The sequence below is a fragment of the Sceloporus occidentalis genome, unplaced genomic scaffold (genome assembly GCF_023333645.1).
Source record: "Sceloporus occidentalis isolate IW3139 unplaced genomic scaffold, rSceOcc1.0.p SCAF_174, whole genome shotgun sequence".
NCBI lineage: Eukaryota > Metazoa > Chordata > Lepidosauria > Squamata > Phrynosomatidae > Sceloporus > Sceloporus occidentalis.
The window spans coordinates 1,463,047-1,523,994 of NW_028317154.1; the positions used below are offsets into that span (position 1 = coordinate 1,463,047).

Consider the following 60,948-nt stretch of genomic DNA (forward strand, 5'->3'; position numbering starts at 1 on the left):
TCTTTGTCCAGCATGCAAAAACACACGTTAACAAAGGATCTGGAGAAAATCGAACAACATCCACATCTTTGAGGATGCCAGCTGACACTGTGATGGGCAGTAGTGCAGAGGAGGGGAATGATGGAGCCTGGAAGAATTCTGAGACAGAGACTGAAAGTGAGCAAGAGTGGGGTATGGAGGTGTCCAGATCTGTAATGGTCGGAGGGCTGCAGGGTCCAAGCAAGGTAAAGATGAAAACGCCACCAAGAGAAGGTACAGGGATTTGTGCAAAAGGTGAGCAACAGAGGGTTGGAGGAAGTCAGAAGACATCAGTGGTCTCTTGGTTGCCAGAAACAGCTGTGCAGCTTAAGAAGAAGTTTCAAGAAGCTCTAAAGGTTGGTGGTGAAGGCGAGGAGGGTCAGAGACGCCAACTAAGGGAAGAAGTTGCCGTTGTTGTTCTTGAAAACTTAAGCTATAAAAAAAAGAGTCCAAAGGAATCACAGGCTTTGGGGTATGACAAAAGAACATTTGGGAGTAGTGGTGGTCTTTCTTCTCAGAGTTTCACCTCTGCTAGTGAACTTCATCTGCCTAGAGAAGAATGGCCAGAGGATGGAGAAGGTGACCTGCCTTTGGATATCCTGTTAATGGATCCCACCTACGAGGGGCAGCTTGAAGCCCTTGGTCTTCGGAGTGAGGAACGTGAGTGTCCATACTGTCCTGATAGATTTCACAATGGCATTGGGTTGGCCAACCATGTCCGGGGCCACCTGAACCGTGTTGGGGTCAGCTACAATGTACGACACTTCATATCGGCTGAGGAAGTGAAGGCTATTGAGCAGAACTACTCCATTCAAAAGAAGCGCAAGAAAGGTAAGGGAATCTTTGATTTATCTATCTCGAGATATTGTCACTAGCACAATTTAATATTCTGGTCTACAAAATTCATACTTTTTGAGGTAATATTATTCCAGTCAAGTAATTCAACTTCTATGGAATTACTAGCTATAAAGCTAGCATGTAATGTCCTTGCTCTCTGTAGTTTGTCAGTGCATGTGTCGAACATGTTGTATTTTGTAGGTAGGGGGACAAGAAGCAACTCCCCTACTTTAGAAAACCAATGTCTGGCTCAGAGCAGGGGTGGCCGTAGATAAAAATAGAGTTGAGTACAGCAGGCTGAGGATTAAAGACTAGTTTGTGACCATGGTGGGGGGGGGCATAGAAAAAGGGTATTTGTGACAAGAATCAGGGAGTCAAATTTTGTCCTAGAAATGCCTTCTTTGGTGAATAGACCCCGCTGGGTAGCTCTCCCACATTGGTTTAACAAGAACTGTATAATAAAACCTCATAAAGTGCTCTGCTGCTATCAAATAATCACCTTTCGAATGCTGTTAACTACAGGCATGAATGGCATCGGTGAGCCACGTAGTTTTTGTGTTGGCCGAGCCATAATCACATTATTTTTTGGTAAAGATACTTAGATGCCCGATAAGGTACTATGAGAAGGGGAGGACATGGGTGAGAATACACATCCTCTCTGCAACCCACACCTAAAAGCCAAAGGGGTACATTCACCAACCCCAAAAATCACAGACTTCAACGTTTCAGCTCCATGCCATCGCTGAATTTTGAAGGACCAAAGACCAGTGAACCTCTCACGGAAAGAGTTTTCCCATAAGAAGTAGGAGTCTCACTGGTTAATTTATAGATCAAAGAAGGGTAGCTGTTCTTGCAACAAATACAAACTCTGGGGTTGGTAAATACGCCTTGAGACTATACGAGAAGGGGGATTGTAGACGGCTAGTGATAGACAGTAAAGGGAGTCGAGTGGATCAGGACGCCCGGTGAGCCACAATAAGTAGCACTGGACACCAGGTGTTCTCCTCTCCCCCTCTGCAGTGGCGAACTTTGACCCCAGTACGTTCAGCCTGATGCGGTGTGAGTTCTGTGGTGCTGGCTTCGACACTCGTGCTGGCCTCTCCAGTCACGCCCGGGCCCACCTTCGAGACTTTGGTATCACCAACTGGGAGCTCACAGTGTCTCCCATCCATGTACTCGCACGGCTGCTTGCCCGTTCGCCTGGTCGTCCGCTGCCCCCCTTCCCAGCCTGGCACCAGGACACGGACATAGACGGTAAGACGTCTTTGTGCTTCTTTATGCCTTCGCTGATGACATCACTTTGCATCATCCCCAATCTGCAGGCCGATCCAAGTTGTATGCTGTGGTCTCCCCCCTTCCCTTTGCCATCACTCTCTCCATCATCACATGCTTTCGGCATCCTTATCTCCTATGACAATGTAACCTGTTAGTAGCAATGGAAATAAACGGCTGGCTTGCTATACCGGGAATGTAGATTGCACTCGGATGTTAGAATGATGCTGCGTTCACACGGGTCCTTGCAGTAATTGTCATGAACGTCTCACATTTGCCACTAGTGTAAAATCCAGACGACTGCAGCCATCGCTGGTACTTTTGGCCTTAAGGGAACGGAATGTCTCGTGTTGTTTATCTATCGTCCAACTAGCCGTTTGGCAGTAAATAAATTGCATGCATGTTTTTGTTTTTAAACTAGCTTCCCGAAACGAAGATTCAATGCATTTTTTTAAGTATGTTATTGGATACTAAGGATCTGGGTTGGGGGGGGTATTAGTAGGTATTGTATATATTGCCATGGGGACAAGAAATCACCTCCTGGCACCAAGGGTTTTGGGTTAATTGGATAAAAATACAATGTGCTAAGGTCAGAATGGAGGCCCCCCAGCATCCCGCGAACCCTCAGTCCCAGCATACTGACTGAGTCCGAGTGTGCGGAGATCATGTCATTTAGTGGCACTCGGACACAAGCAGCATGTGAGGACCGAGAGGGAGCAGTCCAGAGCCAACAAAGGCAGAGGTACAAGAAGTGTGTGTTAGTATGTCAATGTGTGTTAGTATCATTGGGGGGGGGGGCTTCTTTCTTCTACCCTATAACTTATAAAGTACATTTTAAAATGCATTCTTCCAAAACAAAATAACAATACAGCAACCTAGAAGTTGCAGTCCTGCCGCAGCAGCTGCCCTGCTCCTCCATGACCTGACCATTTTTGTGTCCTGCTGGGGGGTGGGGAGAGGGGAAAATACACACATAGGGGATTTTGCAGAATCCCCCCCCCCATCCATTTGCAAACTGACATGAAATTTTAAAGGGACCACACAACTATCATGTGCATTAAGGTGCGTATGGTGGCTGGAGCGTCCCTTCAGGTTAGTTTGATTGGTTGTTCCAAGTAAGAAGTAGAAGACGTGTATCCCTCCTAATGTTACTATTCCTCCATATCCTCGGCCACATCCAACAGCTGGAGAGCTACGAGGTTCTGACAGGCTTCACCTGAATCCAGGGAAAATAAAAGCTACTAGTGCAGCCGCTATACACTTTCTGCACGCCTCGTGTAACGTTACAGGGGAAACAAACGAAGCTGCGGTTGTTACGAACAAGGCTAGATCCACCGCGTTCTTAATGGCTACTTGTTGGCGCTTGGACGTTGTTGCCGTGGCTTGGGTGAGGTGCCAGGGAAGCGCTGATAACGTAGAAAATGCCACATGGAGTAACCATACCCTTCGTTTGTTCTTCCTTCGAATGCCATAAGGCGGCTGGGGAAGAGATACTCCATGCCTGGCTATAACATCATCATCGGGGACTACGGGCACAGATAACCCCTTGGTTCCCCTTCCCATGTCGAGGACTAGTTCACTTTGACAGCTTTATAAATATTCCATTCCTTGATTTTGTTTTAATTCCTTGCCCTCGGTGTACTCTGAAAAGGTATTCTGTATATACCTGTACAATTGCGCATGCTGGTTCTCCCTCAACCCCCCTGCTCTAAACTGCATATCATACACTCTTCATTACAAACGTCACCAACATTCCTTAAGATATTTGTAATTTACCATCTTGTATTGTTTCCTCTAAGTTATGCAAACCTAAAGCTCACCTCCTGCCACCCCGTTATTTCCCCAGCGCTTCTGGAGGAGTCCGAGAAGCCGGCGAAGGAAAGAGCGACTGTCCCTTCAAACATGCAACACTTGGCAGGTACGTCAGCAAATCATGAGAAGCAACATTCGTACAGTTGGGTGGTTTTTGTGTTACTCCTGGCGTCTCCCGCCACAGATGGTGAGGGTGTCCATAACTCTTTAATATGTCAAATAACACGAGGCTTATAGTAAAAACAATCGTTTTTGCATGCATGGCTGGGGCGAGGGTGTAAAGACGGCCATCAGCTGTTGTTGAAGGCCATTCCCATGTTGTCCTGGTAGTCGGGCCGTTGTCAAAGGAGGCTGAACTATTTGCCCTGAGAGCTAAGCAGCCTCTGTCTTTTTTTGGATGTTGAGCAACATCATGGCTGGCCAGCTCTGTAGGCAGTGATGTAGGTTTCTCTGGGGCCGCTCTAGGGCAGCCTCCTCCTTTTTCGTGGTCGGCATCCCAAGTACGATGAAAGGAGCCATATGACATCATATACTATGTCTTAAAGGAAGTCTATGGAGACTGGGCTGAGCCGGCATAGTGTAAATAGGATGGTTGGGGAGATCTAAGATCTCCCTTGTAACCGGCCCATCGTGCCGTCGGGCACCGGAAGCCTGATTGCCTGTGAGGGGGATCTACCTGGCAGTTTTGTAGTAGTCGGCCAAGGCCAGAATATATGACTGAGGGTCTAAAATTCCAATACCTGTAGAATCTCAGGAACATCGCTGTGGGCGGTGTGAGTGTCTATAGAATCCAGTCAAGTCCAACGCTGGCTGATGGCTGCCTCTAAACGGTCATATAAAGTAGCCAAATTATTGCCATTGGGTAACCATTTATTTGGGATACCATGATTTCAAATAGCCATTATGTTGAAAAAAAAAATGCACAAGTCCATCAAGTTTACCATTTTCATTTTATAAATCTTTATTAGAATATTCAAACATCCTTTATGTTTCATTTTGGAGCGGAATTTATGTCGTTGTCGGCTCATAGAGACTCTGATTGCTGTATTGGTCCCGGAGAGGACGCTTTGTTCCCTTAAGGGCCATTTGCGATTTCAGCTCCTTGACTTTGTCACGGCTGGCCATGTATAATGCATAGTTATAGACAGCTCGCTCCTCCTTGGTGCAGAAGCGCCGGCTCTCCGTGTAGTGAATAAACCCCCAGAGCCTATAGATTTTAATTGCAAGCTTTTCAAACCACTTGGATCTTTTCTTCAGGCATGCTGCATAGTAACATATGTGAAGAGCTCAGAAATCCGAGTAGCCTCAAAAGCTTGCACTCTAATGCAATGAATGTAACAGATATGACCTGCCCCCCGAGTAAAGTAGTGAATTTTACCTGAACGGCTGCCACCCGCCTCTAAACGAGTCCTCCGCCGTTCGCAAGAGAAAGTGTTTATGCCCTTGCTGCGCGCTCGATTGGTTTAGCCTTAACTGTTTTTCTACTTCGTCTGCACTTGTTTCGTTTGATTGGGTGGCGCAGCTCTCTGTTCCATTAATCTAGTCTGGGTCGCGTGCGCGCGCGCTCTCGCTCTCATCCCCCGCCACGCGCCTGCCGTCCTAGTATTATGGCGGCGCCCAGCGAGTGGACAAAGGAGGCCAAAGATAGGGCCAGTCAAGCAGGAAAGAGCGAGGATCTGGGGCCTAGCGACTCGGTGGGGGTTGTGGGACTAGGAAGGAGGGGCCAAGAGGAGGAAGAAGGCGAAAAGGCCTCAGGAAGTGGCAGTGACCCGTGGCAGCGGGAAGAAGCTGGGCCTGGGGCTTGGGTCGACGATACCAGAAAAACCGAGGGTCTGGTGAGGCCTGGAAACGGGAGGATGAAGACTGGTGAGTTTGGGTACGGGGGTCATAGCCGAGGAGGCCTGAATAGGGAGGGGGCATGTTTGCGTGCGGTGTACGGGCCGTGCCATGAGGCCAGGTGGGCGGGCTGGGAAGGTGCATCTTCGTGTGAGTACTGCGTGATTTCTTTACGTTGTTGAGGTCGCGGTCTCGCCCTGAAGTTAGCGATAATACACGCGAGGCGTTGCGTGGGGGAAGCCCTTCTGTGCTGGGTGGGAATGTGATCAGCGTTTCGGGAGGGCACTTCCTGCTTGCTGGAGGCGCCAGGTTAACGCTACAGCAGCGGGATGCACATCAGAGCTGCCACCTATGGGCTGAGGACTCTGTATCTTCCCGGGGGCTTATTCACTAAACCGGGAGTTGGGTTTCAACTCCTTGACCTCACCGTACACTACGATGGCCCTGTATAATGTATAGTTAACCCGGTGAGGTTTACTTGCACTTTGAGCTGTACATTATTCAGGGCTCTGTCAGTGCTTCCTGCTGGAGAATCCTGCCAGCGTGTGCTGAGCATAATAGGAGTGAGAGGTTTTAAAACGACTCTCCATTCAGTGAGCATGCCCCTTTTGCAAGTACATTGTATGTGGGTGATCACTGTTTACGCACGCACCCTAAACATCACCTATAGAGCTTTATAGATGGCAGCTGGAGGGCTGGTCCTGCTTGTCTTATTTGTGTTTTATCCACTTGAAGTATTAAAGCGTTGAAGATAAACACTGGATATAAAGCCACCTTCCTAAATAGACTTTTTTTCTCCCTGTATTTAAATAAACCCCGGTGCAAAGTTTTCTAATCGCTTCACCAGCCAGTGGAACCGTCCAGACATCCGGAGCATTTCATAGCTGCGATGATTTAGCCTTTCCTAAGTCTTTTGCACGAGAATTTCTCTCCATAATTATCCCGCGGGGAGCGTTAAGCAATATTTTATTTTGTCTTAACTGAGATTGCGCTCTGTCTTCTGTAATTCAGTAATCACGGTAGGGTCGTTGTAAGCTGTGCGTCCTGAATAGCGTAAGTATACGTGTCTTATGTATTCGCTACATTGTGATGTCTAACTTGGCCGCATTACTGTATTTCGGTTGCTATGGCAACAGTTGTACGTAGCAAGGGTTGTTCTGACGCTTGTAGTCTCCCTGCTGGAGTCCTGTCCGTTTATTACTACCTGTTCTGTGTTTTGGGCAACCGGTTACCTGGTCTTATGTTTTCTCCTGTTGCTCAGTGCTGGGGTCTGATGAAGAAGAGGACATTAGACCGTTAGACCTGGGAATGTCTCAAAACCCAAAGCTGGACACTGGTCGGACAGAGAAGATGCCTTCAGACCAAAGCACCAGTAGGGCTGAGGACCCAAAAGGTATCAAGATATATATTTTTTAAAATATATCGCTCTGACGTTCTTATTAGGAGAAATGACTGAAATGTAACTTTACAGGTTCACAAAAAAAATCTGTTTTCATGGAGTTATGTTGCACATTTAAGTTATGCATGCTGCCTTGTCCATTGTTCATCACGTTCCATGTCATGTAACAGTGAGACGTTCTTCATGTAAAGTATAACTTGCCCACTGATTATGAAGATATTAAGCTTGGACTTAGACAAACTTATAATTAAAGACTTTAATAATTCCTAGCTTAATATTTTCATATTCAATGGGCTTCTTATACTTGACGTGTGGAAGGCAGGAGCTTTGATTGGTTAAAGCTGGTCTTCAAGGTCCGTTCACTTAGTATAGTTGTAGCATGTATATTATTTTGAATGAACGTTCATAAATTCTAACCTTTAGACATGTACAATACTGTGAGGGTTAGAGATATGAAATAGTAAATTGAGAAGGTTTTTAGTGCAGTCTTTTTTTAGTTTAAAGCCTCTTGGTCCCTTAGTGGCGGCCTTGTATTGCAAACAGTGATTCAGCTTGTGATTGGTACCCCCGCCAGGCCCAGGCCAGACAACGTGTGAGGTATGTGGAGCATGCTTCGAGACCCGGAAGGGCTTATCCAGCCATGCACGCTCCCACCTGCGGCACCTCGGGGTGGCAGAGTCGGAGAGCAGTGGTGCCCCAATTGACCTGTTGTACGAGCTGGCCAAGCAGGGCAAGCTGCCGCAAGATGAGAGCTTTTTGGGGGCCAAGAAAACTGGAAGCCCCATGCCAGGATCCCCCAGGGGCCAATGGGGGGACGAGGATGGGCCCCTAAATCTGAGTGAGTGGTGCAGGGGAAGTATCTTGCTGGAGGGTGGGGGAGGCAGGCAACATTGGGGTGTTGGGCCTTTAGATCATGGGATGAGGCAGACATCTCTAGTAACATTTAGCTTATCTTGGCTCCTTTCTCACTTTTTTGTCTACCATCTTTTTCTCATCTTTCATTGTATTCCCCCCCCCCCCCCACATTATGCCCCTTTCCTCTTTGATTTCCATCCTTCTGTTGTGCCTTGGCTGCTCTGTAACCTAAAATACACTTATCTGTGCCTCTCATTGTACCAAACCCCCTGTTGTAAGTGTTCATTCACACATTTCATTTTTCCCCTTCCCTTTGCATTTTCCCCCTTTTTCTTCAGCATTGGAAGGGGAGCCTGGCAGAGAGACAGATTGTCAGTTTTGTGGGGCATGGTTTGAGACTCGTAAGGGGCTTTCAAGTCATGCCCGTGCTCACTTGCGACACTTGGGGGTGACCGATCCAGATGCCAAAGGTTCCCCAATTGCCGCTCTTAATTCCTTAATTAAAAGTGAAGATTTCAAGAGGAGGCTATCTACCCATTCACAAGGTGAATCTGATACTCATGCCAAAGCTCCTGGAGGCAGGACCTCAACAGAAGTTTGCAGAAGCAGCAAGGCGAGCAGTGGCAGTGCTCATGCCAAACTGACAGACACTGGTATTTTCACAGAGATGGCAGAAGGCAAGGGTGGTGATCAGGCCTCCAAGGTGTCGGACGCTGGTGCCCATTCCATCCCTGAGGATAACGGTGAGCCCAAGGAGACTTCTGTGCATTTCAAGAGTCCTGGTGGCGTGGGAAGCAGCACCCAGGTAAAAATAGTTGAAGCTGGAGTGTCCCATGCCATGTCTTCAGAGGGTGCTGCCCATTCCAAGTTAGCTGAAGTTGGTAGTTCCATGGTGAAGACTGAGGCTGGCCGGCCCCCCAGCAAACTGTCAGAAACAGGGACCCACCACAAGACTTCGTTAAGTGGCCTCTCCCACACCAGACTACCACCACCTTCAGGCACCCCACCTGCCAAGAAATTGAAAACCACATCTCCAGCCTGTAAATCCAATATGGACTCTTTCTGGACAACCAACAACTCCTCAACACCTCTGAACCTGTGTAAGTACTCCCCTTTTCTAATACCGAGCCTGCATTTGTTTACTTTTATCTTGCAATGGCATGATTTCTCTCCCTCTTGCGCTCTCTCTCTCTCTCTCTCTCTCTCTCTGTAGTTGTCTGTCTACTTTTGTCTTTCTATGCATGCCTTTGTGCCCATTCTGCGGTGGGACAATTCTTACCAGGTTGCTTATTTAGAAGAAACCAACATCATAGAGGAGGAAGCCAGCTCTTATGTGGACCGTCCCATCGTTACAGTGTAGAACACCAACTCTAGAATTTGACTCCATGGGCAGATTTGCGCTTTGCGTAAAACACCCCGTTTGACCTCACTGACCCCTTTATAAATGTTTATAACCCTTTTAAAACAGTTCAGTTATATACAGGTATATTCAAGTGCACCTCTATAAAGGGGTGATAATATATATATATATATTAATTTAAATTCTACGCACACCAATATGTATACTGCAGTTTGAGGAAATATCTCACAAGACTCTGGCTACTAAAAAGACTCCATGGCCAAAAATTTCCAGTGCCAGCTTTATGTGAAATACCAGCTGGTTTACCGCTTTGAGACTTATGTTCCTTGGTAATATTTACCTCTGCTGGTAATGCATATTGCCATGAACATACATTGTATACTACACTTTGCGGGAAAAGCTGTAGATGAGAAATGGGGGTGGGTTGGTTGTATGGTAAGTTCCTCCATCTGTTTATATATAACGTCTGTCTCAATAATAGCCAGCCAGGCAAATTATGGGGCCATCATTGCTTGACGGGATTATGGAAGCATAATAAACAAAATTATTCTCAGGTAAAACGGTAGGGCCATTGTTTGCAATCAGTTGGTAGGATAATTTTAAAATCACAAACAATAACAAACAGGTGCAAAAGGAGAAGAGGGCTCTGCTCTCGTGAGCTTACAATCTAGTCAGTGGCTGAAGTGGAACAGTAGGAGAGGACGGCTTGGAGAGGGATGAGTTGGTGGACTTCGTGTCCCTGCGGTTTCCTTTCAGTGTAACTCCTATCATCTGTTTTATGAAGAGTCCATGTGTGTGAGTCCTAGGAATTTACACGCAAGCGGTGGGATGAGGGGATTGCAGATAGGATGCGGATGTTTCACGCCGTGTCTGAACAATTGCAATAAGCTAGACTAGAGGGCACCAGCGGTAACCTTTTTGAAATCGGACAGAATAGAGACCTATACCAGAGGAAAACAGAAGAAGAAGTCAGAGAGGGGGATATGGTGGAGATTAATGATTGGTAGATGAGGAAAGCGTGATGAGTAGCTCCCATCATCTGTCCACTTATGAAGAGTCCGCTTGGGCTGAGGCCTCTGCAGATATATGTCCAAGCAAGCTATGGACAGTCATCAAGTGCGCTCTTAGACTTCCCACTTCTTTTTGTTTCGAACAATTTTATTTCCCCTCTTAAATTGAGTTTCTGCGCTGATCACTCCCTCACCGTTTTGCTTTCTCTGCTTGGTTGTCGCTTGTTTCCGAAATGGGTCTTGCTGATTGGAGCACTGCTTGGACCGTACAGCATCCTATTGGCTGAATGCTCTTCCATCTCTGGCATGGCATTTTCATGGGCCGTCTCCGCCTTTCTTTCCTATCTCATTTTTAGATTGCTTATGATTATTATATGCTACGAATTTATTTTCACCTTTTTATTTATGGGATTGTGTCCAAAAAGCTGAAACTTGTGTCTTTTTTTTTTTTTTTGTTTTGTTTAAAAATTCTATTTCTTGCAATTGGCAAGTGAAGTTTAACTGTGAGTATGCAATGGTAGGAAATGGTTGTGTCTTTCATGCTGTATTTGTAATCAGCATACTTTTAAGGCTGGATCTCTGAACATGGTGAGTTTCAAAGCTAATACTGCATCATTTCTCTGAAAGTGTTACTTTTTGTCAAGCATTGTAACTAAGTGTTGCTGTTCCTGTTAGGCCAGCTCAGTTCTCCCTCTTTCAGGAGTAGATGTTTTATTTTTCATCCCCTCCTCCTCCAGCCCCGGGTTCGGAGGAAGTCCGCTGCGAGTTCTGCGGCGAGTTCTTTGAGAACCGAAAGGGCCTGTCGAGCCACGCGCGCTCGCACCTGCGCCAGATGGGTGTTACAGAGTGGCACGTCAACGGCTCGCCCATCGACACCCTGCGGGAGATCCTGGCCAGTGGGACATACCCCAGGGCGGGCACCAGAGTCGGAGGTCCCAACTTGGAGAAGCGCCACCCACATCCTCCTCCCTCTTCCCCCTCCAGGCCAATGCCCTACAGTGGTTTGGCTTCATCCATGCAGCGAAAGCCGCCTCGGCTCCCAACCTTCCATGAGTGGCCCTCCGATCTCTCGCCTCTAAACCTATGTAAGTGGGCCGCTGACCCGCAGTTGACATAACCCTGCTCGTCTCTGTTGCTTCCAAAACTGTCTGTTGCGTTCATCCTTCATTCCACCCTCCCCAGCTCTTCAGAATGCCTTTTCCATTAACTGGGGAGCCTGCAAGAAAGATGCGTTCCTCGATCGGGAACAGTGTGCTTCTAAGATCCTAACGTTATTCACTTGAAGGGCGACTAATATGGCATAATAATAATTCTGGAGGCCAAGTTCTCTTGGATAAACGTCTAATAGGCTATCGATGAGGCCTAAGGAGGTTACATCATGGCAGAAATAAATGTGGTGCTCCATTGTGACCGTTGCCTCTCACACTGGTGTCTTTAAGTTGTGTGACTGGCACTTCTAACAAAGATTACCCAGTTTGCATTTGTGTTATCAAGACATGGCGGCTAGAGAACTAGAACTAACCTCCTCCTCGACATGAACCTGTAACCATGTTTAAATAGATCTTATTAGCCCTGATGTCGGGATGAGGTGAAAAAGCATGATTCTCACCAACAACTTCCCTCTCATCAAGTAGTGTCTGTCTCATCGTAGAGGACTGATCTGACTTTATCCTCCTGTGTGAAGGGAAATTCAACCCAAAATTAGGAATACATTTTTGTTTTCTTTGAAACAGCCAAGTGTTTGTTTTTACCAACCTGGTCCTTACAGCAGATCTTTCTGTTCTGTTTCGTGCATACAATGTGTCGTCCTGTTGCCGGGAAGAGACATTAAGTGATCTGCGATGGCTTGAGACCTCTAGAAGTATAGCGTATACCAGAGTTCATGGGGACACCCTTGACAAGCAGGGTTACCCCGTTTTCCTTATGTGGGGTGTACTGGAAAAATAAGATGCCTTCGACCTGTATACTATATATACTATATAGAGTACTGTTTTCTATATAGTTAAAAAAAAAAAAAAAGTGCCTGGATATTATTGGGTATAATTTCCCTTCAATACAAAATTGGGGGGCTGCTGTCAGGAGAAACTGCTTGTTTTTTGTTTTTGTGTGTTTCTTTTTTTGCCTTGCTGCCTTTCTTTTCTTTGCTTTTAATGCCACCTGTCTTAACCGATTTTTATTTTGTTGCTTCTGTTTTTATCCTACTCTTTAACACTTTATGCCAATCACCTTCCTTGTCTGACACGTCGTCTCTCCTTTTTGCCCGTTTGCTTCTATTACCCGTAGCCTCCCGTGCAGACCCAGCTCGAGATATCCGCTGCGAGTTCTGCAACGAATTCTTCGAGAACCGGAAGGGCCTGTCCAGCCATGCGCGCTCGCATCTGCGCCAAATGGGTGTCACGGAATGGCACGTCAATGGCTCGCCAATCGACACCCTGAGAGAAATTATTCGCAAAAGGCATCTGCAGTCGCCGCAACTCTCCAACATTAAGAAAGAGCCAAGGGGGAATGATGAGCCTACCGGTTCCTCACACATACACTCCACGCATGGCATGGGTTCCTTAGGGGTGTCAGCTCTTGGCCGAGCCCACAACGCCTTTTTGTCTCCAATGCCCACCAAAAGACCAGCCTCCCATGAACCAAGACTGACCCAGTCAGAGCCAAAGACGTATGTACGTGTAGAACCAAAACCCAGTACCCACTCTCAAGCCAAGGCCTATGTACAGGGCGAGGCAAGACACAAATCTTACATGCAAGATGAGAACAGACACAAAGCTTTCATCCAAGGTGAAGGCAGGCCCAAATCCTATGTCCAGGGTGACCCGAGACCTAAAACCTACATTCAGAGTGATGGAAGACCCAAAACATACATACATGGGGACAGCAGGCCCAAGCCCTATGGACAAGGTGAAACCAAACACAAGCCTTATTCTCAAAGCGACGGGAGGCTGAAGCAGTATATGCATGGAGATAACAAGCCAAAGGGATATGGTCAAGGAGATGGCAAGCCCAAGGCCTACATCCAAACAGAACTCCCATTTAAGGTCAAAGTAAAACCCTCGCCAGACAAACCACCTACAACATGTGAGTGATATGTTGGGAATATTTTGTTGAAATGTATGAACCTTCTGGGGTTTACTTATAAAGGGGATTCTGTTTTGGTTTTTTTTACCTGTCTGGTTTGCCCTTGTTGGATTTTATCCCTGTCTTCTGTTAACCAAATTCTTCTGCTTCTCCATGCCCAACAGTGGAAGCCTGCTGCGAGCTTTGTGGCCTTTATTTTGAGAACCGGAAGGCGCTTGCGAGTCACGCTCGCGCTCATTTGCGGCAGTTCGGCGTCACCGAATGGTGCGTGAATGGTTCACCTATTGAGACACTAAGAGAATGGATGAAACAGCGTCCTCAAAAGGCTGGAGCCTATCTCAGCTATATCCAAGGGGGTCGCCCATTTGCCAAGAAGTTCAAACGCTCATCCCAAATCCCCAAGGCTGCTGCAGCTGAGAAGGATAGCGCCGCTGCCACGTCTGGTAAGGTGGCTGAGGCAGATCGGGTTCTTGGAGCATCAGGGCCGGTGGTTGACAAGCTGGAAGGACAGGGACAAAGTAAGTCTTGTGTATTGCTTTGACGTGTTATATTCATCTAACCTCGCACGTGACAATAAGCAGAATGGCGTTAATAGCGGCTGATAAATGGAATGTCTTCTAACAAGTCTTTTTGTAACAGAGGCAGAACGACGGCAGTCAAAGCTTCCGGAGATTCCTCCTTCACGGGAAGATTCTCTCACAGACTCCTTGCCTAAATCAGAGGAACCAAAGCCAGCCCCGAGGCCACGACCTGTTCCCTCCCTCGTTCCTAGGCCTCCTCAGACATCATTAGTGAAATTTGTGGGGAATATTTACACGCTAAAGTGCAGGTGAGAAAGTGGAATTGGTTTGCATGGGTTTGTTTTTTTTTAATGATTTGTAACATATTCAATGCAGTGGATCCATCACACTTTAACCAAAAAGATCTATTAAAGACCACTTATCTTTATTGGTAAAGCTCCCTTTGCTGATAAGTCCTGTTTCGTAGCTGCAGCCCTGTGGTCTTTGCCTGATCGTATCGTTACTGATGTCACACAAGCGACCCTACGGAGAAGAGACGCGAAGAGATCCTTAGCCTCGCTTCTCTCCATTGGGGTGCAGATGGTCTGCCGCAGGATACATAGTAGCGATGAAATCTCACAAGTATAGAATAATCACTTAGGGCTGCGGCAATGAAATTTATCTTAAGTGAGGTGCTTGGCTTAAAAAGAAAGGTGCATTTGCAGAAGCACAATGACTATCTCTAGTGCTGAGATAAAAGAAAAAACTAAGATGGAGCTTGGCCCTCAATAGATGACTTGCTTCCTTTGCTTGCAGAAGATTTGAATAGAAGGTTCACGCTCCAGTTCACTTTTTCAAGCATTGGTAATTACACTAGGTTAGCTTCGCTGTCTATCCTTCTTGTGCGCCCTTGCTGTAGAGTTGCTTTGTTATTTCGAGTGCTTGTAACACTCTTTCCCATGTTCATTGTTGCATAGGTTCTGTGACATTCAGTTCCAAGGACCCCTTTCGATCCAGGAGCAGTGGGTCCGTCACTTGCAACATCACATCTTGGAAATGAACTTCTCCAAGCCTCCCAGTTCCCCTACTCTCGCGTCTCCACCACAGTCCGAGCCTGCAAAGGCTTAAGATAGGCCACCGACAAGGGAACGTCTCGTCTACACGGATTTGTACATAAGATGGCATCAGACTGGAAATAATTATAGTGTAGCAGGTGATTGCATTTAATAAAGGTTCTGGTGGAAAGTCTGGCGTCACGGCGGGAAGATCTGTGCTGTCGTTTTTTGCGGGGACTTGGTAAGGTGCGTGAAATAAGCACCACAAACGACGAGAAGATATACGTTGAAGGTCGTGTTATACTGGTTCTCTCACAAAAAGCTTATGCTAGGTTCATGGATGCAGTTAATGAAGAAATCCTTTTGTGGGAGGGCAGGAGACCCTTAAACAGATTGGAGCTTAATCATGTCTCAAAATAATGTGTGTATCGCTGCCCTTTGGGACCTCCATGTCGGCTAATTATGTGCGTTAACCTACCTTCTACTCTTCCTGCTACTACCTAGTATCTCACCGATGTGCCCTCGCTTACTGCCCCTTTATGAAGTCTTATGTATAAGGATGATGGGTAGCCGGATTGGGTTGTCTGGGTTTTAAGTAAGGCCGTGTCCTCTTGAACATGGCGGGAAGGTTTTCCTGACGTTGGGGAGGAGGTATAAATTATTTATAGGTGGTTGTCTTGGGTGTGCCAGTGTGATCCCTGTGGTGGGTGATGGTTGATTTAGGCTGATTCTTTAAATTACTCAAGATAGATTAAGAAATACGGGTTGTGGATCTCCATCCTCCGCCTGCTCTTCCCAGAGGGTAATGGTCTAGCCGCACTTCACACCGCCAAGACTCTTATGCTTATAGCAACTGCCTGCCAGCCCAATGAAAAGATACCGGATCTGGTAACGTATCGACCTCGTCCCTCGGATAAACCGTGGAAACAACATCAAGCCAGTCGCACCATAATGGACCCAGTGTGACTGAGTTTTTGGTCAGTTGGTGGGTTGTTGAAGGGGTAGCCTTTATGTATATAATATATACGTTGTAATACTGTGGTTGTATATCTCGTCATGCTCCCCCTTTTTGGGGCAAAACACCTGTAGGGTTTTAGTTATTCTGGCCTTTTATGAGGGTTTCCCCAGCCCCCTTTTTTTGCTGCTTTTATATTGTGGAACAATTCAGAACTCTTCCTAATGTATCCAACGTACCCCAGAGTATAACTTTCCCCTTGGCGTTAGAGCTAGCAGTATCCAGAAATGCCTCCATCTGTACTTAATGGGCGTTCCTGCTTCAGGTTCCCAATTCCACACAATTGTACAGGGAATGCTAGAAATCCCTGCTACCTGCCCAGACTTGGTTTGGGGATACGCTTCAAACTATTCATAACTTTTAGTTGCCGCTTATTTTATCAACTTGTACGTCTTAGGCCAACCTGTACGTCTTACACTTGTTACCCCACTGGCACGCGGGGTTCAGATGATTTAGGTTGACAGCTGTTGTTTTTTTTGGTGGGCATCTCTTTAAGAAACTCCAGAAATGCTGTGGCTCTGGTTATTTTTTAATTTCTTCCCTCTCCCCTACTCACTTAAGCACCTATATAATCTAGCACCTTGCGAGTGACAAATGGGCTTCCACTACGTTATACACCTCCACTACACTTTTTTTTTTGGTTTTGAACACCAGAGCTAGACACTGGCCTAATCATGTTATTTTTTTACCCTAATATATGGTAAAAAATAAAAAAAAGAGAAAAAAATAGGGCAATTTCTTTTTCTTACATTGTGTTACTCCCGAGAGTCGAAGGTTTGAAGTGTTGGTGTATACATGTGCGCCCCTGAGATTTGAAAGGGTAACGCCAATCTTGTTGCCCCTTCAAAGTTATTGCTTTCTATTCTGGGGTCACTTCAGAAGCCCCTCATCATCATGAATTTGTAAAGTACGATTGCTCCGGTTTTATTGCCCTGTTTGTATTAATATCCATGTGTAGAGTAACCATGTGTTTGCTGGTTTCTATTATACATCCTCTTGGGTTTAATTCTTATGTGTAGAATTCAAGTAAAATAATCAGTTTTTACCCCTTCCCAGGAGTCTCTTGTGATTCTTTTTTGTTTTTTTATTTTGTGAATTTTTTTTACATTTAATTGTACTTTACCTGACAATAAAGGTAACTTCCCCGTATTTGTAGTATTCATAGATAATAAAAAATGAAACACTTTATTGTTTAAAGTATGTGAGCACAATGCACAACTTATACAGTGCAAAACAATGTAATTTGTTAACCTCTTAACAACCTTTTAATGTGCCTGGCACATCATGGGTTAAATAAGCTTCAAATCCTGCCTGTTACAAGATGGCGGCGCCCAATACACTGTAAAAGAGTTTCCAGGGGGTCTGCCCCTCCTGAGAACTCTGAGCTCCCTTGCAGCTTCTTTGCTGATACTGCAGCCATCCATGCAGGTGAATGGAGCTCAGCTTACTGATCGCTATGTGATTGGTAAAATAATAAAAAATAAAGATTCCAGTGATATCACCATGAAGGGAACCACCCCGTTTCAGGAAAATGTAACAAAATAAAAGAGCAAGTCCTCAAAGTGGCGCTGTTCCTCCACAACCTCCTGGTATAGAAAGTATTAAAATGCTTGATGAGGCTCCCATGTTTCTCACTTTTCCAGGGTACGCCCAGACAAGGGCCCCTGGCCCATTGCACCTAGAGGGATGGTTATCAGCTGTATCACACTGACGAAGGTCGGTGATAGACGGAAATGTATGTCTGTGGTTGCTCTATTCTTCATGCAGGGGAGGCATTTCATGCATTTCAGGTCTGGACTGCCCTGATGGGTGGGGCCAATCTGATATGCTAATTGAGAGGTCTGCACTGTAACGGTGCAAGTGAGCAAAAAAACAAAAAGGTGATGCCTGAGTAGGTATAAGGCCTGTTCTTGGTTTGAGATGAGGCTTCCATGTTTTCGCCTCTCAAATTACCACAATTTGAAATACCCTGGTGGTGCCTAGTTTTCAAAAACATGTATACCTTGATGGAGGAAAAATTGAATTGGCTGGATTCAAAGATGTCCAAAATAGGACATGGGTGCAGGGTGACCAGATGTTGAAAAATAGGCACCTTCCATATGTGTCATTTTTATCCCCCAAGCAACATGACAAACCCATGCATGTGGGGTATCACTGTACACAAGTGCTGATGCTTAACACATATTGGGATGTTCTTTGTCAGTGCCATATACCAAGAGCTGTACATTCATAACTGAATTACGTTGTATATAAAATACTAGTGTTTACCTCAAGCAACGGTTTAAACCCCTTCACAATGCATTGGTTTTAATGGGTTTAAGGGCAACCCATTATCCTAAAGGGGTTAAAAAAAAAAACAGCGTAGGTTTTTAAAACATCTTTAATTTGGAGAGAAGAATGTACCTCGGTACCTACAAGCAACGAATGCTGCTGAGTCAGCAAAATGTTAATGGAGCAGATAGCCTAATATGATTATTTGCTACCCTGGTAACACATTATTGGGTGTTGGGGGAATAGGGACTGCATGCTTTGACAGGTAAGGGAGAGCTTCTACCTTCTGGCCGGGGGGGGTCAGGAACAGCCGCATGGCCGGGCTCTGACCAAGCCTGGTAATTACATGCTCCCTTACCCTAAAACATACACTGGTCTGTCACACCTCACTGGCACCTTTACAGTGTTTGGAAGCCTTTCCTTATCCCTTTTATCGAGAGGTCATGCAGCACTGCATTACATGACCCCACTCTCCTCTCTGTGAGTGGGCTGCTCAAAGTTGCACTGGCTCTCTTCGGAGAGTTTTAAACTGGCCCTGGAGGTAATCGTCCCCCATGCCAGCCCGCCCCTGCATCCTAGTAATAATAATAAAAAATAAAAAAAACAAAGGCTGATCCCTACTAACTTATCAATTTAAATTAAGTAGGTAATCTGTGGGACACAGCTGGTCGCCCATGAAACCAGGAAGAAGGTTAGAAGAAAGAAGGACAGGAGAGTGGCAGCTTTACATAGGAGGTTGATGTGGACCAGCTGCATCCCAGACACCAGGGGCTCAACTTGTGGTTTTATTGGTGATGTCAGCACCTAGAAACTACCAAATTCCAAGGTTTATTGCTTGAGTATAGTCAAAGGCCAGAGACCGTTCCCCCTGCGCTGATGGCGGCCACAAGAAGACCCTGGTTCTGAATCCGAGAAAGGGTTTTAAGCACAGGGAGAATCTACTAAAATTCTGTTTGGATTGTGCCGCCAAGTGGGGGCTTCTCAAACGCAGCCAAGTATACAACCAAGCCAAGTGTTTAGGCACGACATGCGCACTTAGTGGCCATTGACGTCTGGACACAGATAAGTCCTCAGGCACAAGCAGTCGGTTTTCCCGTGGCAACAGGCCATTTATTCAGTAGCCAACTGCCCCACGAAGCACAATGGGTGGCAAAAGGCAAGCATAAAATGTGTCAATTTCTGGTCAATTAAGTGAAAAATGTCTGAAAAAACATCCTGCATCCCACTCTTGAGAAATCAGGTGGTAACTTGTCACACGGCTATACCACCGGGCACTGGGTGCCAATAAGGGGTTAAAAGAGAGGGATCAGTGTGTGTGTGCGTCATATATATATTTCAAAAATAGACATGTTAATGGTTTATTTTTTTATAATTTAACAAAATGCAAAGTTAGTGAACAGAAGAAAAATCTAAATGAAATTAATATTTGGTGTGACCGCCCTTTGCGTTCAAAACAAGCGGTTCCTCTGGGTTCTCTCGCACGGTAGGTAGGTCGAATATGTGCAGAGTTCTAATCGCTAGAGCGACACAAGGTGTTTCCTGAATTCCGCTACGACTACGATTTTTATTGCGCCTCTAGACCTTTCAACTCTGCGGGATCATCGTGTGGCGTAGTAACGTTCTTAATATGATTGACAGCCACGTGAGCCAATAAAAATGCGTCTAGAGACACATCTAAGGGGCGGGATAAAGCGCAATATCGATCGAATACCGTGTGTTCAGATTGCACGAAAAAGTCGTTCCAAAATGGGCGGGACTTGAGGTGCGTAACTATGACGATTCCTACGAGCGACGAAAGAGCTCACCAATAGGAGCGAAGGAACAGCACGGCGCACGTCTGTCAGCCAATAGCAATACTGTTGCCTGTGGTTTTGACACCTGGAAGTGTGAGCACTGTGGGCAGTGGAGGCCGAAATGGAGGGGAGAACCGGAGCATACCTAGGGGGCGATGGTATGTGGGGTCAGGAGAGCTATGCGGCCGCCAGTGGTAGGAGAACCCGTGATACATAATGTGTGATGTATGGCCTGGGATACGTGACATATGTTTGCATCTGTGCAGAGTGGGAGCCCACGGACACCCAGGCTCGGGCATAGCGTGGCCAGCTCTGTGTATTTTATATATATATATACAGATATAACTATGTATATGTGTATATATTACAGTATTCCGCGCGGTGCATTATGGGGAGGTTCGGGGGGCTGCAGCATGTGTTTTAAGGCATTTCGAAGTCTTTCGTTGGGTCATCCAGGAAAATGCAAAGTTTTTTTTGTGCTGGATGCTGGTTTCCCGCTTTATTCTCGCTGGATGCACCGATATGGGTTGTTTGCCTCTTTTAGGGCTAATCCTTCTATTTCAGGCCCATCGTTTACTATGAAAAACTGAAAAAACACCCTTTTGTAACATTAAAAGCCGGTGTTTTTGTAAATGATTCTGTTTATTGTATACTATCATGTGTTAGCCATTTGTATGAGTTCTTGCTCTTCTATCTGAGCCCGAGCACCCTAACGCCTTATCATACAGCAAACAATAGAACGGCTCAGTCTTAATCACCCAGCTGGACTCGTGTTAGCGTTTGTTCACTACCAGGAGAGCCGTGGCTTATCCATCTATGGGGAAGACACATCCCCAATAAGTTACTGCCACAGACCCTGTATAATGCATTGTAAATTATAATGGTATTCATTCACCTATTACGTTATGCATTATACGGGGCCTGGCTCAGCCGTCATGATGTGACACGAGGGAGCTGGAACAGCAGCTCTCCTTTTAGTGAATAGACCCCTCTGACAGATTAGGACCAGCAGCACGACCTCCGAGGTGCTGAAAGCTGACGTCGCGCTGCGTATTTATTATGTGTTGGCCAACAAAAGGTCTCCCCTTTGCCGAAGAGCAGATACTTGGTCCTCAGCCCTGTCCTGGGCATGTTTAAAAGCTTTTTCATTCCCACCTCTTCTGCTGGAAGGTATTGCACTCGGCCACCACCCTGTCGGCTAAGTAATATTTTCCTGCGTTACATCGAAATCTGTGACCCTCCAATTTAAAAATTAGATTGTAAGCTCACGTGCGGGGTCCTCGTAAGCCCGCCATTCCCGCAGGGCTCTCCTCATGTGTCTATGTATTAATGTATATTTGTTATCCTTGTGTTAACTGCCCCATTTAAATTGTACAGCGCTGCGGTATATGTTGGCGCTCAATAAATAAAAGAAAATAATTAGTTATAGTAATATTCTTGCATTTCTGGACGGCTCCGTTGGGATCATGATGTAATAGGTTGCTTTGGTGATGTCATCATCCTGTCTACTTGATCTATTTCACAAAACATGTCACGGATGTCCGTTGCCAATGGGGGGGTAGATGCGTGTTATTAATGAGAATAAATAGCGGTGTAATGATGCATAACGACGCGTTGGTGTCATATGGTGGTGTTTTATGAATCTTAGTGTTTTGTATAGATTTTTTATTTTTTTGCTTCGCAAACCTTATTTTTTGATTATTTTGTAGGCTATACGAACTGGAACACGGGAGAAAGCACAGGTATGACCTTAAATATCCTTGGGGGGGCTGGGTCTGTAACATGATGTACTAAACACCCTGGGGGGGGGTGGACCCTCATCATTCACACAACGGGGGACCCTCATCAGTCACACAACGTCTGCCGCTCATGTGCTGTAAATTAAGGGAAAAAATGCCAGTAAAAGAAAACCGTGTTGCAAATGTATTTAGTGATGCCGGCAGCTGCGCGGGGGAGAGGGCCGCTGCGATTTAATATGGAGTTCTCTTTGAAGGCTATGAACCGTACGACTACTCCTATGACTACGGACCGGGCTCGTCTACCTCATACGCTTACACCGAGAAGTCCTGGCAGAACTCGTACCCGACTCCCCCCAGCGATGGCTCCGCGCATTCAGGCCTCGTCAGCGATGGCTTGGAAGCCCAGTATATGCCCGCTGCGAGGTAACGGCAAAATCCACGCGCGTTTAATGCAAGCACTACACGTGCTTTTCATGCTGCGGTCCTTGGTCATATCACACGCCATATCTACGCTGTGTGTAGCGCTTTCTACTTGGTAAAGGGAGGTCAATACCCTGAAATTCCCCTCCTTTAAACTAATTGTTAGCCCACCAAGAAGGTATGTTATATTGCGCTATATATATAATATTATTATTATTTATTGTTTTATATAGCGCCATCAAATTCCTTAGCGCTGTACAATGGGTAGACAGGACATAACAAGTAGTATGTAACATAACAAATGAGCCCTGCTCAAACAAGCTTACAGTCTAGAGGATATATATATATATATCTATATATTATATCTATATATTATATATATCACACATTTCCATTCTTATCTACACTGCTGGACTGACACGGGTATCCCAAGCCGTATATTTCACGTCTGACTTGCTTAATATGCTCCGATTACACGGCATCCGTTATGACCTAATATTTTGCAAATAACGTTGTTTTGCCCACCTGTTTATTTGCCGGCTTATTTTTTATTTCCCAATCTTTTTTACTTTCATATATTACCGCCTGGTCTGCAGTTAAAGGTTGTTTATCGGGGGGCAGTAATAAAAATGGACCTCGCTTTTTACGGTGCTGCAGTCACCACGGGGGGGGTATTTTACACCATAAACACTCAAGCCTGTATGTTTAACCATTATTCTTTTACTAACACCATACAGTAACACATACACACGTACTAATGTCTTATGATCACAAACACTAACGCCTTACAGCAGCACGCTAACACCATACTCACACTCACAGACCGACTCCAACACTATACATATACACACTGACACTACAGTATACGCTCGTATACACACAGGTGCCCCGTGAGGTCATGTAATGAACAGGTTTATCCAAAAAAAAAACGTTAAATATAAGCGTGTTAGTTATTGGCAGTCTTTTAGTCAATACTTTGTGTTACCTCCCTTTGCCTGATGAGGGATCTGAGACCTTTCTATACGGAAGGTGTATTTTTTTGTTAAACGGTGGTCCGTTGTTTCTGTTTTCTCCTTACAGCTCCTATGACGTAAATCAAGGAAAATATGGATATTCAGAAGCAGATGTGGGATACGGGAGCCGGAGGGAGCATCGGCATTCATACCCGCAGCATCGGTCATGGACCGGAAGCCCCAGAGTAGGTTACGGGGGCAACTACGGGGTCCCGGCTCCAATGAGAGGAGTGGGCCGCCCCCCACCGCTTCTTCCTCCAGGACAGTTTCCTGAGCTGGCCGGCTTCCATGGGCTTAGAGCCTTCACGGGGAACTCGTACTTCGGTGGAGGTTTTAAGCAGAGGACAAAGCGAAGTTGGAAGGACCGAGTAAGTCAAAGATCTGTCGCCGTTTACTGTAAGATGGGTTTGTGCAGCGCTAGCTATGTGCTTGAGTAAAACGCTGTTTGGCTGCCATATACAGAGGTGCGGTTCAGAGCACAAGCTTCACATTTAGAGGTCTTTCGAAACATTTAAATACATAATTAAGAAAAACCACAACCTCCCCTGTAACATGTCTGATCATTTCTAATATGTATTGTAAATTAAAACATTTTTGTGTCTAATCGAGAAGGCATAACAGGCATCGATCGGTCCGTGCTTGGGCACTATTGGGTCAACGTGTCTCGCAGAGAGCCGTAAAGCCGAAAGGTTCTTGTCCTTTCCTTGTAGGCAGCTCAGAGGAAGGCTGCGAGGGATGGGGGACCCCCTCCAGAAAAGAAAATGAGGAAAACTACTAGTATTGAAGACCCAGAAGCAAAGTCTGAAGAAACGGCATCTGAGGGAGGCGAGTTGTGATAAAAGCTTCGTGCGGGCTTTAGAATAGAAGAAATGAGCTTTGACTCGTACCAAAGGGAGGCTTTAATGTATCAGACTTGTGCTTGCATGCATTGAGGAGCCGTGCGTGTTGGTTACTCAAACTCACTATTGTGTAGTGACCTGTAGCTGCTGGTCAGAGTTAGATGTACCACCTGCGCCATTTATATGGGGTTCCCTAAATACTAGATCAGTGGGTATATGTGTGTGTGTGTGTGTCCTGATGAAAGTCAGTAATGACTGAAACGTCGACTTGACTTTGAATAAAATGAAATTGTCTATTTAAAGACCTGGAGTGCTGACCATCTTTTTGAAAGTGTTTTATATATATATATATATATATATATATATATATATATATATATATATATATATATATAATATTCATTATATTCTTTTTTTCTAGATGGAGAAGCTGATGTATCAGAAAAAAGTGCCAAAGCTGTAAGTACAAAGTATGGTTGTTGAACAAACCAGATGTGTGTAGAAACCTACCAGCGCCACACTGTACTGTATTGTATTTCATCTAAAGATCAGCCTTTTCTGTCCTAAGAAAATTGTGTTGTGCGGCGAGTGCTTTTATTTATTTATTTGTTTAAAAAAAAAAAAAAAATTCTTGTAATATCAATGGACCATCTGTAACCTAGTAGTATTCATTTATCTCCTAGGACGCCGAGGACAAGGAGGACGACGGCGGAAACCTAGGGGATGTCGAGAAAGGTAAGCGTCACCTGGAAAAGATCTGAGGACTCGTTATTCTCCTGGCACGGGTTTCATTGAGCCTCTCTTGCCAGGTACAGAAGACAAACCATCTTCTGATAAAAGGCGGCAGGACCCGCAGAACAGGCGCCTGCGCGACAGGATGGTGGAGAGGTGAGTGCCGGGCCGGGTCTGGAAAGCATCGCCTGTCTGACTGCTCTCCCAAACTGCTTTCAAGGTCGGTTCGTCCTTTTTTCTCTTTTCCAGGATCCAGTTTGTGTGCTCTCTCTGCAAGTTCCGTACGTTTTATGACGATGAGATGACTAATCATTTACAAAGTGACTTCCATAAGGAACATTTCCGCTACGTGAGGGGCAAGCTTCCCCAGCAGATAGCGGATTTTCTGGAGGTACGTCTCTCCTTTCCTTCCTCTCTTCCCCTTCTTGTTGCTTGTCCTGTCCGTAGAAAAAGTTTTCTTCAATGTCCGTTTAGGCCCTCGATAACTTTGAAGGAACTGGTAAAGCCTTCTCGATGGCAGTGCTAATGAATCTATGAATAAGAGGGTCTTGGTGGGTGATTAAGACAAATACATTCTATTATTTACCACAGGGTGTGGTGTCAATGTGTCTTATACACTAAAGATAAGTTTACCATTTCAATTCCGTGATATAAATCTGCATTATCATCACCAAACCTCTACTGAGATTATCCAACAAGAAGAGTTGAGGTGGCACTGTGTCATGGATAGCTAAATAGGTAAGGAGAGTTCCAAATAATCTCCCACATTACCTAAAGCAATCCAGGAAGATCATTGTACGCTAGCCAGGGCTAACGCTGGAGCGCTATGCCATCACCTACATAATTGGCTCTGCTTTCCGGTTAACCGTTTTCTCCCTGTGCTTCCAGGAATACGTGACCCAAAAGAGAAAAAAGACAGAGGAGCGTCGCCAAGCCATATCGGACCTAAGTACCACCATTCAGCAGATTTACAGGGACCAGGACCTCACACAGGGTAAAGAGCCCCGGAAGACCTCTCATGAAATGCATAAAAAAAATGAACGTTCATAAATAACCAGCTTTGAGCCAATGCCCTGTAGTCCAATCCCGCTTAACGTGCATTCAGTCCAGATAATGTATACTGCGTGTACATATTTGTACTTGTTATGTCACGATAGCAGACCTTTTCATTTCATGATGATAGAAAACGTCCTGCTGCCCATTTTCCGTGTCGTTTGTTTATGTGGAAGTGGTTGGACACCAACATGCAGTCTGAAAAACAGTGGGGTCTATTCACTAAAGGGAGCGGTGTCAACTCCCCCACTTCACTGTTAATTATGAAGGGTCCTTGACATAAGGTGTGTGTGTGTGTGTGTGTGTGTGTGTGTGTGTATATATATATATATATATCAACTCATTTGGCCTCCAGTATCACCTATATGCAGATGATACCCAAATCTACCTGTCTTCTCCTGATCTCTCTCCATCTCTCCTGTCCCGTATTACCAATTGCTTGTCTGCTATTTCTTCATGGATGTCACAACACTACCTGAAACTTAATCTTTCTAAAACTGAACTCATTATCTTCCCTCCCTCCATCTCCACTCCACTACCTGAATTCTCTATCACCATTAACAACACGACTATCTCTCCTACTAACCAGGCCGATGCCTTGGGGTCATCCTTGACTCAAACCTCTCCTTCATCCCTCACATTCAGTCCCTCGCCAGATCCTGCCGCTTGCACCTAAAAAACATCTCTCGTATCCGCCCATTCCTCACCCAAGAATCCACAAAAACACTCGTTCATTCCCTTATCATTTCCCGTCTTGACTACTGCAACACTCTTCTGGTTGGCACTCCACTGTCTCGACTCTCTCCTCTACAGTCTATCCTTAATGCCGCTGCTAGGCTCATCTTCCTTGCACGTCGCTCCTCTTCTGCTTCCCCCCTCTGTGAAACCCTCCACTGGCTCCCAATTACCTTTAGAATTAAATTTAAGATCCTGGTACTGACATATAAGGCCATCCACAATACCGCTCCTCCGTACATTTCTGACCTCATTAGCAAATACTCTCCTACTCGATCCCTACGTTCCTCCCATGGGCTAAGGCTCTCCTCCTCACTCATCACCTCTTCCTTTTCCCGTCTACAAGATTTCACTCGAGCTGCCCCATATCTCTGGAATCTTCTCCCAAGGAACCTTCAGCATTCTCCCTCCCTCCCAACATTCAAGAAACATCTAAAAACCCACTTCGTCAGAGAAGCCGCACCATCTTAGCTGCTAGAACTTCCTTGTCATCGATACAACCCCCACAATACCTCTCACCCTTTCTCTATGCCTTATGTTTGTCACCCCATTTCCCTCTAGATTGTAAGCTTGCGAGCAGGGCTCTCTCCACCAAATGTATCGGTTTGTCTTAGTCTGTCAATTCTTGTCTTGTCATATCCCTTGAATTTATGTATTGTATTAAGCGCTGCGTAAACTGTTGGCGCTATATAAATAAAGGATAATAATAATAATAATATATATACACTGTATCACTCTGCTTAGTTTTGGATTCATGTGATTTTGGGGATTTATTTTTAAAAATAACTACATTTGAATTTTCAGTCCCTTTCTCATAAATGTGCTCGCAAAGTGAGACCGATCTACATGTGTAAGCTTAAGATTTGGTAACCTCTTCCTAAGACATTACATGGGATGTTCCTCCAAGTAGAAGGGCTGGTCTGGCCCTGTATAATGGATAAGTCAGTGGGTGAGGATACTAAAGAAATCTCCCTGATCTGACTATATATTATACAGGACCAGCCAAGCTTTTTCTGCAGCAACAGCTTATTGGGGGATGGGCCCTCATGACCTGTAGGCAATGAGTTCAAACCACAGACACTCCGTTTAGTGAATAAACCCCATTATAGTGTAAAGCAAACGAACCCCATTTCTTCCATTCTCCAGAGTACATCAGCGGTTCGGCCTCCATACTCATACTTGCTGTTTCCTAATCGAATCTTTACCTCTTTCAGATCTGGGAATGGAGCATTTTGTGAAGAAGGTTGAAGCGGCGCATTGTGCTGCTTGCGATATCTTCATCCCGATGCACTTTGCTGCCCTGCAACGTCATCTCAAGTCCGCTCTTCACAACCAGAACCGCAGGGTACGTTACAGAAAGCGGCTCCTTGTGTACACGGTGTGCGAGGGGTGGGTAGTACGTCAAGGTAAAGAACAGATGTCACTCTTATTATCTAGAGACCCCCTGTAAAAAGCATGCCGCCCTCCCCCCGTTTGTGCAGAACCCATGCGTTCTTTCTAAATGCGTGTTTGGATTCTCTGCTGACCAGCGGTACGTTGCAATAAATCCATGCCCGGGAGCGATCTCATTACAGTGCAAGTTTTTCTTGCGTAGCTGTTTTTATTCCTCCTGCCTTTTATTTGGATGGGTAGTTTTATTGCGATATTTCATCCCTGTTTTTCTTTTTGTAGCACGTTATGGAGCAGTCCAAGAAGACCGCGCTGGCGGTGGCACGCAGTATACTGAATAACAAGCTCATTGGGGAAAAACTTGACCGCTACGTAAAGGTGAGGGATTTATGTTCTTCTTCTTTTGGCTCTGTGGATTAGAACGGGTTCGGGATTTTGGTAGAATGTCTGTCCCATTTCTGTGTCTATATCATTGTTATATTGGCACATTTTTTTGCTTTTTCAGGGTGAAAATCCATTTACAGAAGATCAAGGTGAAAATACAGATGGTACCAAAGTGACCGGAGGCCCCCCGAAGGAGGAGACATTAGAAGATTTCACAGCAGAGGAGCCGGTTGAATGTTCATCAGATCAAAATCCCCTGATACCCGAGGCTCCCGTAACCGCGGCAGGAGGAGATCATTCACCGGAGGCGGCTGTAAGCACCGTGGGGGACGGGGATCCGTCGGAGTTCCCCAAATGCACAGCTGATGGAGGGGATACAACGGAGGCATCAGAGGGACCAATTATCAGAGATGGAACTGAGGAAGAGAACTCTTAGACCCTCAGGGCGTTCATAAAATAAAGCACTGTCCCTCGGGTGTGATCGGTCACCATGGGGGCTTAAAAGGACTTTGGCTGAACCATGAGTTACTTTACATTATAGAGTCGGGGGGCATATGACTGACGTAACTAGAATGTAACAAACATCTAATATATGTCATAGGAATTATTTTTTTTTTGTCTTTTTTCCATGCCTTGTACCACTATCCTAATAAAACGTCTTTCACTCCTCGTTACCATTCCGATTTCAAATATAAGGGTCTACCTGTAAATAAATATATACTGTATATATAGGTGATCATCTGAAGGTCTGCAACATTTTATACCATGTATATGGAATTCAAAAAACGAGCAACATAAAAGATTTTTAATAGAAACTTTATTTATGGACCAATTTAAATTGCTACATTTCAATTAAACCCTCTATCGGATCTACGGACACGGTCCTTGTGGCGTATGCGTAAAGTATACGGTATTTTCCCAACGCTTTCATTGTCAACCGTGTATAACAAGCGGATCGTAGGAGCCAAACCGGTATCCATCTCTGCTGCTGTTTCTCTAGGGTAGACAGGCTGTCCAGAAGCTGCCATGACAGACTAAAAAGATTAATGCCCCGTGATTACAGTGAGACGATGGCCCCCAGTTATTTAAAAAAAAATCTTTCTACTGCTACTCGCCCATTAGAGAGAAATGTACTTATTGTGTGTTACAATTTAAGGACATGGAGTTATTATTGAACCTCTACACCTGGTCACGATCGCTCTGTATGGGTGGGTTGGAACATGTGGGTGATGGGTCTGGGCTCGACGTTTTATGTGACCTGATGATAGCTATTTATAGAACAAAATATTCCATTTAGAGCATGAGATCCCCGCGACCTCCATTACAGACCCCCTCTCCCTTGTCACATATTGCAGTGAATCCTCGTCTTATATAAATTCACTTCCGGTATTAACTTTAATGTATATGACAGCTGATAGGCCCACTTCCGGGCAATCCGGAGTATGTACAGTAATGGGCTGGCTGAGCATGTTGGATATTACAAAACAGCAGCGTTCTAAACAAAAGCCGTACCCGTGCGCCGCCAGACATGCATATAACATGCGTAATAAAGCGCCATCCGCTATTATTTACTTTCCATAAAATGGAACCTGATCCGCAAGCCGGTACCACAAGAGAAATGCCTCTGCCCTGCCTCCTGCCCATTTCTGTCGCCACTTCCGTAAAGTAGCCAATGGTATTTCGGGTTTCCCCCCAGCTGTCGTCGAGCGCGCGGCTGCCAGCCAATAGGATGAGCGCCTGTTAGGGAAACCGTATTAGCCGTCAGTGCGCAGTGTTATTGGCCGGAAGTCGTGCCGATTGCTGTGGGGATGGATTCTTATAGGGGTGAGGATGTCTCGGCGCTTGTGATTAATGCAGAGTAAAGCGTTATTAGTACCGAATGCGTGCCGTTCGATGATTCGTCACTAGAGGTTGCCATGCGGGCTCTGTCTTTATATACTAGAAACATGTCAATTTTGGGAAAGAGGTAACTTTGGGGTTTACATGTCAAAAATGATTATGGCCTTATTGCCATAGCAACAACCATGGTCACGTCCCTGCTGATTGGGCCATTCCTTTGGTTGCTATTTTAACAAGACTTGTTTTAAGCTTTACACTACGATCATGCCCCCCCCCTTAACCATAATTTTGTAAGTGAAGTATCCATGGTTACAATGGAAATATACATATACCCCATTTAAGATTATTGCTGACATCTTTTTTGTATTTCAGGTTTTGGATCCATGGGAAGAGGGGGCGATCCACAAGGTGAGGGAAATGAATACGACGCACGGGGTGGCGCAGGATGTGCCCGGCGGGTAATGCCTAGAGTGACGCTTCGGTAATCTTTTATCCTTTGTTTTCAGCGTCGTTTGTGGAGACGACAGTCCGATGGCAAAGTAAGAACGCATTCATATAAACTAAAAATTGTGATAACATCGTGGTATATCTGTGTGAAATATATATATTATCCTTTATAAATATATATATAGTGCCCATAAGTTTCGCAGCGCTTCTGCATCTATCTATCTGTGTGTGTGTGTGTGTGTGTGTGTGTGTGTGTGTGTGTGTGTGTGTGTGTCTATAGACCACAAAATCCACACATGCTGGGGTTAAAGATAACGAGCAAAAATAAAGCAGAGGAAGCACATATACCGTGGCCATGTTAGCGTATATACTGGTAATCGCTTCTGTATCACAGTTTATTCCATTCGGTGATCGGTTTTGTTTCTGATACGACAAACCAGCTGTCTGATACGATATGCAGCCGGCATCTTCTAAAGAGAATAATAAAAATAAAGTGATAATGATTGAGCAGAAATATGAACTGATCTTTATCGGTAAAGATGCCAAATATTCACTGGGGATATATGTATATATGTATATGGATACAGTGTGTGTTATATGTGGCCGTGTTATATGTAGATTTATTGCATATGCTGGAAAATGTAAACAAAATCTATTTAGGTGGACATTTTTATAGCAATAAAGAAGACTCATGTTTTCTCCTCCTTATTTTCCTTTCAATAGGTTTAAACCTCCCCTCAGCGGTTTCTCAGGGCAACCTCTCCTGGGAACGTTCTAGATTGAACCCCTCTAACTCTGCTGTCCCCAGAATCAGCGAGAGCTTTGACGTGATAGCAGCCGAGGCGGCTCGAGCCGCAGACAGGTCCGAGGCTGGGGACTTTGCTGGGCTTCTTCTCTTGCACGGGGTTCTCCCTTTCCGTTCCCCATCGTGTAGCCTCTTTACCGGATACAGCCGTCAGTCTGTTGTGTGCCGTAATGTTAGGGTGTTCTATTTCACTCTTTTACGCAGCATGGGTTGAAGTTTTGCTGCATTTAACTGGAAACTCGTTATGGCTTTTAGTTATTCTAGATAATTTTCTTTTGTGGGAGGGATTGGGTGACATCATAGGCATATGACATAATTTCCTGTCCTTATGTTACTCCATTTCCCACCATCTTTACAAAGATTATTTTGCCTCTTCTTGTGTATTCTGAGGATCACAATGTTGTAAAGCACCCCTACGGCTGTACCTAGAAATATGATTCTCCTCTCCCTGATCCTCAGAGGGAAGAAATAAAAAAAGAAAAAGCAGATTTCCCTAACATTCCAAATAAAATGCTTCATATTCTCGTTGTCAGACTTCCCTTCCAGTCAGGTTTTGAAGTATCCAACGGCTACGGATCAAGTTCAGGATTGAACAGGTGCCTCGGGCTCCCGTCATGGCCGAGGAATTCCAGCTGGGGTGTTGATGTGAGGTCGCCCTCCGGCTTTCTGAGCTTGGAAAGCGGTTCCAGGAAACCCGGCTGGAGAGAGCGGGACAGGAACGGCTTCCCCCCGCACGCAGAGGTCATTCCGTTTATTTTTCTGTTTGCATCAAAAACAAGCAAAATCAGAAAAGTTGTGTAGAAATCCCATTTTTATACCGTCCTGGCACTTTCCCCAAATAATACATTTTCACTTTTTGTAGCAGAGGAGCAGCCGTCTTTACATTCCTTGGTATCTGCATAGTGTTCCTCCCCATTACGTATCCTCAGATCTGTCAGCTTTTGTGAGGTTTTTAGCTAAAAAAATAAAATAAAGAAAAAACGTCGGGTGTTGCTGTGTTTAGACGCAGACCTCCGTTTTCTCTGGGCACGCATTTCTCCTAAACGGGTAAACCAACTGGCTAAAACTAAACAAAAAATACACACTGTATAGATATATATTTAGTAAATGACTTCATACTAAAAGCTGTAAAGGGGGGGGGGGGCAGGTTGTCCTCAAGTTATTTTGTCCGTCACAGTGCTTTTGTCCGCGTAACTAAAGCGTAACGGAGCGCACTGCGCAATAAAGCCTCGGACCCAGCGAGACCCTTCAGTGCCGTCTGCACCGTTTGTTTGGGGGGTCGAGGATTTCAATTATTTTTCCTTTCTAAATGTTCTCTTTTTAGACCCAATCTCATGCAGTCTTATAGTAGATGATTATATTTAATTATACAGCACCAATAGATAGTGTACGTCACGGGCGTACAGGTGCAGGAGAAGAGGGGGCTTACGATCTATTCGACGTACAGGCTAAACTCTTCTCTCTTTGCTAAAGGTCTGCGGTTTGACCTCTGCAAACAAATTCGCAGGGTACAAGAAAAGCAAGAAAAAGAGAAAATTCCAAAAAGAGGAGCCTGCTGGTGAGAAATTCTTCTTTCTGGTATATTATTTAGTGGATATTAATAGATGTGATCCTTAGAATCTGTTGTTAAAATGTAATATTATTGACTCGTGAAGATTGTACAGAATCTTCAGTAGGGATACAATAAATAAATCCCATGTAATAAAATAAACGGTATATGTATCAGAAGCCCACCTAACGTGTATACCGTGAGTGGCGGCCATCTTTACGAGGGAACTGTGTGATTTATTTATTTTTTTGTTTCCACCCCTGTTGTCTCTTCCGTGTTCCGTTTTTGGCTGTTGATTGGTTCAGACGGTCTCCGTAAGGTTGGTTGGAGAGACAGAAGAACATCCTGCCTCTCCAATCAATGACTATATGTCCTCATAAGAAATGTTTATAGTTAATAGATAATGAGGTCCTGCTTATTCCATCGGTTAATATTCTCCTTGTCTTCTAGATGAAGGAAACGCTCACCATCATTCAAGAGACAATGCAAAGAAAGTAGATGTGAGTATTGTGGAATACGTGACTTTTTGCCCCCCCCCCCCCCCCTTGTTATTAAGGAAATTAATGAAATTGTGCCGATCTCAGCTTCCTGATCTATTAAACTTGAAATCAAAGAAAAACGCCAACCAGATTTCGTTAATTCTCATTTTAACAAACACATCGGCTTGGACGTTTTGCACACTTTGATAGATTTTGCAGATGGAGTAATAAGACGACGTCGCGGCCTAGTCTCTTTAATGCCGTTCTTTAATGTGTTCTCATACAGGGGAGGGACCAGGATGCGCAGAATGACAACGGAAAGAAAGGTCAGTGTGTTCAGTGCCTCATTATATATCGCATGGAAAATATCTCAACAACAGTTTGAAGCCGATAATTGCATAAAAAAAAAAAAAAAAGTCATTAAATACCCCGCTGGCCTGATATAACTCTTTGTGCGCTTGGGGAGGCGCCTGGGGGCTGATCCACTGACACGTGAGTTTGTGGGAGAGTTACAGTTTCAACACGCTGATTTCAAGGTGCAGTATAAAGGGTTAACCCTGACAAGAAGCCCTCCCCACAAAGTGTGAAATGGCCGTGCATAATTCAGTCAGGTGGTGGAAGTATGTCTTATACAGAGCCAGCCCAACTGTTCTTGCAGATGAAGTGAACTAGTCCTTTATAATGCGCAGTCATGTCGGTGACTGATCCTCTTAGTAAATAAACCTTTATTTCTTACTTCAATCAAGTACAGGCACAGAGCTCTACCAAACCTTTGCCAGTATTGCTGGGAATTCCCACCATATATAGTTATGTTTGTGTGTATGTATATATATATATATATGTGTGTATATATATATGTGTGTATATGTACATATAGTGTGTGTGTATATATAATATAATGTATGCAAATTTTGTTTCTTTGGGTTTTTTTTAGATGACAAAACTGTTGATGACCTAAAACCACCAAAGAAGAAACTGAAGTCTTCATATGCATCGATGTTAAATAACAAGTAATGAATACTCAGTTTTTTTATTGGATATACCCGTGAAATCGTCCATGTAACAGTATGTTTTAGGTGCTCTCGTTACATGCTGTTGCTGTCTCCAAAGACAGACTTGGTGACCTGTAGAGTTTAGAAGCTTAGTAAACATTTCAGAACGTTGTGGTGGTTTCAAGATGCGTGCAGTAAGTTGATTAGTTCTACCTGCTGTGAGGCACTGGGCATGCGTCTTCTCCCCCAGTTGTTACAGAGCAGGAAATTATCTTGGAGAGGGACGCTGGCGTACATCATATACCCAGCAGAGGAGACGGTCTTTGTGGTCAGTGGCAAAAAACTGTGAGGGATAAAATCACAGCCACTTACTTGTTTTACAGGGATACGGCTGTAGAGGAAACAGAACGCATGGACGGCCCCAGCGTCAATGCTTCCGGTATATACTTTTCGTGCAAACTGTGCCGCTTCCGCACTGAAGATGAGGCAGAAGTCCAGAGGCATTTCAAGAACGCTCAGCATGTCGAGATCATGAGGATTTTATACGAGTCTCTACCCAGAAGGGACGTGGACTTTATAAAGGTGACATGAGCAGAAGTGGTCAAACCTTCGGTGACTCCTCTCAGCTCTGTGCAGTGATGTGCATTGTGTTCTGTGTTCTGCAGGAATTCATGAGCAATGAGCTCAAGCTGGTGTCCCGTGAACGACAGAAGAGAAACCTAGAGCCCCAAAAGTATGATTTTAGAGGTATTGGAGGACTTTCAGTGGCTCCTATCTGTCAGCAAAAGTGCCTCATTTCTGAGTACAATCTGTTGGTTTCTGGTTTAGGTATCGGACAGGAACATTATCTCCATCGCATCGAAGCCGCTCACTGCATTGCCTGTGATGTCCTCATTCCAGCTCTTCCTGAGCTCCTGGCAGACCACGTCAAATCCCCGACCCATGGGCGGAATCGCAGGGTGAGCGTTCCCGTTGCCCGTCTGTAGTTACCGTGGTGTCTTTTCAGCTGTGGATGTTATGTTGTCTCTGTTCCAGCACACAAAACGCCGCGTGACACTGCCTTCTATAACTTTATATTTTTTATTATTATGCCACGACGTTACACAACCCCCTTACGGCTTTGTCTTAATTTAAACCTCTTAATGTCTTGTTGTCTTCGGTTTCTGTTTCCTGGCCAAGCATCCCTCGAATGTTAGTAAGCATGGACACCATCCTAACCATACTCTCAACACTTCCCTGACAGGCTAAGTTTGAAGAGACCCGAGATAAATGTGTCATGGCAGCAAGGATGTTATTAAGAGATAAAAAAGTCAATCCATTGCTGGAAAGGTACGCCAAGGTGAGTGTGATTTGAGAGAACAGGAAAAATATAACCAAGTGCGTATGAAGTAAAAAGGTCCAAAAGAAAATCAAGATGCTGAAATATGGGATTGGTTGGCTTTACGAGATGGTTGAATGTTTATCTGAAGGGCTGAAAATCTGTGAATTAATGCTCAAGAGCGGGTGCATTAGCAAACTGGTTTACTGGATATGTACTCGTTTTATTTAAGGTTGCTTTCCTTTCTGCACATTGGGGCTTAATTACTAAATGGAGAGTTGTGGTTTCAGCTCCCTCACTTCACTAGGAAAGGTCAACACTGGCAAATCTATCCAACAAGAAGGCTTGAGTTGACCCTGTATAAAGTAATAAGGCAGGAGATTTGGGCAAAACCTGACTTAGTTAAACAGGGCCAGCCGGGTGCTTCCTATAACAACCCCTTCCCCTAATGTAGGGAAAAGCAAAGAAGTTGAAACCACACTTCTCCTGCAAATGCTCCCTTTAATGAATAGACTGCAACATACACCTGGGCCTCGTACTGACATTGTCCATCCTACCACTTTCATCAAGATGATACTACTTTTTCTGTCCTCCTCAGGGTGATAATCCCTTCCAAGATATGGAGGAGGAGTACATGGCAACATTGGAAGACCTTGTGCCTGAGGAAGATGTGGTTTCAGAATGTGAGACAGAGGGCAAGGAAGACCATGGCCTGGCTGAAGACCAGGAACCATCTAGGTCTGTGCACACAACAGCTGATGATGATGATGATGATGCCACCACAGAAGCTCCATGAACAACTGAAGTAATGGAGTAAACCCCAAAACAACTGTGGTTCACCAAGCTAAATGCTTGGGTCACTTCATCAAGCCCTGGTTCCTGTGTGATGGCACAAAACTTAATTTACTGTTATTTAAGGCAAGACTTGTGTTGCAACGACCCAGACCCAGGCTATAGCCAGGTCTTCTGAAATTGGCTATGCTTTCGATACGGGAGGTAAAGGTTTATAATGGCCCAGTTGGACTTGTCATTATGTAGGATGATGATAATGAGAGACAACCAGTTTGCCATTGGTCATGTGAAGCTGTGATATTGAGGCAATAAACCATACTTAAGAAGTCATGGTTGAAGCTTGTGAAATTGGGTATCTCCTGGGAAAATATTGTTCATAAAAGCAGGAAGTATCACAGCTGTTAAACACCCTAGTAAATAACAAATTTTAGTTGCAATTCGCTAAGGTTTGCTGTTCAATCAGAAAACCAGCATGGTTGCCAGTCCTGCCACTTATTGTTACCTTCCTATAATGTACATTTAAAAATGTATCCTCTGCTCCCTATTGAGTTATGACTCAAACACAATCCCTCCTACCATTCCCCTAAAGCCTGATCAGGTCTGTTGCCCATTATCAGCCATTGGCACCCCAACAATGACACCATAAATCAGATGGTTTACTGGGCACCATACACATCACAGCCTCACTCTGTCCTTTTGATTTTAGTTTAGCGGTTGGAAACTTTTATAAAACTAATGTATGTTTCCTGTCGTCATGGATACTGAATGTAAATGGTAAGTGTGAATAGTTTGGTGGATTAAAGATGAAAGCTATGGTGTCTTTTATACAAGGTCTGCTGCTTATGCTTTTAACTTCATTTATTCATTCTGTTCTCACTATTCCCCTCAATCACATGGACGCTGCCCCCACGTTATTTGGGAAGTCACTCATCATGCAGGAAAACACCTGTTACTTTTTATTGCAGTCATACTTGACTTCGTGCATAGGGGCAAGAAACATTTGATTCTTACCTGAGAATTCGTTACTCCCGGTAGCACAGGAGATAGCTCAGCCTATCCGAACAGGACAGAAAAGAATAAAACCCCCAGAATCTGCCCCTTTACCCACAGTGAATACAAAAGACCAAATACGGAAAACCAATAAAATTATTTAGGAGGGCTAAAAAATTCCTACCGGGACGTAACAAGGAAAAGGAATTCTCAGGTAAGAATCCAATGTTTCCCTTGTTACTCCCAGTAGCACAGGCGATATAATAAATACATTTTTTTTTAAAAAGACACGAAGGGCAACAGACAAAAGGACTCCAAGACTCCTCTACCAAATTTGGCATCATCCAGACCGGCAGGCTGTAGGCGGTAATGCTTGACGAAGGTATGAACAGACTTCCACACTGCAGCTTTGCAAACCGGCTCAATAGGCACTCCAGCTGCCTCAGCCAAACGCACCGACCGCCCAGGTGGAATGAGCTCTGAGACCAGAGGGAGATTCTTCACCAGCAGCTTCGTAGGCTAGAGAAATAGCGGAGATTAGCCATCTAGCTGTAGAGGACCTTCGAAACGCTAAGACCTTTCCTAGCTCCGGAAAAGGAGACAAATAAACCTGGAGATCTCCATGGAGCAGTCTTCTGTAGATAAACTTCCAGGCACCTGTGTACATCCAGGCAATAGAGACGGCGCTCTTTGTTATTACTGAGGACAGAAGACCGGAAGGACAACGTCCTGATGATAATGGAATGGTGACATGACCTTAGGAAGAAATTCTGGAGGCGTACGCAAAACTACCCTACCCTCAAAGATCTGAGGATAAGGCTTCAAATGAGATAGAGACTGGATCTTGGCTGCTCATCGAGCTGATGTTAACGCTACTAACAGGACCACCTTCCAGGTGAGAATTTTGATTAGGATATCTTCGAAAGGCAGAGAAGTGAGGCTAGATAGGACCAAATTCAAGTCCCAGGAGGGCATCAGAGGCCTCTTGAATGGACGAAGTCTCAAGATGGCTTTCATAAAGTGAGATATCCAAGGATGTGTGGCTAACTTTTCCGTCGATAGAGAGCTACCACATGGACCTTTGGGGTGGCTGGAGACAGACCTTTATAGAAACCCACTAGGATGTTGTTGATAGACAACAGCCCCCTGGGGCTGTCTGCTAGAACACCAGGAGGAGGACGACTTGTGGATTACCTCATACCGGAGATTGGTAACGTGCTTACGGCTCTTCGTCAGGGTTTCAGCTGCCTCTTCAGAGAGACCAGCCTGAATTAATCCTTCCCTCTCAGGAGCCATGCTGACAAACTGAAGTAGGCGGGATTCGAGTGGAGGACAGGCCAGGTTTGTACTCCGTTATTGGGGGCTCTATGGACAGACAGATCAACTCCGGGTACAAAATCCTTTTGGGCCAGTCGGGAGCTATCAGAAATCACCCGACATCTGTCCCTCTTGACTTTCCGGAGAACTCTGGTGATGAGAGGAAGAGGGGGAAAGACATAACCCAGATCGAAGTCTCAAATCTGAGAAAAGGCATCAAGTGCTAAGGGATGGCCTGCTGCTGACAGGGAATAGAATAAAGACCTCATTGTGAGGTCGAAACGTTGTTGTCCGTTTCCTTCAATAAATCTGTCTGATGGAACCCTTGAGTGCCTGGAGCCTTTTTCTATTTTGAGGGAATAGAATAGAGACAGTTTCCTGTTGGCTGCCGTAGCCATGAGGTCGATCACTGGAAATGTTGCATAGTTCAGGCTCCATTCTCCGTGAAGAACAGATGTTCTGCTGAGGAACTCTGTAGTGATGTTCTCTTTCCCACGGATGAACACTGCCAAAAGGTGGGAGAGAGAGAATTCGTCCCACTTCCCGATCCTCTGAAGAAGTTTTCCCAACTGAAGACTTCTCATGCCTCCCTGCTTGTTCAGGAAGGCTACTACTGTGCAATTGTCTGGAAGAATTCTCAGCAGCAGCATATTGATGTGAAGGTGACGCTCCTGGTGTGACCAAAAACCTTGACGGAATTCTTTGTCCATCGTGGCTCTCCAACCGGATAAACTGGCGTCTGTGGAAATGACAGTCCAAGCTGGTTCGGTCCAGATCAACCCCAAACCCAGCCTTTTCACCTGAAGCCACCATTTGAGGGAAAAACGAACGCTGACTGGAATAGAGACCATCCTTGAGAGTGCTGGGATGGATCGATCCCATGATGTCAGGATGAAACACTGTAGAGGACAGATATGGAGAAGGACCCAAGCCAGGGCAGGCCTTGTAGACACTATCATTCCCAGAAGGCGAATGAGAAGCCTTTGACTGGAGAGACGTCGGGATAGGATTAAGGGGGTAGGGCTGATGGATGTTCTGAATCTTGTCTGTCGGCAGGAAGATCTTCCGACGGGAAGTATCCAGGATAAAACCCAGGAAGGGTATTGTTCTGGTGGGAATCAGACGGGATTTCCGAACACTTAAGATCCATCCCAAATCTTGAAGTACGCAAACAGTCCTATGAATCTGCTGAGAAAGGAGATCTGGAGAGCCTTCTGCCAGAAGCCAGTTGTCTAAATAAAGGACCACCTTGATTCCTTCTTTCCTTAGGAAAGCCACAATGCCTGATAGCAGCTTGGTGCTACAAAAACCCAAGTAGTTGGCAAATGGGAGTAAGAACTACAGGGGGCGCTACAAACATGCAAAAACAGAGGCTGGCATGTAGCGGTTTTCATACAACCATCAGGTTTGTTGCTCTCACCTCCTTCCATCATAAAGCCTAAGTGAGGTGTCCGATACCCCATGAGGGCAGCTGCTGGGGTAATTCACTGAACATTGTAACATTGCTATATGGAAGGAGAGGCCTGGCAAGGCTGGAGCGGGTCCTGGTGGCTCTTTATACCAAACGTACAGCTGAGACATTGCCACGTTCTTGGTGGCATCTCTGTGTCTGCCATTTATGACTGTATAAGATAATCATGTGTTAGGTGACCAGGAAACTTCTCAGAAAGTTACTATAAATGATTAATTAAAGTGTGAAAACAGAAAAAATTAATTTTAGTCACTTTTGCACAGCTTTAGAGTAAAAATTCTATTTATTTCTTAAATTCACATACAGTCTTTAATAAGAACATGGTAATACAAGCCCGTGTGATACATTTGTGGTTGGATATAAATTTGGTATTTTCTTAAATTTGTTTAAATGTTCTTTAAATTTACACGTGATGCTCTGCGGGATCTCATTTGGAATTTAAAAACATTCAAATAAAAATTAAAAAACAAAACAAAAGGCCAAGTCCTCGTAGACTCCAGATACCGACAACCAAGAGCAGCTAAGAGACGGACGACAGGGTTTCCGAAAGGAGAAACACAAACGGCCGCCGTATACTAGTTCTACGTATAACACGGATGTGGTCTCTATATTGGAAACGATGCAAAACAAAAATGAAAATTAAAAAAATCACAGGCTTTGGAAATCCCGTCGTTAAAACGATCAGCAGAGGGTTACGGCAGGCGCGGGCATCAAACTAGAACGCGTGCCGGGGGATTAATACAGACGATAACACTGTTGCTCGTTTCAGAGGGCAAAGAACGCATAGAAATTAATTTAAAGAGTACCCCTCGATAGACGCCCCGTAATCCCTCGTACAGACCGGCCGAGTGCATCGCTTCATGCCTTCCGCCTCATCCGCGCAGCTTAGTTGATAATCTCCAAGCCAAGTGCGCCACTTAACATAAAGGCCGAGGTAATGCTGCGGGGAGCGTTTCTGTTTTCAAGCAGACTTTGCGAGTTTGTGACATTACATTTTGTGTAAACATGCATGTGGACGGGTAACTCCTAACATAGAACACGGAACCAGCGAGAAGGTGATTTCATTACTATATAACGGTGATAACGGCTCGGTCCGCGCATATACGCTCGCTCCCCATAGCCTTAATCGGCTTAATGACATCACGGCCGTAACAATACATTTACTATACACGCCTTTTATCATTTTCTGTGTAATAAAAGCACAAAGTCTAGCTTTCCCCAGTCGTTGCGGGCCCTGATTTGATTGACAGCTCTACAGTCATCGCGTTAAAGTCTTTGTTTGAGACGGTGCAGGAAAACGGAGCCAATAACCCGGTTACTTTTAACCTTCTCAAGAAGACATTTTAAAGGGGAAGTTCCGCACCCGCTACCCGATGGCATCTTGGCAGCCGCAGCGAGCGGCCGTCTGGTTATATTTACAGAAGGTCGGTGCCTAAAGAGACCTCAAGCGAGGGAATTGGGGAAAGTCAGAAATGCAGAAACACTAAAACATGAGAAAGGCAGGCTAACCAAACACGCAGTAACAGCCCGGCACCCATAGCCAGTTTAGGAAGGGTTAACGCGGCGTACCACAGAGCCCCCCTTCCTTTATATCCACCGGGGGGCACGGGTTCTAGTCTGCTTTCAGTGGAACTTTCCCTTCAACCAAATTTTTTTTACATATATTCCCAAATCAACGGCCTTAAAGAAAACAAATCCATAAATTTATAAACAAGCGTCAGAATTTGCTCGATTCCGGGATAAGAGCGCTCGCCGTCCGCTAAATCGGGTAAAAGTAACGAATAAAATGATTTCACTTTGTGTGAAGAACCAGTCCTGGCGGCTAAAGTTTTGTTTTTTTTCATGGATAAGGCGTTCGGGTTATACGGAAAAGCCAAATCCTGACTTCTACTGCTGTTCAGGCTGAACGTTCAAACCACGTGTGTTTCAGGCTTGGAGGACCCCCCGTTACTCAGACACATCGATATCACCGCTGAACAAATATTTTTATGGATCCCTTAAATATACAATTCGGGGCGAGCGCCGGGACCACCAAAGGTTACAATACTGCAGCCGAGAAATCAGCAAATCGAGTGCTGGAGGACAGCGAGGGATAAACGGGGTTCTAGTACGTTCTATAAAACTAAAAAACAAGACACTCAGCCGGGTCCCCCGGAACTTTAGAGAATTAGGGGAATTATTTGCCACATTTTCATGTAAATAGCGCGTTATCCGGGGGCTCCTGCGCTCCCAGCCTCGGCATTCCTCCTCCTGGCTGCGTATAAAACTACGTGATGGGGAAGAGTGGGAATTTTGGGGTTGTTAAGAAGCCCCCCGAGGTATCAGAAGTCATGTTTTAAGTCATGATCGCCTGTGAAAATCAACAAATGCTTCAGACCCCGCAGAGCATAACAAAAGAACTGGATTTTGCCGCTGGAGAACCTTCGTGTTCTAACGGACCCAACCGACACCATCTGACCCGGGAACGTGCCAACAGCTGGACCACCTCAGAACCCCCCCCCCCCCAAGGAAATATCCGCATCCCCGCCGGACCGTAACACTTTTCTTTTTCAATATAATCTGGCGATAAAGGATTCTGTCCCGTTCTACATCAGTACAGAGCGCCGATCTACCGCGACAGCCCCGAGCCGTGAATAATGAACTACAAATACTGCGGCACTTATCACTACGCACGCTCCACCTCGTATGACCCCGGGGGCCACGCGCGCCACTCTCCCATTTCTGCAGGTCGCCACATACAAAGAGGACCCTTCCGCGGCATTATAATAAAAAAGGGAAAGATCGGGGGAGGGTGAAGAGAGGGAAGTGTTGAAACCAAATGAAATCTTAAAACTGCATGGAAAAACAAAAAATAAAATGAAAATATAATAAAAAAGACTTTATTGCATGAAATCAGTTACAACACAGACTTCTGTGCCTGTTATTCAGCGAAACGGGGGGGGGAGTCAACTATCTAAAAAGGAGGAGGGGAGGGAGACAGAGCTTATGGCACATAAAAGGATTTTAGTTTTTTTTTTTTTTGTTTTTTTTTAACAGTTCAAATTATATATATATATTTGTATATAAAAAAAAAAAAAGGAAAAAACAGAACAAAAATGTAACCAAACCGGTAAAAATTACATAGGTGAAGGGGGAGGAGAAGTTAGGAGGGGGAAGGGTTCATTCAGTATGAAATTAATTGGGTTTTGCCCTCATCATAGACCATTAAAGACCCCCACACACATACACACACAGAGATTTACACTACATGTATGGGTGGGCAGTGGTGCTCCGTGTTACAGCAGCCAACACGTACGTCTACAACTCCCAGGACTCTAAGGCAGCTCTCACAGGAGGGTTATAGAGCTACGTATCAGCTACCCCACATTAACGTGAAAGCGTTGGGAGCCCGCAGAGCATTGTCACCGCGCGTGCAGAAAATTGCACTATATTAACCGGATGGCGCAGAGCATTGGGAGCGGGATATATGCAGAGCATTTTGGATACAGAGCACTGGGACGTATATGTACCGGGGCACGTATATATTATATATATATATATATGTATATGTACCGGGGCACGCTGTGGTGCGTATTCTATACGTATAACAGAGTTATAGTGCTATTTGTATGAAGCCAGGGCTGCTTGAGCAGAGATCTTTACAGATCGTGAGCGCGTTGCTGGCGACGCACCGAGGACAGCCTCAGAAGCGTTTGCGTGTTCCTCAAAGCTGACAAAATCAAATGGAATGGCACCGCAGATGGACTGTAAAGATCAAACGGCATTCATTGCACCTCGAGTCTATATAAACCATTCCATGTGACCGTGCGGGGCGGAAGAAGCGCAGACACAGCAATATAGGTTCTGCATGCAGGGGGACGCGTCCGCAGAGCGACATCCGGAGCAGTGAAAGGGGCATATGCCTGATACCTGAGATTAAAAGTACTTGAGTAAAATGAATATTTACACGCAGCCACACACCGTGCGAGATGCACCGAATACACGCACACACGCCAAGCGTCACAGGCACACACGCATGGAAAAGAAAGATGGCCGCACGCAGCACGCCGTGGCAGTCTCTGTATACTCCGTGGCAGCAGAGTGCTTGCGATGCGTGTTGCCGAAGAGCGATAAGGCAGCCAGGCATGCGCGCGCCGCCAGCCGTTCACATCGATAACAGGCACTGCTAGTGCAGAGATTTAAAAACCTGCAGATCAGAACAATTGAAATTAATACAAAAGATAGGAGCGGGGCTGTGCGCATGCGGACAATGCGGGGAGATGAAGGCTGAATTCTTCAATTGCGATAAATTAAATCAGCGCCTGCTCCTGAATGCGGTTCGTTGCCATGCTCCGGGGTCGCGGGTCCGGGGCGAGCTGGGTGCCCCGCAGCTACCCGCTCTTATATAATCCAAGGAACGATCGCAATCTCGCAATGCTCTGCATATGGAATACGCGCTGAAGATGCGTTAGACTCTGGGACGAGGAGCACAGACACATTAAGGAGAGGAGGGGGGAAAAAAAATAAAAAAATAAATTGAACAGTACAGAAAATTATACATTATGGTCACAGATCAAGCTGTACACCAGTAACCTCTGATATCCAATAATCTCTTGCTATTAACGACTCAGATGCACGCGCATGTACACACACAAAGATCAAGGACCCGCAGCCCCCCATTTGTCCTCTTGCGCAATCAAGCACACACCGTGTGGCACCCAAACCCCATTCTGTGTGAGCCTCATTCATTGCAAAGCGCCGCACTTGATTCCTCGCAGAAAGGGGTAGAGCGAGAGTCGGGCCGCCGTCCTCCTTCAGAGTCTCTGCGGCTCCGAGCCGACCGGGAGTTACTGCACGATAATCCGTTACGAGGAGGGTCAACAGCGTCCCCCTCTTTCATTATCACTTCTGGAGACTTGCCGCGTCTCAATGTACAGGGGCCGGGGATAAAAATACAGGAAGGGCAGAAAAAGATGCCGTGTCTCTGGTTGGTGAGGCGTCCTCCTGTCCCTTCCGCCGACATTTAAAAAAAACAAGTGGAAATTCTGGGGAAGGGTGGTAAAGAGTAAAGTGGTGGAGGAGGAGGAGGTGGAGGGTGAGGAGCATGAAGTCTTACGAGAAAAGGTTCTGTTCAAATATCTCCATCAGGTCGCTCTGAAAATTCATGTCTATAGAAGGAGTCATCTGTAGGGAAGAAACGAGGCTCTGTTATTGGCATCCATAGAGGCTTCACGAGACGGATCACGCGGATGGAGGGATACTTACCGCCTGCCTCCGCCGCCTCTCTTGCTCTCTTTTTCTGGCCATTTCTCTCTGATCCATTATTGGCTGAGAGCTCTGCGCAGGGGGTGGAGCCGGCTGCAGGGTACTCTGCACATGCTGCTGCTGCTGCTGCTGCTGCTGCTGTTGCTGCTGCTGCTGTTCTTGCCGTCTGCGCGCTTCCTCGTGCGCTTTCCGCGCCTGCTCCTGAGCATCGTCTTCCTCCCGGTTCCTAGAAGTGTTCACAGCACTCGTTACACATCAGGTTACACGCTCACCTCTCTCGCAAGGCACTGACCAGCTACACACTCCCTTATCGGCATTCCGAGGACACATTAAATGGCTCTTGTGCAGGCCTTTTTGGCGTACGCACGACAGGTTGTGTTGCAATGTACGGTCTGTCAGACCGGTGGGAACAGAGTAATCCATGGGATTTCACACAATCAGCTGGAATTTTTAACAGCCCCCACAAAAGCCTGACACCCATTCCTGTTCTTTAGTAGATCTTGTGGTTCCTTAAACACACACTACGAAGATGCGCTACCTCATTCTCTCCTGCTCTCTGCGCATCCTCTCGGCTTGCTCAGCCTGTAGCTTGAGTGCTCGCTCACGCTCCTCCTTCTCACGAGCTGCACGTCTGAAAAGTTCAAAGCTGTCACTGGAGGACTTGCAGGATGGAGTTGGGGTAGTTGGCGGCTTCTGCGCCAGGGTGGCCCAGCGTGCAATGTTCTTTAGATCCTGACACAAAATGACAATGATTAGACACACAGACACTGCTGAACAGGACATCTAGTCGGCAATCAGCCCACCCTGAATTATTTGCGCAGTGCAGGGAATTGCGGTCGCTCCGTAGAGCAGCTTCGGCTCATCCCTTTACATTAAGTGGCAGGGAGGAGGTTGCTGCTGGCTTTATTCCGGGGACAGGATCTAATGTCACGAGTATATACAATCCCACAACGTTGCCAAAAGAAAACTAGGAAGCAGCCATATCACCAAGGCCGGCTTTTCTTAAAAATTAATTTCTGGATAAAAATACATCAAGGACTAGCCCTTAAAAAATAAATGCAATAATAATAATAATAAACCCTAAGGGAGTTTTGTGCTCCTGAGAGTTGGAGGTCAGATTGATTATTGAAGTTCACCTTTTTGGGGGCCACTGGTGTCTTGGGTTCCTGCTTTTGTTTTTCTTTGTCTGGGACCCCTTGAGGCTGCATACTCTGCTCAGGGGGTCTTACAGGACGTCCTCCATCGATAGGTTTTAATTCTGGCCCTGGAGGTGGGGAGAGAAGCAACAAGATGAGAAGCGAGGCAGGGGGTCAAAGTGATATAAAGACCTGACTGAAGATAGGGTGTACGGTTGGCATGCGGATGTTCACCACAAAGAGAAATAGATGCAAGACTAACGTGGCTGCACGTGGCTAGGACCCTTAAGGGATTCCGGAAGCTTCTGGGGCTCATTCCTCATGCTGGGGGAGAAGCTTTCAGGACGAAGGGACGGCGAGTGTCTCTTCTCCTCCTTCACCACCACCAAGGGCTGAGGCTGCAAAACCGAGGCTCCTCTTATATCCTGTTGATAGGAACAAATATACTCGAGTCAACACACAAGAAGAGCGCGCTCGAGACAACACGACGTTCAGGAACAGAAAGGAAGACGGCGCAAGCCTGTGATGCATTTTATAACTGGTTACCTGCTTCTTGGGCTGTCCAGCCTGGGGAGAAGCAGGGTGCGACAAGCCTGGAAAAGAAGGGACCTGAGGAGAATGAAGGAGAAGGGGGGATGGAGCCTCCCGCAAATGACCTGCAAAAAGACACACAACGGGAGAGGATATTTAATGAAGCAGACCCGCCTAATCGGTTCCTTTTGCACGCAGGTCACACGGACCCCTACAGCGCTGAAAAGCATCTCACCTCCGGGGTACGGCTCTGGCTTCTGCTGCCGAGGTGAAGGGTGATGGTGCTGAATGACTTGCTGCGTCTTGGCCTGCTGGTGCGGCGCATGCTGTTGGTGTGGACCGGCCAGGTTGCCTTGTAAAGTTGGATGTTGTGGCTGCTGAGATGGAGGTGGCGGCTGCACAGTTGGCTGTGGCTGGGGGGCAGTCGGGGGCGACTGTAAAGGGTGCACATGAGAAGACTGAGGTGGTGGAACCGTGGGCGCAGATGATGGAGGAGGCGTGGGGTAAGATAAGGACTGCAGGTGCCTCATTGACTGCGACGGAGCAGGCAGAGGCGCCTGCGACTGCACCTTAACGGAGGGTAGGAGCGGCTGCATGGGGGACTGAGGAGGAGGTGGCTGGGATTTCTGCAGCTGCTGAAGGTACATCACCATCTGTGCGTGGCCAAGCTGATTTGGAGATGGCGGGAGACCACCAGGGGGAGAGGGAGGCCCATCATCCTCCAGCAAGACGTGCGGCGGCTGAGAGTGATGATGAAGGATGTGCGGCAGAGGCTGGTGGTGGGGTTGGGATGCAGGCGGAGAGGCAGATGGAGGTCGAGCTGGTTTGGGAGGGAGGGCGGCTGCACGATTAGAAGGTCGAGAAGGCTGCTGGGGCATGGCGTTGTGTAGAGCTGAAACAGGCAAGAAAGAAATCCATTAAAGACAGTTTTTGTATGATTTTTAAGCCTAAAAAAAGGTTTTGTTTTGTGCTATTTTGTGCTTTATGGAGATTTTGGTAAATACAGGCTCTCGGCACATCCCTGGCCTCTCCTTGGCCAGCGCTCCAATGTTTAAAGCCAATAATAACATTGCTCTTACCTGGAGGACTGACTAGGGCATGCTGATTGAGATGAGGGGGAGAGCAGCGATCTGGCTGTCCTGTAAGGTGTGGAGGAAGGTCCGGCGGAGGGAGGTGTAGAACCGGCTGCCCGTAATGAGGAGTTACTGCTTCAAAGACACTTCCAGAATGAAGAGGGTGATGGAGAGACGGGTGGGAGGTTTCCAGGCTTGGCGGCGCCGGGTAAGAGGGTGGTGCGACCGGAGATGGGGGCTTAAGAACAGAGGGCGGAAGGGTTGCAGGCTGTGGGGGAGGATGAGGCTGGTGATGATGCTGTTGGAAGAAGAAAAACATTTAATTATCAAATAAATACAAACATCTTCAAACCTAACAGTTAAACATCATACCCAGAAGATTCTCACTTACGATAACGTCCTGGCTTTCCCAAGCTCTGACAGATTGGGTCTGTCGCAGATCTCATGCTCCCAGACTCTAATATGGTCAAGCCACTGACCGTAAAATCTGCCCAGCCCAAAACATCCCTTAACCATCTCCTGATCGCATTAATCTGCTCCAATTTACTACACTATAAAAGCCAGTGTCTCTCTGCCCACAACAGATTTAAAATGTACAGCACCATGTTCCACAGAGACGGGAGGATTTAACGTACCTTTCTTGACTCTCTGCCTGAGTGACACTTCTTCTTCTGTTTCGGGACTGCTTCTAAAAAAGTGAAAACGTACAGTGTAAGGAATGAGCCCTTAACGCTCCATATTCCTTTATATTTGGGTATATGGATATCGTCCAAGTAGGAACCCGGGGTTCAACATCAAAACGGGAAAGAGACTATTTCTGACCTAGGTCGGACTCCTCGCTTTCTGTGCTGCTGGACTCGCTCGAGCTCTCCGACTCGGAAGACGAGAAGCCTTTAGTTTTACCAGAGAGAGAAGAGGGAGCATCCATTTTATCTGTCGAGAGTAAGGAAGAATTAGCCTAGTCCGATCGCATTGTTTAACCGGCAAACCCTCCATCCCAGCCTACACAACCCTAAAAGCAACGCGTGTTACGTGTAAACCTTCAAACTTTACGCTTCGCTCCATGACTGCAGTTCCATCAACCAAGACAGACACTAAAGCCCCTCTACCCGTCCCTAGCAGCCCGTCTTACCCTGTGGTTTCCGCTTCTTCCTCAGACAGGAGGTGACGTATCTTTCCAGCTCTCTCAGCGTGGACGGTTTTAGTGTCTCAAAGTCTATCTCGATCTCGTCGGGATTGGAGTTTTTGAGCGAGGGCTCCCGGGACTGGATGATGTGCACCACCCGGCCCAGCTTTTCCCCCGGCAGCTTATTGATATCCAGGCTCAGCTGCCGCTTCTCCTCGTAGGACATGGGGCGACATCTTTGCGACTCCTCTTCCGACGACTCACAGGGAGCAGGAGGTGGCGCTGGACGAGGCGGCCGCGAGACCGGCGGAGGGGCTTCTTTCTTGATGCTGTTGGGGGGGAGAGGATATCACTAGATGAAAAAAAAAAAATACGCACGCAAAGCAGGTAAAGAAAAAACCCACCAAACTATTCCGTAGCAATTTTATTCTAGCATTTTTTTATTTTCTTATGTCCATGGCATATCGCTTCCCGCTTGTTGGACAAGAGAGGAGCTGCTATTATAATGCAAAATAAGCGTCATCGCTATAGAAAGCAACATGAAGCAGCAGGATCTCTTCACGGTGATCAGAAACACCGTATTACATAAACCTCAACTGTCCATAAATGTTCCAGATATTCAAAACATTTGTTTTACATACAAACAAAACACAAAGGTTATCAGAGCCCCCTCCATTCCTTACAGGGACTCAATCCTTTTATAACCAACGCCAAGTACCGTTACTATTTAATGCCCAAATAGCTCTATCCGTGCCGCGGATATGATAAAATATCTGCAGAGCGTTTTGTTTAGAGGATTACGGTACCTGGGGGCTCCCACTGGTACTTGAGCGCTTTTCTTCGGTTTCTTGGCCGGGGGTTCCCGAGCTCTGCTTTTCCGGGACTCCTCTACCTCCTCCTTCCTTTTGTGCTTCTCCTTCCGCTTTTCACGCTCTTTCTTCTTTGGTTTGTTCGGCTGCGGCTGAGAGAGGGCCGCTAACTGCTCATGTACAGCCTTCAGCTGCGAGGACAGAACAGTCAGCGGTCAGAAAAGGGGCCAATAAATCATCACAGTAACTATACCGCAGCCATTTAGTATAACAGTCCCTCGTACCGTTTCCCTCCAGCGGCCAGACTTGACACCTTACGGGAATACAGCTCCCAATCCTCACCTGTTCCTGGAGCTCTGCCAGCCTCTGCGCCCGCTCCTCCTCGCTGTCTGAACTGCTCTCGGTGTCCGAGGAGCTGTCGCTGCTGCTGTCGCTGGAAGTGGGTGGTGGCCCCTTGATTGAAGGAGCTGGGGGTCCCAGAGCAAGCGAGGGGGCTGGAGCAGGGGCCTCTTCCGGTTCATCTGGCATCTTTGCAAAGCGCATCTCAAACACATCCTACAGCATGGACAGAATGGGAAAAAGATCAAACTCATTTTTGTGGCATATCCATTAGCAGTCAGGAGATCACCGGAAATGAACACCTTCCAAAGACTGACCCCCTCCCCCTCCCCCCCAAGCTAATGACGGCCATCACAATCTGCCCCACCAGCCAAGTACGTGCCCTCTGTATAAATTAAAACTATTGAAAATATTCAGCTCTCTAAATGGGAACGGTCGCTAAATAAAAAAGAAAATAAATAACTTGTCCATCGGTAAGGAATGTTCTATACATACGGTGGGTTCTTAACATACGGTTTAGTTTATTTAGTAACCCTGGAATGCTTATATAATGCCCAAAACTGAATGTGTCACTCAGCGTAGGCTTAATAATTTGCTAGACGATGTTCGCGTTGCCAGAACTGGGGTTACCTGCAGTTTTCGGGCCATCGCCACCACCTCATGGTCAGGAGGATTGTATTTGTAGCAGTTGGAGAACATGAGCCGCACATCCGAGGCGAAGTCCTGAGCGTCCCGGTACTGGAAGCCGTCCAGCTTCACCTGCATGCAAAAATATTAAGGTTATGAAGGTCCATGCAGCCTGGCCCAGTATGTAGAAGACATCTGCATTTTGTTTATGGATCAATGATTCCTTATTAATGCCTACATGCAATATATTATGTCCAAGATCGTCCCGAAAGCCTCTTTGGTCGGACAGAAAGTGTACAGGGATATTAGAGTAATTTTAAGGTTTTAAGACATACTAGAAGCTGTCCGATAAGCCATGTCTTCATGTCCTGTTAGACGGAGAAAAGGACAGTTGGGTGTGTGAGCATGCACTTTATCCCCTTAATGACAATGACAAATGCATGTCCGTTTAGGAACCACCCATTGCCCTTAAGGGGTTATACGTCTTGCATTATTCATTCGCATGTTACATTTGCAACACATATTAGACCACCCTTTTGGTGATAAGACATCAAGGTCTTCTGTCACTCTAGACGAAGTGGCATAGATTCTAACACCGATTCCCTCCAAATTAACGCGCCATGTCTGCAGGACATATAGACTTTTAAACCAGATGCTCCGCACACCTTTATGGTACCGAGGTCCATGGGATGCTTGATGATTTCGCAGTAGTCGTGTAACCCCAGGGCTTCCACGTCCACGGGTTTGTAAAAGGGCCACGCGTACGCGCTGTGCTTCTTGGCAAACATCTCGCGGACGATGGCCGCACAGTAGCGCAGCTGCTCGGACGTCTTGCTGCTTTTGTCGGAGATACCAGCAGGAGGTCCCGGCACATGGAGAGTCGGAGGCGCCGGCAGCTGGGAGTCGGGCACCTCTGTCTTCTTCGCTGGGCGAGGTTGGCGCCCCGCCTCTCGTCTCTTGGTGGCCCGGGGAGGCTTGGACTCGCCGGGGATAGGGGATGATTCGTGGAGAGGGTCATGGGCCGTGGGAGTTGTGGTGTCCGCTTTCCTTTTCACAAATTTTGTTACCTGGAGAGAAAATGAGAATCATGGTTAACGCTTTCCATCAATAGCCGTGTCAGGATAAAATTCATCAGATGAACATATAATAAAAACCTAGATCCTGCTGGACAGACTCAGAGATAGATATAGATATAGATATATATATATCTCTCTATCTTCACAACTAATGGCCAAATCATGCAATATGCGGACAAACCTCAGACACGTTAAAATACAGACGCCCAAATGCATTAAAATATATTACATTTTCATTTTCTACAGCTGCCAAGCCCTTTCGAAACCATCCTTCCTAAACCCAGCCGTTTCAGATACTGACAGCTATGAAAACGATCAGGGGGCCGATGGCTGTGGATACAGAGTGCGTGAAGAGTATATTTTGGACACAGGAACATTTCCGTAGGCTCACGCCATTCCGCCAGGTCCCCCACCATCATAAACTCACCTTCACAGGCTGGGCAGTGGTCGGCATGACTGGAGGATGACTCTGAAGAGGCTGAGGGGCAGGAGCGGGGGGCACGGTTGTGGGCACCACCATGTCCTGAGTGACCGTAGGCGGGAAGGTAATGGGTGCTTGCGTGATTGCCGGGGGGCGAGCTGTTGCAGGTCTAGCTTGTGGAGGGGTAGGGGCCCGGGTCACGACAGGCGGGGAAGGAGTCGATGGCTTGGAAGCAGCTGAGGAAAAAAATAAATAAATAAATAAATAAAGGAAGGAAGGAAGCTATAACGTCATTTCGCTCACTTCTGTACTGGTTGAGAGCAGCAGAGGTGTACGGAGAAGACCCCGATGCACCGTATACCGCCACGACAGACATCACAGCAAGCGGCTCAGCAACTATTATAGACCTTCCCATTCATTCCCAGCTCCTCAAACAAGTCAGCCGACGGAGCAGCCGGTAACTTCAAACGAGGGGGGGGGGCATTGAAAATTGGGTCTATTAGATATGTTTTTGTGCCATTTTCACAAAACTTTGGCTTTTTTTTTTTTTTTTTTTTTTTTTTAAGAGAAGTATCATGACAGCAACATCAAGAACCAAATCTGTTTACTGAGAAGCAGCGGCATTACACAGCAAACGGCTTCTTTTCCCCCCCGAACCTCCTGGTATCTTCCGCGACAGTCCTGATCCTCCGCCAAGGCTTAAACTTGGAAAGGGCGGTGATGGGAACGCTAGCGGGAAAGAGGGAGCGCTGGGACATATCGGGAAGGGGCCGACTGCCAGAAAGCCGTGGGAAACAGCTGGACCTCATAGCCCGGTTTCACAGATTCGCTGCGACCCAAGAATGAGGAACTCCAGCACAGGACGGACAGGATTTAGGGCTATTGAACTCCCCATTTTAAAAGCCTATATATCATTTATTTTTATTTTTTTAGATTCCCAATAAGTAGAAAAGCCTCCCAGACAAAAGCTCCCAGAACCCCAAAACCATCCTTCAATTTCACCATGAAAGTGTTCCACATTCATTTCCTTTTATTCTTATAATAACAGGACAGTCTTCTCATTTCTGGCCTCTATATATTGTAAAAGCATTTATTAGGGCTATTATGTCACACATTCGCCGACGAAACAGATCATCAGTTTGAAATCTACAAAGCTTCTGTCCAAAGCGGGGAGGGAGCTGCGAATGAGGAGACCGAGCAGCCAAAATCTACACAAAAAGCTAAAAAAAACATTAAAAACGGGAGCAAGACGACGTTAGAAGACTCTTGGCGATCGTTTACTTGTTAAACATACGGACATACTGTGCGGCACTGCGCACAAACAAATGTCTCAATAGTTTAAGAACCTTTCTGGAAGCTTCTGTCCATACAGAATATCAACAGTAGCCAGAACTGGAAATACACGCGTGGCACCATGGAAGAAAATGGCTTGGGGAACAGCGGTTAGCACACGCGTGCCTCCATACTGGCATGACCCTACATCAGTGTTCTTTACATGAAAGCCTCTACCTCCTACCACCAAGCGGAAGGGGCCACGTACCTCCAAGGCCGCTGTAACGGCTCAACAACCCAAACGACAGCGCTCTAGTATTCGTATTCTCCCAAAACAGAGGAGCCCGCTTTCCTCAGACGTACCTCCGGATCGAGGCACTCAGTCTCTACATGTGTATTACAGCCTCTGCTATAAAAGCACTAACCCTTCCATAACACAGACCCGCGCGTGACTTACGTGTGACAGGGGTCTTTGTTGGGGGCTTCTCCGTCTGCGATCCCGACAGGACCCGAGTTCTCATTGGGGTAATTGAGGCATCTGCAAGAGAAGAGGAACCGGATGAAGTACACCTTTCTTCCCAATAAATCATTTCACGAGCAGCCTGGAGCCAACTGCGGGGTCACTACCAAAAATCACCTGGCTCTTTCCTTCCCCGGCCTCGTCCTTTGCTCTGTATGACCGTCAGCTCCGTCTCAACCTCGGGCATTTCTGATATCTTCTGTAGGAAAAGCTTCTCCAAGGCTTCGGCCATCAATACTATGTCGTCCCCAGGCTAGGAAACACAGGAGAGCGTTGAGCACATCGGGCACTTCATGGCTAAACCTGAGCTAAAGCAGCTTCAGCAGCTGGTGACAAAAGCATCGCCTCTGCGGCCCCCCATTCTCCCCGTTACCGGCCGAAAACCATTTCCATTCAAAGGCAGAGGAGTGACGGCGCATAACGCAGAACGGGCACGGGACGTTAACATGGCTGCTTGTATGCCTGGCGTGCAAGTCTGTGAGGGGACTTCACGTATAGAAAGCAATTTCTGCTTTTAAACAATATTAAAGGGTCAGGCGTAAAACCTACGTGTCAGGAACGGGGCTGCCCTCGGACTAACGGGGAAACTGGCTGTTAAAATAAACAATTCAGGTGAAACGTTGAAGTGATGCCATCACCATAGCAACGGGCGTAATCTGGATCAGACGATTCCATCTGCTGTAGTGATGAGACCTCTGCAAACATTTCACCGGAATCATTTATCATACATTACGCTCGGTGAGAAAGCGAGCTGCCCGGGAGCGCTTTATTAAAGCGGCTATCGAGAAGATTCCTCGCCGCTGCAGCTTCCGCCGTAAGAAGTCACCTTGTTGTAGATGTAGCAGTTGGTGAACATGGTGTTGAAGTCCTGGATGCATTCCTGGGCGTTCCAGTAATAATTGTTCTCCAGACGCTTCTTAATGGTGCCCATGTCCATCGGAGTCTTAATGATCTTGTAATAATCCTGGAGGAGGGAAATAGACAGACATGTTTATTCATATTCCGTCACGACTATTACACTATTACGGTCACAGAGAGACAACAATCCTATGATCCACAGACACACGGGCTCCGCGGCAGGCGTCACGGGTCAATAGGCTCTTTTGCGTGAAGCCTCGCACCTCGCTTGGTTCTTGTGTTATAGGATAGGCCGGTTTCTATCCCACGCAGGACCACAGCAATTGCTGCAACATTTTTTATTTGACCCTAAATAAGTTTCCCTCTCTATGCAAAAAAAAAAAAAAAATGTATCTTGATGCGCAAACACGCACTACTTTTCAAAAGGTTGGGGTCACTTTCATGGAAAACAAGGACATTTCTGGCAAAAGGGTTTTCTAACGATCAATTAGCCTTTCAAACGTGGATCAATGAACCAAACGTGCCATTGGAACACAGGAGTGATGGGAGTGATAAAGGAGTGATGAGAGTGATAAAGGGCGTCTGTGCGCCTATGAAGATATTCCATTTCCAGCTACAATAGACATTTACAACATTAACCCCGTCTGCGCTGGAGTTCTCATTCATTTCACGTTATTTTAATAGACAAAATATGCTTTCTTTCATAAACAAGGACATTTCTAGGTGACCCCAAACTTTTGAATTGTAGCGTGTGTATGAACGTACATACATATTATACACACAATTACTAAAAGCTGAGAAGTTAAACCCTCAGTTTGTTTGTTTTTCTATAAAAGGATAGAAACCCAAGTTACATTGCACATCCTCCCAGGAATGGATTGTAGGCAGACATTTTTTTTTTAGGTTGTCTTGGTGACTAATTTTGCATTCTTTACATTTATTAGTATTGTAAGTGAAGAAACTTCCGCATGGAAGACGAGGACACCGAGTGATCAGGAAGCAGGGCCGGTGTGATCTGACACAGGGGAGAGGGGTCTTCAGACAACTCGGAGGTCTCCAACAGCGTCATACAAGTAGCTTGCACCACGTGGTGTAATCTGGGGTGCGTTAGACGCTGCTGCAGTGATTTCCTATATGACATCCAGCGGTTTGGCGATAAGCCCCTTACTATAGTAACATCCATCACCTCTCGGTACATTGGAGCCGAGCCTTTCGCCGTCTACTAAAAGGCGAGGACCTCCTGGTGTCGGCATCCTCCGGCTCCAAAACATATGTAGGAGAACGTTTCAGTCTTACACGCTTTCTTGGCTTTCCTCCAAGTCACACAGAGATTCTTCAGTCTTTCCGGATAATAGCGGGGAAGCCAATACCTTCCCATTTCTGCATGCATGAACACAGGTGGGGGGGAATGTAAAGGCAGGCAAAAGGAATATTTCGCCGAGATGAACCGGGCTCCGCATCCCGAGAGCATGTCACCGGGGGGCCTGGGTTTGCTAACCAACGACAGATTTAGGCACCTCAGTGGCGTCTCTCGCTTCATGCGATACCAGACATACTCAATGCTGAGACTAGGACATCGCTTCCGGGACACAGCATTCTTTAAGCTAAAGATAGTTCTTATGTACTTTGGCTATAGGTTAATAATAATAACTAATAATGATCTCACGTCTCCCTGATAGTATGATGGATAAGTAACACTTCCCAGAACATTAATTCTGACCAAAGCACCAAGTCCATTTGCAGAAACGCAGCCCCAGACTTTCACTCATCAGCTGAGGACCTGCTGTCATTCCTCCGCACGCCACTTTCCAGAGGTTTGGGTTTGGCTGCAAGGCTTCCATGAAGACCACATCTAGCCAGACTTCTCCAGACAGTGGATGGGGGTTCCAGGGTCCCACGGTTTTCTGTCAATGCTGAGCTGATGGCCGCGCCGGACATCTTCCCATCCTGAAGGGAAGCGAGCGCGATGCGTCTCACCCGCTGTAGTAAGTTAACTTGGCCGACCACCGAGTCTACGGTCATCAACATTGCCGGTCTCTTTGTGCCTTTTCAGGAGCTTGGAGAGGAGATCCGGCAGACCGGGGTTTCCACGAGACGTCTGCCGGATGGTTTGTTGCGGTGCTCGGTGTTACGATGTAAGACTTTGTTAAGGAGTCTGGCCGTTCCTCACCCAGGTTTACTCCTCCTACACAGCTGTTGGTTTCAGTGAACGATTGTTTCAACCTACATATTCAATTTAGGCTCATTCGGCATAATTGTTTCGTTATACTCCTGACTAGAAGCCTAGGAAATCCCTGACTTTGTGCAAGCGCACCGGATGCTGCTCTACAGCTGGAAGAGAAAGTAAAAGCGTTCCAAACACTAACCGAGCCTCTTCCAAGTATCCAGACATCCACCCCACACTTCACTCAGAGGAGGAAACAAAAGTATTTACTAAACTGAGTCGGCAACAGATTGACTTCATTATACAGCTTTTAAAGGGCTCAAGAAACGTCACACTCCCCGTTTCAGCCGGTCCGGCAGGAGACGCTCTTTTGGAAGTAGGGGAGCCGAAGCATTCAGGTCTCCAGTAAACTTCTGGTTAGCGAGTGCCACTCACATGCTCTTAGTGTTTGTCCCTGGTGTGAGGGGAGTAACAGATGAACGCGGTGATTACAGGACTCTCTCTGGAGCTCCGCGATCAGCCGGCTCCTAGCAGATGTGACTTCTGTCCTCACCACCCCGAAACTCCCGGGGACGGGAACACTAGAGTCCTCGTAACACGCAACACAGGGTGCAAATAACCGCGTGAATAAAGCCGCTAAGCAGGACACGGAGTCTGGGGCATCAGATTGCCGGGCAGAATCGCACCCACGGCTGGGAGTAGTATCACCGTCACAAAAAGAGCGCACATATCTTATTAACCCAGTAGACGTTAAGGAGCCCCAGCATGACGGGCACGTCACACGCGTCCAACAAAGCACCAAACGGGAAGAGAAAGCACCCCAGGCTTGAGTCATTCCACCTCCTCTGAATGAGCAATGACTACATGTATATGACTAGTACACGCACACGGGACCGAGTCATGCGCGAGTCAGCCCTTGGCACCGGGTACCAGAGACGGTCTATTCAGGAAAGTGCGATCAGTTACACCACCAGCATAAATGAGCTGTGTCGCAAAGCTGCAGAAATGGAGTTACAGACACGCGAAGAGCCACGTTTGTCGTACATACATCATGTCAGGGGCCCACCCTTCACACGCAAAGCACTTTACACAGAGGTGAAGCGAGGACACGTCTCATGCTTTGGCCATTCATAGAGAACGAAGAGCTGCAGAGACCTACAAATCTACACAAATTACACAAAACAGAGCAAGAAATCAGCGCATGCCCAGCACACAGCCCTCAAAAACACCCCTAAGGTATAAATATCAGGGCAGAAAGGGGGTTTTTGGAATGGGATTCGCTGAATTCTTGTTTTGTTTTATGTACTACTTGGTTATTATTCTAGCAACAACCCATGCAATATGGGGACACTTTGTGGTTTAACATGAAGTGTCGTAAAATCCTCTTAATCATAATAAAACCTACATAAATGGTTCGGTGCGGTATAATACCGTAGGCTGTATAACGGAGGGTTCCTGCTGACTGCCCCCCATTCACACCGATCTCCCCCAACGTACAGAGTCTTCAAACCCATAAAAAAACTCTCCTTTAACTAAAAGCAAATGCCGGCTCCGGGAAAGAGCCCATTCCGGCTGTATTCGCGGGGAGCGGCCGACACGACGCCAGAATCCCACCAACAGTCCAGACAGGAGAACCGATGCAGAAGGCACAAGAGATCAGGCCCGGCCCTCATAAGAGCCCGAGATGACCCAGCCGCTGGCAGTAGGGCCGGCACGGGAAAAGGCTGGGGTGAGATCTCTCCGTGGCGTTAACAGCCCCCCCCCTCGCTGCACTTCCAATGAAAACGGACATGGGGCTCTGATATGACACCAGCGGATCAGACCCCACCACGAGCCCGACCGCAACGGGGCGGAATAACGCACGCAATTCATTCAGAAACCACGAGCACAGAATAGGCCTCCAACCAAACCGGCCGCACAAATAACAAAACAAACCCCGTCCGGCGTGTCCGCGGCCCCGGCGTGTACTCACGGGAAGGTTGAGTTTGATGGCGTCCACAGGCTGCTGGAAGGGCCAGGCAAACTGATGCTTCCATAGCGTCTTAAGCACGGTCTTCAGCAGGTACTGCAGCTGGTTGGTCTGGCGCTTGGGCTGGTTCGCTTTGGCCGTCTCGGGGGGAGGAGGGTTGGCGAGCTGAGGAAGCTGTGGCTGGGGCTGGGGAGGGACAGGCAGCTGAGTCCCCGACATCTGACTCCCTTCCACTCCGTCACCCATTCCAGTCGTGGCCCTCAAACGCGTGCCAAGCCCAGTCTCGGCTGACATGGCGGCGCTCCCATCGCACGTCGGGCCAGGCGACCTGATGGAGGAGGAGGAAGAAACGTTAACCAAAAGGAAGACACAAAACTCCATGCAGACGTAACCAGATCCATCGTGCGTTACCGACACTGGACACCGAAGGCTACTTTCTCTATTTTAAAAATATTATTTATATTACTGATAGTTTGACATGGTTGACATCTTTTATCGGGGGTTCTAGCCCAGGAATAGGTTTATGCGGGTGATTCAGGGAGTCTGTACGAGGAGCAGTAACCATGACGACAAAGGAAACATTCACACAAAAAGGGATCGACATTTAAAAAATGGGCCGAGAATGGCTCTCGGTAAATAAGAGGCGTTAATGAGGAGAGACAGCGGCCGCGCACGGCTATTCACTAAACCACGACACGAATCTGCCGGCGGGAACGCGCTGACTACGCGGGGCAGAGTTACTCTCCTTCTAGTTGCCATGTAGGCTGTATGTTATAGAAACCAAGCAGTCTTAGCGCATGCTGTGCGCCGTTATTCCACCAGCCAGGTAGCATTTGGTTCTTACTACACCTCAGTGAACGCTCATCACTCAAACCAACGACTGGCACTCCAACATCTGGATCAATGTGGCCTGTGACTTAAATATATGACGCGGCCAAGTCCATAGAATCCTACCCCTGCTAGCGCTTAATGTTGGCGATGTGATCATATAGCTAGGTGGATATAGACGGATTTATTAAGCTTGCTAGAGCAGGGCTCTCGGTTGGTTTCTGTAAATCCATATTATGTTATGCATTACTTATGCCCCGGCTGCATAGTGCACATCGCTGTGGAATATGACGGCGCTATATAAACCAACGAAGACTCATTTCGTCCAGCGGCTTTTATCGGCTCATTTTACTGCTTTGTAATAACGTGGACAAGATGTCTGTTGTGGTTCAGCAGGAAGATAAACTGGGTGGGGGGGGGATAAATATATATTAATGCAAACTACCATCAATATACAGATATGTCCTCAAATAAAGGGCTGCCCTATACGGATAGACATACGTATAATCTATACATGTTTGCTTCTCGGGGAGCGATA

The 60,948-nt window shown here is 46.4% G+C and overlaps 1 protein-coding gene across 1 annotated transcript; it reads right to left on the reverse strand.

Annotated features, from left to right (window-relative positions):
* Positions 1 to 45,508: 45,508 nt before the first annotated feature.
* LOC149279243 (bromodomain-containing protein 4A-like) lies at positions 45,509 to 59,876 on the reverse strand. Its single transcript, XM_089501407.1, has 20 exons — positions 59,586 to 59,876; positions 55,418 to 55,555; positions 54,709 to 54,844; positions 54,529 to 54,609; positions 52,806 to 53,035; positions 51,968 to 52,369; positions 51,306 to 51,434; positions 50,679 to 50,891; positions 50,334 to 50,527; positions 49,534 to 49,856; positions 49,224 to 49,334; positions 49,037 to 49,089; positions 48,408 to 48,699; positions 47,564 to 48,220; positions 47,344 to 47,453; positions 47,060 to 47,222; positions 46,798 to 46,925; positions 46,200 to 46,393; positions 45,662 to 45,887; positions 45,509 to 45,580 (listed from the first exon to the last, which is right to left on the reverse strand). The coding sequence occupies exons 1-20, from the start codon at positions 59,874 to 59,876 to the stop codon at positions 45,509 to 45,511; spliced, it is 4,143 nt and encodes a 1,380-aa protein (XP_089357533.1).
* Between the last annotated feature and the right edge of the window lie 1,072 nt (positions 59,877 to 60,948).

What these genes read in the sequence shown, in the direction of transcription:
- LOC149279243 (XM_089501407.1), bottom strand. Translation starts at nt 59,876, where the DNA reads ATGTCAGCCGAGACTGGGCTTGGCACGCGTTTGAGGGCCACGACTGGA. An exon ending in CGATGGCCCGAAAACTGCAG is followed by an intron (nt 50,892 to 51,305) that starts GTAACCCCAGTT and finishes TCCATGCTGTAG; the next exon opens with GATGTGTTTGAGATGCGCTT. An exon ending in AGAGGCGGCGGAGGCAGGCG is followed by an intron (nt 45,581 to 45,661) that starts GTAAGTATCCCT and finishes TCTTCCCTACAG; the next exon opens with ATGACTCCTTCTATAGACAT.